Source organism: Lepeophtheirus salmonis, chromosome 14 (assembly GCF_016086655.4).
Source record: "Lepeophtheirus salmonis chromosome 14, UVic_Lsal_1.4, whole genome shotgun sequence".
Taxonomy (NCBI): domain Eukaryota; kingdom Metazoa; phylum Arthropoda; class Copepoda; order Siphonostomatoida; family Caligidae; genus Lepeophtheirus; species Lepeophtheirus salmonis.
In genome coordinates, this window is record NC_052144.2 from 40,822,193 (window position 1) to 40,894,281 (window position 72,089).

The window sequence follows — 72,089 nt, forward strand, 5'->3', positions numbered from 1 at the left end:
TGGATGTGGAAATTTGATGAAGTCTATTTATAAAATGGCCCATGTATAAAGTATGTACGCAAAACTTATATTTTATACCCCCCTCTACTTAACAACCAACACGATAAAAAAAGAAAAGAATTTTCTTCTACTCTAATCATTTGATTTTAATAAAAATGGATGGCATATGAAAGGTAATTAAAAAAAACCCTATTATTATTCAATGTGATCGCCTTTGGCATCTATAACGTCCTCGAATCGACCTGGGAAAAGGGTGCAGGTCTAGATGATAGTCTCCTTAGGGAGAGTCCGGAATTCCTCCTGGATAAATTACATCCACTCGTATTTGGTATTACATGAGGATCTGTTGCTGTCTTGCTCAACTGGACCACAAAAATAAGATCATGGGCTTAAGGTTCGGTGAGCATGGAGGACAAACACTGTGTTCAACTAAGTTAAAAAAAAAAAAAAAAGATTCTGACACCAGGACAAAGTTTGTCATTTTTGTCAGAAGTTGAGCTCCTCCCATCTTGTATGATTCGCAAATCATCTGCGACTCACTTCTTAATCAGCCATTCAGAACAGTTGAGATCCCTGGGAATGGTCCTCATCCATTTAGATTGCTCATCATCAATGAATTTTTGCAAATTTGAAATGAAATTCTGATCCCCCTAACAGCCTGATCTCATCTTGAGGTCAGCACGCTTTGTTATTGTTATTGCTCGGGGCTCTTTCAGTACCTTTCTAAATCTTCAGGCAAAAACCTATCCAAGTTTAATTAGATTACAATCTCAAGATTGTCTCGTCCTGCGTGGATTGCAGCAAGGATACACCACCCTTACTACGGTTATGGAATAAATCTTCGTAGATCGATGCCATTTTTTTAAACTGACGCCAAACACTTATGGCTACCTGTCAAAACAACAAATAACGTCCTATATGCAAACCCATTGCATGGCTTCAAAGTTCGTTTTTAAGCAACGACCGTACGCTGTAATGTACGGATAGCAATGTTCATAATGTCAACCCCCTCTCCTATTTAGTTACTTAATTTGGTCATAACCACAAAGACAATTTTCATTATTGTTTGTGTTTATAAAATAACTTTTTTTTTGACATGCCGAACTTGTATTTATTAAGGCTCACTTTGGGACTATAGCCTTATATTATAATCTTTGAACTTGTGGATTAAAATTTATCTTATAATAATTGAATTCATTTTGTAGTTCTGGAATGCCATCTACATATATGTTTTGTGTCAACATATAAACAATCTTAAACAAAAGTTCAACAACATTATTTGAAATGACCAATATATTTTCTTTCTTCATAAATACAGCCAAATATTTCATAGACATACATTTTGAAGCAGTTATAGGCTTTGTACTCAAATAAAAGGGATGATCAATAATTTTAGCTATAGTTAAGAACCATTATTGAATGGCCCCGATATGGCCTTTCCAATAAAATCTATCAATTTATTTTATTGTGACGATCAATTTTGACTACTTTAGTTGTAATTTGCGACCCTTCCAAAGGGTTCATATGAGTAATTTGCGAATAGAAATTGACGATAATTTGTCGATAGATAAAAATGGAATTTACACTCAATTTTGAAAATATTGATATTCTAGCTATGTAGCTATGTAAATCTAAAGAGGACATTTTTTTCTCAGAGGGAGATATTTCAAATTTGAATGTATTTCATCATTTTATAAAAAAAGTCAATTTATAATCTAATATTGCTTTAATAGACTAAATTTCATTTCTAATCTAGATTGATACTAAATTGATTGAATTCTTTTTTTGAGCCAATTTAACGCGGAATTTATGGTTTTAGCGTTTTCAATCTTGGAAAAAGGGTCTGTTGCAACTATTGAAAGGGTACAACTTTCACAAGGGAGGTAATAAGTATACCTCCCCCACCTCTATTGGATATATGTAGTTTCACCAATGGAGTATTAGTATACGTTTTAGTACTACAGTTAATCCATTTGACCTAACTAATTGAATATAATATATATAATAAAAGTTTGTGAACTTCTCTAGAAGTGACATAATATGGAACTAACACAGATTGATTGCGGTAGAATGACTTCTGGCAAGTACATTTTGAAGTTTGATTCATTTATTTTTTTTTATGGAAAAAAATTTCAAAGTTTTATTTTATTTAGAATAAAGATTCTGATTTTTGTATCTTTTAGAAACTAAATTCTGATTCTTATTTTGGATGCCCCAAATAATATGTATTACAGAAGAGTAATGGCAATATAGCCATTATAGTCCCTCCATGCCACTCTCCCGTTGATCTCTAATCCACAATACTTAAGTATTATTGAGTCCTTATTGTCCCGAATCCTTCCTTACCATCTTCCAATCAAGATGTACTAAATATCTAGGTATTTTATAGGTTCAATTGAAAATTAACTTTGAATATCCCTCGAACAGGTCCAATTTTTGTTTAACAGTATAATAGACAATATATATACTATTGTTGGGTTTCGGTATGACAATCCTAGACTGTTTTGAGTTAACCGAACTCATTCGATCTTTTAAATAAGTTCGGTCTGTACCTATTTCGAAGAAAAATTTCGACTGAGCCATGGCGTTATCTCACTAATATCAAAATATAAAGTATATTTTGTTGTCAGCTGTCGTTGTTTCCGCCACCGACCCCTAATCAATTGTAACTACTACTTGCTAAACTATGAACACTTTGCAATAATAATTCAATAGTTGGGAAGAATTGGCTTAGAATGGTGTAACTACCAAATGATTTTGGTCTTTTATTTCTTGTTTTTTTTTTCGTAGGAAAGATTGCGTCATAGAGTAAAAGTAACTACATGGGAAAATTGGTCTATATATTAGAACCTAAAAAATCTGTCCACTATTTATGAAGGATTAAATTTTGGTCTAAAGCCTGAGATCGCAGTTGTTACCGATGTATCCCTCTAGAAAAAATCACTTAAGACCTAACCGAAAAACCTAACTCCTGGACCGAGTCTCAATACTAGTATGTAAGTATGTATAAAATGGTTTCTCCGTCAGAAAATGGATCTGTTTATTATTCAGAAGAGCCTCCCTTAAGAATTCATTTCCTTTGTTTCTGTTTTTTTCAAACAATGTTAAGTCAATTTTGGGGACTTTTTTAAGGGGAAAATATGATCCCAAATTACTATAATCCTGGATATTTCATAATTCCTATGTCTGAGAAAAAAACTTAGATCAATTTTGGATGTTGTGCTCATAGATAAATTCCATTTTAGGCTTGAATTCATTTGTACAAAATGAGTGTTCCTCTGCTTTAGTGATTATTTCCACAATAAAATTGATATCAAATCGATAATGCTGCTGAACCAGGCCTTTTAAAACCAAACTCAAAGTTTTAAAATAAAACCCTAATTATTTACGCTTCAAATAAGTTCTTTTTGCATATAACAATTGAAAAACCGAGGCAATATTTACTTTTCAAGCAAAACCCTTAAAATATGGTAGTTTTTTAACCTTTTAATTACATTTTCTCAGAATTAAATGATTGCATGTAAAATATAAGGACATATTTGAAATTCAAATTAAGTTTTACTAAAAATAGATTTTTTTTTTTTTTCATATATTGTCATATTTTAAACATATAAAACTAAAGAAAAAATCCTAAAAAATTGGAAATAAAAAATTATTGAAAACGAGATTTTATATGAAAAAACTAATTGCAGATTATTATTGATAAGGTTTAAGAGATTTTTTTTTTGACTTATGTAATTACACACAGCTTAACAATTTAACTAATTTTAGTTCAACTAATCAACGTTAGAATACAATAAATACACTTACTAAATCAAATTTTATTATCAATTTAAAAAAATTGTTTGTAGTTTAAAAAAAAAAAAAGAGTATCTTTGAGCAAAAAATCTTTTACAGGATACCATCCATCTAGTTATTTATATTTATAATAAGCATGATTATATGGCTGCATAATAGTTTGCGTTAAAAAATACATTCAAGATTATCAATGCCCTAACATAAGTTACAATTAATCTTGAAATTTTTTAGTATTGAAGAAAATTTAAAAGAAATTTAAGTAATATACATATTTTTTTCTAATTGTGAGCATGATTCCTCCTTTAGATCAATTACAATTAAAATATTCATGCCTTATTTGCCCATTTTATAAATAAGTTTAATGTAATCAAACTTCAACACAATCAATGGAATTGTATAGCAATTTACGACTATAATGCATGGCCCACTAATTTTTTTTAAAATAAACATATGAGCCACGGTATTTTGGTAGACGTTTGAATAAAAGATTGTTAAAATAATTTTGTTTCAAAAATATTTTTTAAATTTCAAATTTTCATTTATTCATAGCAAAGGTTACGTGATTATCATATAATATCATTCAAAACTCATCCAAAAGATTCTTTTAGCGTAGGACATGGGTTTCTTTCATAGCTGGTGTCAAAAGTGGCCTCAAAAGGCTGTTTCCACACACTTTTTTGATAGCTATCTAGAAAGTCTGGTGTGAAATCTCGAGATCTCTTGCATGGGCCCTTATGGACTTGAGGGAATTGGCCTAGGCTGTTTTCTTTAACTCCTCCGGGTCCAGTTTGATGTTTTTGACAGAGCCCTTCTTCCTCTCCAATATTGCGGAATTACTGACGTTGTAGACAGTCGTCTTGGAGACGCCCAACTGATTGGAGTGAGCGAATGGAAATTCGTTGATCATTTTCGAGTTCCATTTTCTCGACTTGTATGCACGTAAGCTAGAGAGCTTTGTTTTTTTTTTGTAACTAATTTATCAAAATATGAAATAATTTGAAATATTCAACCTTCATTAATTAATTATTGAATAAGTAAGTGTTCATATTTCAATGTTTCAAAGTTTAAATAAACTCTAAACCTTATAATATATCTTAAAAAGCACAAATTATTTTCTAGGATCTTATTTATGAATATTTATTAACTGTTTAATAGGTATACTATACTAAATATCAAAATGAGGTTTTATACATTATACTCATATGAGTACATAATATTAAACGAAATCCAATATATAATTATCATAAAAGCAATTTTAAAAGAAAATATAGTTATCAATAATAATTCACGTCAATCAGCAATGGAAAAAAAAAAAAACAATATATTTAATTTTAATTATTTTGGAGGAGGGGAAATACAATTTAAAAAATGTCGTCAGAGGACATTCACAAAAACTAAGGCTAGAGGGAGCGTGATAAAGCCTCAACTTGGGGGGGGGGTCAAATACGTAGGCCTGAATAATATGCAGGATGGAGAACAAGGGGAAAAGTTTGAAAAATAGAAAGAATCACCTTTTTATCTTTTGAAAAAGAGGGTCCTATTTAAAAAAAAAAAGAAATAAACATTTGTTTTCTATCAAATAAACCTATTGTATGGAATTTTTTCAAAATAATAATATGTCAATATAGCATAAATGACGTCATAGGGAGCCAGGGAGAAAAGTTTGAAAAAATAGAAAAAGGAACACCTTTTTCTCTTTTGAATAAGATTGACCTTTTCTTTAAAAATGTTATTATATATGATATATATATATGAAGAAATATTTATTTTCTATCAAATCAACGTATTAGATGATTTTTTTTTTTGCAAATGGGGCCTTAAAAAATGAATATATCAATAAAATAATATGTAATTTGATAAATATGTAATAAAAATTGAAAAAAACCTTATCTTTCAATGAAATGATTTGTCTGTTGTAATTATTTATAAAGGAAGGATAATGGAAGTTTATATAATATATATATTCTTCAAGTCAAAGACTAATTGAACCGGATGTAAGTAGGTAAATTAAAAGTACAATTGTTCATAATAAAGCAGAAAAAAAACAACTCAAGGAATGTGGAACAAATTATATTTAGAAGCATTGTAAATTGAGAGCTGTGATTTAATGTAAGAAATACGTATTCTATAAATGGGAAGTGCATTTCTTTTCCCCCTTCCTTTGTGTATTTTGACTTACTGGAGGTTTTTTTTTATTAGTAGAAAAGTTATGAATTGAAAGTTAAATTTGAATTAAAACATTTGTATAATAAATGTCTTAAATAATTAAAATAACTTTCTTAAAATCAATTATCAATTTGATAAAAATAATTAATATATTAACCTAAAAAATAGTGAGGGGTCGACTTGAGTTAATTGATTAATTTTTTTATATTATTCGCCTACTTTTGATGTAATTTTAATGTAGTAATGAATTCATATTTGTTATTTACTGTGAAATCCTCCAATTCTTTACTTAACTGTGGTTTATGTCTGATTTGCATCCTCAGAGATGGAAGAACCTCATTATAAAATGTGATTGGTCAGAAAATCATTGAGAGATGAAGCGATCAAAAAATTTAAAAAATTTGTTAAGGCTTGGTAATAAAAACTAAGTAAAATATGAGATCGACTCGGGATTTTTTTAAATTAGAAAATCACTATTAGTAGAATAGTTTTGAAATGAAAGGGAGGAATTGAATTAAAATATTTGTGTATAGAATATCTTAAACGTTAAATCCTTTTTTTTTTTGCCCTGAAAATTATTTTACCAGGTAAAAAACGTTTCATAAAGCATTTTTGGATTATTTTTTCGAATTACTTACTTAGTGTGTCTACTGATGCAACATTATACTAAAATATACACACACTTACCAATAGGGTTGTTTTAGATATAAAAATGTTGCAATTTGACATATTTTATTTATATAATATATAAAAAGGTGTTTTTTTTGGTATGTTGCAATTGTGCGACAAGAAGCATTGAAGGGTTAAAGAATTCACATAACTTCATTTTTAAGTATTATTCTGATAACACATTGATTATACGATTGTTTAAATTCAATTCCATATTTCATTACATAAATACTTCACTCATAGCTAACAGCTCTTATTTGGTCAGAAACAAAAGAAGAGGAAAAAGATTGCACACGTTACATGTATAGAATATTCCTTGTTTAATGTTACTATATAAATGTATACATCAAGGAAATGATGTTGTATACTTTTTACCAGAACAATTCCACTCTAATGATCCATTGTTTCAACAATAAGTTGTTTCAATGGCCTCTCCATTGTTGTTTAATCGCTTTGGAGTCGGTATAGGGGTAATTGAAGGCTCCTCCATTCTTGGTTTTACTTGATTTCTCTTTTGGATCCTTGGGGATCCAATGCTCAAATTTGGATGCTTCCATTTAAATCGCATTCTGTATATGAATTCATACAATTATTCAGTAAAGGAAATATTGGATATATATTTATCGACATAGTCAAAAGTTCTGATAATTTTTCGAAAAAAAAAAGTATACCATAAAAAAATTGAAATAATACAATAATTTAAAATGCTATCTTAAAAAATCAATCAAAGTATAACTTTTGTTTAACGGTAAGTCTTTTAAAGTTGTCATATAAAATTTATTCTTTAGTTTTAGCTATAAAATAAGACAATTGAAAAAAATAAGCAAAAAATATTATTTTTCAAATATAATCCTTCATTTTACTTGATTTTTGATTGATTAGACCCATTTTCTATTACCCGTATTCAAGATGACTGAATAAATATTTTATCTCTCAAATAATGGAATGTCTTTTATCAATTGTGTTTTCTTTTAATTTTTCCATCTATAGTTATTTCATGTCAAAATATGGCTAATACTCTACTCTAAAACGTGATTTAAAAGAAGGCTTTATAGGGCAAATGTCCTGCAATTGGAAATTTTAATGGTAGATTTCCTTTTTCAATTTTTTATAAACTTGTTGTTATTTTATTTTTTTGTCATCGTTTTAAATTCGTTTGTTTGAGTGATTTGTAGTAATTTGTTGTCTTTATTTCTAAGAAAGTAATTTTAAACTAAAATGCTTATTTAAGTCTGTAAGATGTAAATCTTTCTGGATAAATAAAGAGGGAAAAAATAAATAAATATGGATTTTAACCGCCGACTGAAAATGTTGTTGAATAGTATAATTATTGTAAATATGTAATTTTATCAAAAAAGTCAAACAAAACTACTTTAGATTATATTGACCATCCATTTAAAATCCAATCATTGGTTTACAGTATCTTTGTAACAAATATTGTAAAATCTTCATATAAATTATTCATCTCATTTTTTGTTTGCAATTTACCCATACAAGTTACAACTTGTACAAAATAGCAACTTGTATATAATAGTGAGTAAGTTGCACACACCGTTGCCATCTTTGTATCAAACAATAAATAATATATAGAGAAGTAGTTATTGACCTCCTCCCGGTGCTTGCAAAATAGCCATACAATTTTTAGTTGGCAATCTGCAACATGTACGGGGTTGGTATGAAAAACTTCTGAACTCAAGCTGAAAATTGCAGGAATCGTAAATAAAACCTAGTCACATCTATTAAGCATCTCACCAAAGTTTCAGTCATTTTGGACGGCCAGTTATTATGCAACATTCGTTTGAGTGAATTGTTGTGAGTTTTGTGTGAAAATGTACGACATCGAATATCGAGCTGTCATTAAATATGTATTTAAGAAAATATAACCTCTGATTAGATTCAAACAAGAGCAATTATTTTGCAGAGAAAATCGCCGAGTACAGAGATGGGAATATAGCTGCCGGAAATGTGTTGAGTTATAAGGACTAAGTTGAAAGAAAACAAACCCCAGAAAAAATGTATTGTATCTTTGTTAGGTCGAAAACTTTTCAGACCAGAATCGGATATGTCCGAGAAAGTGGGAGCATATTTTTATAGTTCGTAATCGGAAAAGGATTTTTTAATTTCCAAACTCTGTTATCATTATTATTTAATTATTGAGAAAGGGAACATCTACATATATAGTAATAACTAGTGCGTGTGCTCATGAAAGACGAAAGTAACAATGAGGTTTTACTCGGAAGTTATAAGTGCAAATCCTTGTTGGACTCGGAGTAGAATTGAGGATTCCAGCTTTTATGTCATTACAGAATAATGTAATGATTTCATATCTAACATATAATTTATACTTATGACGTCATTTTACTTCCTATATTTACATACTGGTACTCCAAAAAATTTCCAAGTCACAAACATTACAGGGAGTAATTTAAAGCACTCTCCCCTTTGTCCATATTTTCACTTTCTTATTGTTTGTAAGCTGAGCAATATCATTGCTCAGCTTACAAACAAATAAGGTATTGATGAAACTCCTTTGTATAGTGGACATGTTTAAAAAAAACGAAAATCAATATGGTAACCTGACAATTTGAAGGAGAGAAAGATCAGTTACAATAATCTGTACCAAAGGAGGAAGTAGAAAACTAAATAAAGAAAAACATTTGCTAGAATAACTCGATGTCGATACCCAATTCTACTCTGAGTCCAACAATTATGCCTCTGCAACAAATATACAGAGTTACACTCCATTTTTTTATGAGCACACACAAATGTTCAATCAGGGTTTGAATATAATTGAATCTATTTAGGAAAGGATGTTCACTACTCAGGAATTAAATAATAATGACAACGACTAAGGAAAAGAGAACCCCATTCTTTAGATTACCAATCCCAAAAAAACAAAAATGGTCTTGCTTAAAAATTCACTGGATTTACATAGCTAATAACAGGAACAGAAACTAGGATATGCACTAAGCAGGCTGCCAATTGATATTACTATTCATTTTCATTTACATTTTTACGCCTCAAGTTTGTATATTAGTTCAAATAAAATGAAACGCCCGTATGTTAGAAATCAGAAAAACCAGTAATTGTCGGGGTCGCCCTGATAATTTTAAGAATGTTTGGGGGGAAAAGACGCTAAGTTGTCAGTACACTTCATCAAATTAGCTGGGAAGAGCTTTGAAATGAAGCAAATAAACACAAATCCCACGTTGTATCTACGAAAGATATAATCAGGAATTACAGCGATGACTATTTTCAATGCTAATTCGAGCCCAACAAGGAATTACACTCATAACGGTTCACTTGAAAATGATCTTGGTAAAAAGGCTGGAGACAACATCTTTGGGCTGTAAAATTGACGTGTAAAGTTTCATTTTGAGACAAAATTGTCTGACTTAATATAATCGTGCAATACTAATACTAATTCATTGTAATTTATATTAGATTCGGGCTTACGATGACTTTACTTTACAATGATATTAACCATAACAGTTGTGTACAGGACGAATTTACCACGCAACGATTTTACATCAACAACCTTTTTAAAGCAATCATATTACTGGACACAACTTATAACTCAACAACAAATCCTCAGACTTACTCTTCACTTTTCATGGAATAGTGATAATTTTTTATTTAATGTTCTTTCTTCAAGAATAAAATAATAATATTAACAGCTTTGGTAAATAAAAAAAATAAAAAAGAATGAGATCTTCAAGTTTCATTTTTAATCCCAGATATTATACTTTATCTTTTGTTGTATGAAAGTTTACTCACAGAACTTTTGACTTACTCGCTACATCTTTAAAAACTTCACTTGTGCTCCGAAATTGGATCTGATGTCCATGTAATACTGTGAATCTGCTGAGCAAATACCGCATGAAGAACACTTCGCAACAAGTTGTGAGTATGGCCAAGAAGAAATAGAAATACAGAGACGACAAGAGGGGGATTGATGATTTCCCATTTTGCAAGAAGACGCTCAGTAATGCTTGGACCCCACATGAAGACACAGGCGGCGAGGGTTAACCATTGGTGATGAGCTATGACCTATGAATATATACATGATATAATATTACCCATTTTATACATCTACACAATTTTTTTATAAACATTTGATGATAACGTCCCATCAATAACAAAAAAATTTTATTGTCAAATCAATGAACGAACAACCTCAAATCTAAAAATGGGTTATTTTCTGTAGATTTATACTTTTTTATTAAAAAAAACAAGCTTAAATTTCATACTACAATGTACCTGCACAGATATGAGGGGGTTTGAAATTGTAAACACAGGCATGGAATTCTGGATTCCTGGAGTAATCATATGTAATTTTATTAACACAAGAGGAGAATATAAAAGGAATGATTGGTTAAACATAAAGAGAAAAAAATGAGTCAACCTCTAGAGGCGGCCGCAGGGGGGTATAGCCCCCCCCCATCTAAAGAAATTTATGCCCTGGAGCAAAAAATTATATAAGCCCCCAATATATAACCCCGAATACTCCCCTGACCTATTTTTTTACTCAATTCCTTTAAGAGGGGAAATAAAGGCAAAAAACAAGCTCAGTTGCATGCATGATTATTCCAAATGTCTAGAATTCTATGAATTAAGCTATAATAAAGTACTTAGTTTATTCGTACAAAATGTGAACCTAGAGAGGGGCAAAAATTCCCAAAACTTGCGAACAAACCTCGTAAAAGACTCTTTAAAGAAAAAATGTGAAATATATAAATTTAAAGAGTAAACGCAATCTCTGTGGCAGATGCTTTATATTCTTCTTTTGTTTAACAATAGAAGCATTTTTGGACTATGTCTCTCTGACATTTTGAAAAAGTCTTAAATAAATAAGAACCGATGTAATGTTCATAAATGCTATGAAATAAAACGAAGTATATCGATAGAACGGATCCGGATTGGTTCGGATCTTTAGACAATTTCAAGTCAATTTCTGAAACCTAAACTTCCGGAACATCCATCAAAATTAGAACGAAACTTGTTTCGAATTGTACACAAAGTTTTTACTTAAATAAAAAGGCATTTTGATTAAAGTTACATTTGACGAATTACTAATGCAGAATCATAATGAATTGATTCATTTTACAATTTAAAAAAAACAACTCTCCAAAACCCAATGTTATTATTCATTATTATTATATAGATTCTTATAATAATATTAGTATATCCACGCAAAGTAAATGTTTATTTAGATGTCGCTTCAAGCACTAATAACGATAAATAGAACTGCTACTTTGATATACATAATATCTTTTTTTTCCCAACTATGATGAAATATTAAGGAATACTAGAACCTTCTTAAGATCCGAAAAATTCCTTGAATCTTTTATAAATCAATAAAAGTTTGAATACTCAAATCTTGTTCGGATCCCGGATAACACAAATTTACCTATATTGTACTCCAGTACTTTGGATCCGGATCCAATACCCCTTCTATCTTTATTAAGCAATACTATAAGCTCCTTAAGTTCCGGAGAATCACTCAGATCTTTTTGAAGATCCGTAAAAGTTTGTGTACAGATATCAGGTTCGGAGGTCTATGATAATTTTGGATAATACAAGTTTACTTATACCCTACCCGGGTAATTCGGATATGGGTCAAAAACTGTCCTTTCTCTAATACAGAATCAAATTTGAGTCCAATTCAATACTCGGGGTATTCTATACGTTAGGGTACATCAAACTCTCAATGTGACACTTAATGATGGGATATTATGCATGGATGCACCTCATAATAATTCGTACTAAAAGTGAACCTAGGGAGGGGCAAAAAATTCCGAAAACTTGCGTAGATACCTCGTAAAAGACTCTTTATACATTAAAGAAAAAATGTGAAAAATTTCTTTGATAAAAAGTTATGACAATGAAATTTTTACCATGTTTTACATGTTCTGCAACGCCCTAGAAATTTTTACAATTAAAGTTTTGTCATCTTCTTCGACTAAATTATTTGCAAGTACAAATAGCACAGTTTATGTAAAAATTATTTTACATGATTGTTGATGTTTGCCATCTTGGGAGTCTAAACAACCAAGTTTGTTAAGAATAAAAGCCCTTTGCCTTTTTTTTTTAATAAAGATTAAAGGGATATGATAAAATACCTTCGTGTATTTGGTAATCAAAATGGGACTAACAAATAATGAAAGAACTTAAACCTTTATTGACATTTAAAAATATAACGACGAGGAAAATTTACATATCAATACCCTATCAGATATTTTTTCCAAATACCCTACTTTTCTCGTAAATATTACATTAAAAAAAGTTAATTTCACAAATTTAGCCATTTCATAAGAACTCAAAGATTTAATTCAAATATTAATGTATATTATTAGTAGTGATAGATTGTCCGTATGTAAAAATAAAATAAACTGAAAATGAACGTCGTATTCCTGACAATTTGAAGAATTTACCACAAATCCCACTCCTTATTTAGTAAGGACATATAGGTAGGAATTACTCTGAAGTGGATCTTTGATTCTACTCCGAGTCCATTTAGGACTTAAGCTTATAACTACGACTTGGAGCAAATTTGCATTTCTACTTTCCGTCTTTCATGAGCACATGCACTAGTTATTACCTTAAACTTAGATATTGTCTTCTCAATAATTAAATAAAAATGATAACAGCCTTAGAAAATAAAAAGCTGTTAAGCCTGCAACGGGTAAACAGTTGTTCTTACCTTCTAAGACATATTTTATACTCTTTTATTAATACAAAGTCCCGTCTTGTTATATTTTTAAAGCCCTATGGGAAGGCCCTTCATGTTCTTTTTGGTTTTATTTTTTGTTTCAAATTTGTCTATTTCAATTAAAAATATTTGAAATTTTATTTAAAAAAATTAGATATTTGAAATTTTATTTCAAAAAATTAAATATTTGAAATTTTATTTCAAAAAAGTAAATTTTTACAATTGAATTTAATTTTCAAAAAAATTTTATATATTAGAAATTGACTTTTTCACTTTTTTATTGATAACTATGGGTTTTTGAATTTTTTTTCGAAATTTTTTCGTTTTTTGTGAATATATGTGGATTTTAGAAATTTTTATAAATATTTGAAATCTTTTTAAAAAATGTTAATTTTTGGATTTTTTTGAAAGAAATCCAAAAACCAATATAATCCTGTTGACGCCCCTGATACCAAAATAGTATTTTTTAACTATTTTTAAAATATTGACGAATCGAAATTGGCATTGGAATCGGGAATTTTTACTAGAATCGCATTGGGATTTTGTTGAATCGTCCCATCAATACAACATGACATTGTCAAATCTATACAATGAAAACGTATATTTCCTTAGAGTAATCAAAACAATACATATTGAACACTTTGAATGTATTCATACATACCTACAAGAATACTATTGTTCAAAATCCATGAGAAATGTCGATATAAGAAGTGTGTAGCGAATGAATAATACCTGACTGACAGGAACATACATTGTTTAATGTATATACCACCCAAATAGGAGGGAACATCCTATTTGGGTGGTATATACCTTAAACATATTTGATTGACAATTAAAAATAATTATTTTACCAAAAAATAATAATTGTATTAATACTGTCGAATCTAAAATATTTTGTTAAATTAATTATTATCAAGAACGCGCCGAAATCTTATAAATAATGATAGTTTGAAGGCAGTTTTCCAAAAATCGAATTGACTATTGATTCTTGTTGTATTTGTCATCTATATTAATGGATGACTATGTATGTATGTATGTATGAATGTAGTGTTGTGTCAATTCTTGTTTAGGACTGAATACTTTCAGTCCTGCCCAGTTAAATATTTGTCTTGTATATCAGCCCTAAAACATATAAAGTTCGGTCATTGACTCAACTTTATTTCTTTTTTTAAAATCAGTTTTAGCACTGATTTTTCCAAGGACCGACAGTCTTAATGACCAGTCCCAAGGACAGATAAGATCGGGCACGAACTGAAGTCATATTCGGACTGGACCGAAATAAATAAGGATACAATACTGTATGAATGGGTCTTTGGATGTTTGGAAAAATAGGGATTTTTGATCTAATAAATAACAATGTTTTCATATTAATGAAATCTTGCAGATGTTTTACATGTAACATCGAGCATTTATACAATGCGTATTATACATTGATTGTACATAGTGCTCCCTGATGAGTATCATAGAACTATACAGTATATAGGGGAAAAAGGGGAGTGTATTTGTGCTCTTCCATGTAATTCATATACAATTACAGTATATCTTAAGAATTGCATAAAATATGAAGCGCTCGTTTGTAAAAAGGCATTAAATCTCGCAAGTTCAACTCATATTAAAAAGAAAAATGAAACTACTTTATATAAAATATGGTACTTTAGGAAAGGATTTAGAGTTGAGCTTACTGGCTCATCGAATAAATAAAAATTATCATGCGGTTATTATTATTTTTCTATTCTTAAGGAGAAAAAAAAAATGCCTTGTCATGGACCCCTAATAACTCTGGACAATACTGGGTTACTACCGCTAGTAAAGGATAGATTTTAATTAGAGATTAGTCACTGCCATAACTTTGACGTGTCGTCTAGTCCTGTCCTAAATCTGAAGTATGCTTCCAAATTGAACACAAAAGACATCCCGCAGAACAATCTTAGCTTAATGACGCAATCATAGATAAGAGCCAGTGGCGTAAATCTAACTCGGATAGACTTTGAGTTATTAATATTCAATGGTGCTTATCTGAATGCTAAATATTTTAACTAATCCTTAATTAAGAATAATGTCAAATTATTATTGTACATGGAAGATATAGAAAGTTTTACTGAACGATGAATTTAATCTGTATACTGACACATTAGTTAACATTTGCGATGCTTGTTCAAAAATATGGGACTTTTAAAGGATGGATAATAGGGACGGAAACTATTTTAAGACCCATTGAAAGGACCGATACAATCCCGGTTTCCAACAAGAGATGTCTCTACAACAGTGTTTTTAAGAGGTGGGTGTTCTTGACAACCCCATTCTTAATCATGAAAATGTATTTTACAGACCTTCTTCATAAACTCGCATGAAAAGCTGTTTCGATACTGATTGACAACTTGGTTTCTGTAGATTTTTTAAAACGAAACCATGAACAAGTGATCAATTTTCGCTCAAATTTAGTTTGCTACAAAAAAACGTTTTTCTTCGTCAATTTTTAGTTACAACAGATGACGCCTCTGAATCATTTATCCTCATTACGTAGTTATAGAGAAAATCATGATACACTCAGTACCCCTAATGGACAAAAAGTATTTTAAAACCAATTAAATTTGGATAAAAATTGATTCTTATTTTCAACACTAGGGTTTTAGCTTGGGCTTTGGATAAAATATGTAGCTGGAGAAAAATTAAAAAGGAGTAAAGAAATGAACGTTTTTCAATGATTTTTTCAGATAATTCTTTAATTTTTCGTTCAAGTGTTCGAAAATGAACGGGATACCATGAATGGCTCTCATTTTCTGTTCCAAGTTTGGAAACAACCCAAAAGTGGGGCGTAATTTTTTTATACTATAAACGTCGCGGTAACTGATTTGTATAATATAATATATAAATTTAATTTCTCTTATATAATTTTTTTTTTTATAAAAATTCATTGATCTAATTTGAATTAAATCTGTTATTTTACTTTCAATTTTAATAATTGGTGAACAAATAAAGGAAATATTAATTTTTACCTTTGTATTTCAAGTATTATATTTTTGTCTTATACTTATTTCTCTTTTTCTTCAATCAAAAAATATTTATGCATGGTACATTGACATTCTGTTATTGAAAAAAAAAAAAGAAGATCAATTTTGAGAAAAATTCTTTAAACACAATTAAGAGATTGTTAATTCTTCAAGAATAGTTATTTATTACAAAATGATAAATTTTTGGAAAAAACAATATTTCAAAAGTTTTTAATGGTAGACGATTGCGGAGTAGACCCAAAAACATTTGACCTTTTTATTTTCAAAAAGCAAACCAATTATGGAAACGTTGTGGACATGTGTATCAATATAATAAAGTTATTATTGAATTCAAAATTAGAAAATTATTTTTATTCCACGGATAATCTTCAAGATTATCTTAAATCTTCTTCTAATTTGATTCAAATTTAGTACCTATGTGGTGTTATAGATAGTATTTCTACTTATAAATGAAATATTGGATCTATATCTTTAGTAATTTCTAAGTTTAAAAAAAAAATGTTCCTTAAGTTAGTCAGATGAAGTTTCATCGATTAAGTATAAGTAAACATTATATTATTACTAATATTGACGTATTTTTAAAGAAAAAAGAGCGCGAAGAAAAGGTGGGACTGAGACATATGGCACCCCTGAATTAAGCCCCTTGTTAATATCAACTGCCTGTAATATGATTTTTGGCAGGAAAAAGTGAATTACTTCTATAAAAATAAGAACTTTCAACATTTAAAATGATACTAGTGCAACCTAAAACCTATTTAACCTAAGTATGTTCCGTTCTCTTTGATAATTTGTTTCCAACGAGAAGCCAACTTCATAATTCCCTTTTTTTGAAGCCCTAGTCCCTATTGGTAAAAAATGGACAACCAATTTTCACAGGCCTCTATTGAATGCCAAATTTGTACCACCCAAGCCTGTTGGCCATAGACAGAAAAAGGTTGTAGTCAATTGGTGTCAGGTCCAGAATGTAGGGTGGATGTATAAGAACTTCCCCTCCGAGCTTCCAGAGCTTCTGGTGTGTCATCAAAGATGTGTGTGGCCTGGTATTGTCTTGATGAAACCTGATTCCTCTCCTTTTCGAGTTTCTTTTTGTATCCAGCCTTCTGAAAATGGTTTAAAACGGCTTTATGATCGATTTTTAGCTCCTTGGCGATGCTACAACCGCTAAGATGATGGTCTATCTAGATATTTTCTATGATTTTATCAATATTTTCGACAATAGGTCTGCCAGATCGTGGTCCATCATTCCCCTTTACTACACCATAACAAAATCGCTCGAACCACTCTTGTGCAACACGAACCGAGAAAGTTGGGACTTTTTATACATTGCAAATTTTTATGGTAGCTTTTGACGCGTTCTTCCCTTTAAGGTGTAAAAATGTAAAACATGGCGAATTTCTTCCTTTGATAACTCCATATTCGACGCACAATAATTCACCAGTAACTTGGTAAAGCGCAATACTGTCAAAAAAACGTTTGTGGTATACATTCACACCTTTACAACTCCTTATCGTATGAACCAATGTGACCAATAATGAACAATATACATTTAGTTATAAAAAAGGGGTGGGAAATACATAATGTATATTTCCTTTTTTTAGAAGCAACGTATTATTAAACCTTTGCACTTGAGTTGAATAGAATAGTTCTTCCTGAGCGCGTTGTTCATTAAGCTACGGTCGGCTCTGAGGTCTTAAAGATGGAGAAATAAACATTTAGATGAATTTTTGATTAGTGACACAAAGAAAACAAAATTAATGAAAGGAAAGTAATCTTTAAAAAAAGTTTTTCAAAGTTGGTACCGTTTGATTTTTGGAATTTTTTAATCATAAAAGATAAAACACTTTTAAATCTTTTTGAAACAAAAAATGTTAAGTGGTATAATAAAGGAATTGTGAGTTATGGTAGGATTTATAAAAATCATAAATTCGATTATATAGTAAAAAACGAACATAAGATTTTATAAACATACCCTAATATAGTTAAATATAATTAATGTACAATATATACATAGTTTTTGTATCTAAAAATACGGAAATAAAATCATCTGCGTAACCTCTTCCATTATCATAATAAAAAGTAAGAATTATTGTAATTTATTTGACAAAAAAACATGTTTTCTTTTTATTATACATTGAAAATGTTTTGAAGATTGAAGGTCAATTAAGAAGAAAAAACAAAATGTTGACCTTCATCTCTTTCAATTAGTTAATTATTCTTTATTTTCCTTTTATTTGGGCATTGTTTATTTCTGATGGAGACAGGTTAAATAATTCATTAAATAATTGTACGATGGTGGTCTGAAAAGTTTCCAAACTTCAATCATTTTCACTATAACACATACACTATTAAACCGTGATCAAATTGATGAATCCGTATTTTATAACTCAAATATTTTTATTCAAATATTTAGGTACTTCATTAGTCTGTTTTCTCTATTAACTAATGCATTAACCAACAAGGGCTAAAATAAGATGAATGAGCAACATGATCTTAAATGATTAATAAATCAAAAATGACCAATCAAGTTCCAGAGTTTAATAAAATTGGAGATATTTGCTCGGCTATTAATCTGTTGGAAAACAAATCAAATTCTTTAAGAAATAGGGGTACATTTAATCATTTTCAAAATATTAGATTGAATAGGGGTTTTGGTAGGATATCGGATGGCAATTTCATGACGTGATTTCTCGTAAAATGAAGATCGAGGCAATCAAAGGAGCATAATTCTTATTTGATCAGCCATCTCAAAAGATGTTCAAATTCCGAATTCTTCGAGGGAGAACTGGTGAAAAATTCATCCGAGGAAAACTAACAGACCTCATAAGGGAGTTGAATAGACTCCGTCCATGGAAATGAGATATTAGAATAAAAACAATAAAGCGTTCCATTCACGATGAGTAGATAATTTTAATATTTCAAAATGGGATCACTTAAAAAATTCATGATGGAGTAAAAAATCCTCGGAGATGCATATTTTTTAAATATATCTTTTTATAAATTATACATTGAATATTTTTCTATAATATAAGCTATGATATTCCTCATCACTATGTATTATTAATAAGTTATAAGGGTCTAAAGAAGAGTGTTGTTTTTCATCATTTTCATGGATATTGAGTTCAAAACAAGATTCAGAATCGATGGAAACACTTTTACATAAGTTTTATTAATCCTATTTTTAATTTTGTGATATTTTTAAGGGTAAAAAATGATTCCGAATGAGAATAGTCCCGAATTATTATAATCCTAGATATTTCAGAATACAGGTGACTGAGGGAAAACTGTAATTAGTTTTGTATTATCCAAACATAGATAAATGGAATTATTTTCTTCAATTCATTTGTACAAAATCCCCCCCAATTGTTCCCTGTGTTATTGATCGCCAAAAGTTATTGATGAAATTATAATCATCATTTGATTTTTATTAAATAGGTATCATTCACTAGAATAGGTGTTCATTCTTGTGTATATATAGCCGACAATTTTCTTATTTAAAGGATGCAAGAATATAACTTTGTTTCTTATAATGCATGACAATCATGCAGTAGAAGTAGTGGGGCGTGGTTTAATTCTAAAGGCGATCTTCTTTAGTTTTCTTGGAAATAAAGTCGGTCACTATCATGCGTAGGAATAGTGAGGAACGTGTGTTTGCTGCAGAAAATAAATATTGGCAAATAATGATTTGACAAAATGTTTTATAAGATTACACTAGTTACAATTTAGTGCCTAAGTTTTCATTGGTGCGATTGATAAAAAAAAGCTTTTTGTTTCATATTAAAACTAAAAAAATTACAATTTGACAAAATATTAAATAATGACTTTTTTGTATTTAGATTCTGAAAGCTTGATAGATTTTGATTTATTTATTAAAAAAATCATCTCAAGACGAGGCTGAAAGTGCTAGTAGGCCTTCTTTATTGATCCCTTGGCAAATGTTAGTATTTCTTCTTTATCCAACTTCTAAGTTAGCCTTAGTTGTTGCAAGGGATGCAGTTCGATCGTACCTCGCACAAAAAAGAAAGGAAAAATAATCAATCGGATTAAGATCCAGCGAGTTTGGAGGCCAAAAGTACAGCGAGATGAAGTCGTCAAAATTGTCTTGCAGCCATTTGATACTTTTTTTCGATGTGTGGCAAGGAGACGAGTCCTGCTGCCATATGAAAGGCCTCCCATTTACAATTTTGTCGATCCTGGCCTTCGCCTTGGTCTCTAGCACGTCCAGGTAGGTATCAATGTTGACCCTGAGGTCTTGGGGAAACACTTAAAGAGGCATGTGATGCCACTTCGAAATGAGCCCTGCATTCTTGTTCCCTCAAAATTCCTTTTAGAGGACTCATATTTCCTCTTAATCTTGTGGACAAACGTATCACTGAGTCCCTGAGTTCCAGTAATTATTATGTTGTCACTTCCGCCGCGGATTCCATGGAGGGTGTCGTGCCTTTTCCAAATATTTGGGATAATTAAATCATGAATCGATTTTAACAGGGTGCTTAAGTGCCTGCGTTTGCTCATGAGACCGTGCTAAAAGTAGTGATATAGAGTGCATGTGCACCCTGTAGAGGCTCTGTCTTCAAAAATGATTAGTGTTGGATCGATCCTAGGACTGATTTCCTATTCAGTCCTCCCCCCTTTTCAGTCTTGTTTTTATCCATATTTTTCACAATTCAACGATCCTTAGGACCGATTAGACGATCTTTTAGTCCTACGGTCCTAACCATCTTTTTATTTTTATTTTTAACTACTTCTAGGATTGAAGAATATAAAAATGAAAAAAATAATTAATGATTGGTAAAACGTATAATAGTTCTAGCCACAGACCTTCTACTTTAAACTTAAGACATTTTGTCTCTTTGGAAGAAGTTATGGTAAAACTTCAATAATTGAAAGGACGTAATTACTAAGTACGTCCTTTCAACACTTGTAGTTGCCGTATAAGACAAATAAAGATCGGTCCTAGGTGTGACAAATTTTATCAGCACTAGACTGATAGGACCCCAGTCCTTTTAGTTTTTTTAGACGGATCCAACACTAAAAAGGATATAACACTGATATCAGCTTAGGAAAATAAATAATCGAGTTCAAATTGCTGACTAAAAAAAGCTTCTTCCACTTTCTAAGAAAACTTTATACACCTTTACATAAGACTTTTAACTATAAGTTTATATATAATTATTTGACTTATGGGACTTAATATGGCCTCTTTCAAATAAAATGTATCATGCAATGATTTTTTATGATGATGAATCTTTTCTACTTTGAGTGAAAATTACAGCACCTTCAAAGGATTCATCAGAGTAATTTGTTTATAAAAATTGATAACAGGTTGTACTTAAAGAATATTTAAGTTTGACTTTGGATTAACAAGTATCATATTTCTAAGGATGGGATTTTTGTAGAGAGTGACATCCTACTACTGAATTAATATCCTTTTTATCATCCGCTATTTATTATATCCTACTTTAAAATAACAGAAGACTACAGAAAATATTGTAAATTATATTTAACATAAATTTATTATTATACATTGGTTTCAAAATATACAAAAGGTAAGTGGGAATTCTTTTGTTATTGGGGTTCGTCGTTACCTTTATTGTATCACGCAACTTCTCTACCAAAGGCCAACTTAAAAAAGATTAAACTCTTTGGTAGTTAGCCAATTGTTCGCAACTATGAAATTATTATTCTATAAATATTGTAAATTATTTGCAACCTTTAAGAAGATCTCATTCTCGTTATATCAATTAACGTTCAGAACACTGAACGTTTTAAGAAAAGAAGCAGAAACATCGACATTAAAATACACGTCAATTTTTTTGTCAGTGAGATAAGGCAGTGGAAGATGTTAACACCACGAGAATCCATCAAAGAAGGGACCTTATTTTAAAAAGAATAATAATAACAATGGTAAAACTGTATTTCTTATTAACAAAAATACCATCCCGTCCTAATATATCATATTTATCAACGATTAAAAAGTTTTGGTAAGTAATTTTTTTATTTGAAGTCAATAAAAGTATTGGGAAAAATTAATCAGCTCCTACTTTGGGTTGAATAATAAAAAACAACTGCATTGCAACCATTATCCACCACTATGACTATCCTATTACATAATTTCAATAAAAATAATATTTTCCAACTTACCTCATAGGTTGTATGTTGAACAGCGGAGAATATAAAAACATTCAAACTTGTAGTTATGAGCACAGGTGTGGCAAAACAAAGTAAAAATAACAGGATTAAATAATACATTATAAAAGGCTTTGAAGAGATTCGACATTGAATACCAATCACTGAAAATATACAGAAATTTACATTATAGAAAGTTACAGAAGAAAATACAATGATTCATTTGAGAATACTAGGATCATGGATTAGCTTAGTTAAATCTGATTTATTTGTACTTTAATTGAAAAGCTGTAAAGACTGTTTGATGTACCAGAATGACTACTAGGGAAACTTCTATCCAATCAAAACCTCACAACATCTCAAATTGTACTTTACACTAACATAAAGGTGGAATTTCTGAGGAAATATTACTACGTGGCATCATATTTTTGTCGTATAAAATTTGTTTCTAGCTAATTTTTTTCCCATTTCATAATGCTTGGAGTTATAATTATCGGTTAAATTCTACGAGATTTTTCACAATACTAACACCTCACATCAACTGACATGACGTGCCGCACGTTAAACAGTTCTTGATGAAAACCACTGAATCTATTTAAAAAAAGTCGAAATTCCTATCATTCAACATACATGGGCAATGCTGACAAATTAACCAAGGTGTCCTACATAAAAATACAGCTATCGTTACCTTTATTGCATATTGTAGCCTTTCATCCAAAAAAATAAAAATAAAAAGCAAACACATACACAAAAACAATGCCCAAATTCAATTGAAAGTTAGGCAATTCTTACCAACTATGGAATCATTAGTGAATAATAGTTGTAAGTTGTTCAAAACTTAACAAGCAATAATTCAAATTCAACCAGTCAACATAGTTCAGAATAACAATTAGGGGAAAAGAAGCTGAAATATTAATAGCTCACAAGAAAATTCAATGTATATTCTTGTATTAGATAGGGTGCTCCTTGTGAATTTTTTATCAGTTCTTGATTATTTTATCTCCTTTTCCCCTTATCAGTGTTCTAAACACTGATTGGTTAATTTCGAATGAGCTCCTGTTATACTGCGAACAGTTTTTGATAAATTACAAATTAATATTTTGGAAGAATTGGCAAACTAATATCAACTAATTTTCGTACTTTTTTCAAATGTTTATTTCTGGAGAAAAAGTTATCAAACACAATTAAGGTAACTATGGTCCAGTTGCACCAATTCGACCTAAGTTTATGTCAATATTAACTTCAAAGCTACTAAAATGTAGTGACGTCATAAGTTCATATTTTAAATTTAACTCGAGACGATGCAACCAGGCCTTAGTGTATTATACCTAGTAATGTTATCATTTATAAATTATGTATTAACACCACAAGGCTGAACTTTGATATTTAAATCACTAAAATTAAGTGTTTTTAATATTCTATACGTATTTGATGAAACATATAGAATTGAGTTACAGATTTTTCCTCTAAGATTTTAAAAATGTATAAACATTTATTGGTTATACTGGTGGAAGTATACAACAGTGGCCTCCATCAGTACATCCCCCTACGACCTCCTTTCAATGCATGTAACCATTCATATAACAATTTTATGTTGGGCAGAATAAATACACCCTTTTTTCTACATGATATCTCTTCTTTTACATTCAAACAGTCAGCTCTTATATTATGAGTTTGAATCTTTTTTGTGATTCATATACTGTGTAGTAAATGATATTTCATGCAAATTGTAACTCATATAAGACAATTTTACTATGTACTTGCAACCAAAAAGTTAGATGAACCATTTTATATAAATATTAGAAGGACGTTCAAATTATTACTGATGTAATTTTTGACTTTTCTAATTTATAATTACTAGTTGTATTCTCTGACCAGTTATACATTTTTAATGCATATATATATAGTACTCATAAATGCACAATAACAAAGTTGTTTTAATAGATCAAAATAAAATGACAGCATAATTTAGTAGTCGGTAATTAAAATGACTCATGATGTGATTTATAAGGCGTTATTAAGCGTTGAACATGTTTTTCAATTCATCATTTGATTGCACATCAATCAATCTAATTCGCAGTTTGTACAAATTGATAAACCTGTTCATTCCATACATCATTGGGTAGGGTTGAAAACAGGAATTTAACCAGTTGAAATACAGCCTCACAATTATCAAAGCTTTGAAATTTTTTATCAAATTCTTTGATCAAGCCCTCCATAGATAATTTTTATTTTATTATTCAATAATTTAAAAGGATCGTATTAAATACAGTCGCGGGCTGAACTTGACCTGCAGGTTCCATCTTGATAATACCTATCCTAGTCCATACACAGTAACGAAAAAAGGTTCATCGTTATCTGTCCAAATTTAAGAATTTATAGAGCACGAGCATCTCAATACCTTCATTATATTTTCTAAAAATCATCTGGCAGAAGCTTAAGTTATGGTTGTCGAACAAAAGGAATTTCCACATATTTCTAAGCAGGCTCCAACAGCGAAAATTTCTTTGAAGTTTCTCCATTTATTTTAGAAATGTGATTTTTTAAAACATTTATACATACTTCACGTTCCTCGAATGTATTTAATTTTTAATATCATAATCACTCCATTAATTAATTAGAGAGCAGAAATCATTCTGCGTACTTAAGTTTTAGAGTATAGAAACCGTTATATGATAGATTAATTGAGTATATTGTTATGTAAATAATTTCCCCTTTTTTGAATCCATTTCTTTAAAAATATATATATATTTGTACACAAAAATGGCTGTAGAATGACTAAATTAAGAAAAAAATGATTTTTATGGAATAAAGAACAGACAACTGGAACCAAATTTTGATATGTTTAAATACTATACTTTTTATTCAAAATGTCTTCCTTTACATGCAATAACAGTCTTGACGCGCCAGAGAACAGATTGACAGCTTTTGACGATGAAGGCTGTGTCTATGGTGTATCACGGTGTACTGATGGGAGTATGGAGCGAATTAAAGTTTGGAAAATACATTTTTCTCCAAGACCCCTAAATAGCCCAAAGGGTTGAGTTCAGGGCTGGAGACAGGCAAGAAGTAATTCATATTGTTGCTTACCGAAATAAAAAAAAAACGATAATTAGAATCAGAATACAATTTTCTACACTATTCCCATCCTTACTTCCTTTCTTGAAATTTTGTTTTGAAATAGAGATTCAACAGTTTAAAATGAAATCATTGAGTTTAAAAAAAATAAATTTAACTGTCAGTAGGAAAACGTTTTATTTATGTACATACAGATCTCAAACTCAGTATTCTGAACTCTTCACATTGTGTTTTTTTTTTTTTTTTTTCAATTTCAGTTCTTCCTTTTCTTTTCTCTTTGTTTCATTTAATATTGTAACCTTGACAAACACAAAAGCCCTATTAAACTTCTCAAGATATGAATATTCATTCTCTGTCCGGTGTCCCCCTAATTAAAAGTATGTAACCAAGTCAAAATACTTGTCACCTCTATATCTTTCTTTCTATAGGATTGAGACACTCATCCCATCATACACTATATAAATAGGATATTTCTAAAATACTCTTTTAAATCACATAAACTATGAAAATAGCATTAGTAAATCCATTTAATGCTCAAGCATTTTGAAAAAATAAATAAACAAATACAAACACACATTAAGCTAACCATTTCCAAACATTTCTAACAAAAATTATGCGGAATATGTTGCAAAGGGCAATTTAAATGCTATTAAAAAGGTGTCCAAAAGATTTTTGTTAGGGATGATGGGAGTGGTTTTTTGTTCAATAATTTAATGTTGTTATAAATGACAATTTTCATTCTTGCGTATTGTTGAATAACCTTTTTCCTAGTACAAAAACTTGGGGAGTAACAATATTGGCGGAATAATTTTATAATGATGTATGAACACTACAGTTTCTATTGGCGTATGTTTTGAGTCATCATTGGGCTGGAAGACACATTACACGACCCTTTTTAGTGCCTTGTCTGGGAGAAGGAGGTTATCGCTAGTGTTATGCCGATACTTATTTATAGGGCCCAGTCTAGTCTTAGGAACAGTCCCATCAGAGTGTCAGTGGACTTAGGTAAAAAAACTACACAGTAACATTATATATATTTCTTTCTCTAGGTACGCCCGAGACGCGAGCACACGCACATTGAGTTTTAGAGAATAATTTCTCCGAAGCGCGTTGTCCATTGAGCTACGTCGAATCATAACACATTATAATAACCAATTAATTAAAAAAGGGGAAAACCACCCTCAATGACGTCACAAGGAATCGATTTTATCTTGTGGGAATGGACCACAGTCCTATATAAGTACTGACAAAGCACTAGTTGTCACCCAAGATTTCCATCCTCCCTTTGATGCTGTGAAGTCGTCCACTTAGCAGAGAAGCACGCCCAAAACATACTTTTCCGACCCCATTCTTGACGGTGGGAATGGTGCTTTGGGGCTTTTACTCAGCATTTTTCTTACGGAAACACTTTTTTTTTGTTCAATAATGTATTTCCCTGATAAATTTACCCAACATTACAATTATGGACCGTTCTTTTTTTTAATCAATGGACAAATTTAAATAATCGGCAGTATGTCATCAAAAACAACTGCATTTTGAGTTAAGCATTACATTTCAAGTAAGCTGTCAATGATTCTCCCTCCTTTGGTTTCTTTTAGATGGAAAGTTGAAGAAATACGTTACGGAGATGGTCGTGATGCATGTATGTTTCTATATTTTTCAATCTTCTCGTAAATTTCTCATTTTACTTTTTTATAATGAGTCCTTTGATTAAATTAAGAACAAATTTCTTTCAATTGAAAATAAGTTAAATCTTTAAAAAGTTTTACGTTTATTAAGGATTCGTTAATAGTTACATAAATCTTTTTTCTTTTTCCAGGTAGATTTTTTTTTCTTTTTATATTCTACATTCACACATAGATTACAATGCTAAGAACTGTTTTAACTTTAAAACTTTCTTTAGTAAGTAAAACGTATATTAATTCAATTAGCAGGAAACAAAAAATTTCATTACAAGTTACAATCAATTGTCACATCCTTAAGGGGTTTATTGTAACTTTGTAGTAGATTATCAAAAACAACTCGTTAGTTTTTTGTCCTTGGACGAACTACTAAATCAAGATATGTTAAAAAACAATGTTGACGCACCATATATCAACATCAAAACAATCTTGAGCAAAAATCAACAAAATCCAGAGCTTTTGATCTATCTACTTTAAATTAACATAACATGGTAATTTTTTAAGATTTATTTAAAAAACAAAAACTGAGTAGTAGATATCATCATTAAAAATATATTTCACTCATTGTAGCCTACATTGCTCTCAATAAAAGCCTCCATTTGTATACGGAACCGTGCGTAGGCCCTGGAAACTAGAGCCCCATCTAAACTATTGTATTCTAGGACGATAGGGTGTATCAGGGACTTCTTGCTGGTATGAAGACCTATGTTGACCTTTGATTCAAGGTAACTCTGACAAAATAATCCATCAGATTAGGATCAGAGGAGCTAGGAGGTAAAATATTCTCGGACACTCAGTCGTAGGAGTGCTTCTAAAGCTCATGGTCTTCACCAGGGCCTTCCTCAACTGTGCAATCCTTTACCTGTCAATACTGAGGTCTTAAGGATAACCTAAGTATTGCTAATATCTTGATTATTGGTCACCAAAATAATCACAATAGCACACCTACATTCTGGTTCTGAAAATACTTGAAATCTTCCGTTGCTGGCTATTCGGATATTAGTGAAACGTTTTTATACATATTTTACCAAAAAAAAAAAAAAGCTTTGTGCAATTTTGACATCATTAATGCCAGGAAAATCCATAAATCTGAAGCGTCGGATTCGTAGTTAGACCCTATACATACAGTCCAATATTTACATACATATTTGAATCAATTAAATGCTTATTATGCAAATTTGTGTTATGAATAAGGATGAAAGATGCCTACGAATTTTACCTACAGTTAAGATATTTTATTTGATTTAAGAGACTTATATTGACCCTGATATGGTCTCTTTCAAACATAAAATCTATAAATTTATCCTTTTTTTATTCTGATGATAAAATTTTAGCTACTTTAAGAGGAATTTGCAACACACGCAAAGGATAATAAGAATAATTTTTTGATAGAAATTTACGTTAACTCCCCAAAGAATACAAATATTATTCAACATCAATTTTATAAAAATTATTATAGCTTACTTTTGTGATGACAAGCAACATAGGTATTACGACATAAAAACCTTCCTCTGTTCATTGTTATAAATACACTTAAAATTATATTAAATTCATAACTCATTCTATGAAAAAGCAGGAATGAAACATCATGATTTCCCAATTATATGAAGAAAAAAAAACACACTTTAACATTTCCGCATGTCTTTCATAGATATAATAACCTCTAGAATATAAATCGTTACACACAGTAATGCAGGTACTAATAAAAAAGCTCTAAGCATCCATTACTAGAATTCTTACTGCTTCTATAATTAAAACAAAAACAATTTCGTTAAATTTATGTGTTTTTTTTGGTTCAATTAATAAGGCGTAGGCGATTTGACATAGACAAGTAAAATTTCAGTTAACATTCCTACATATGACAACCATTGTTTAATTGTACTTAATGGTTATACCTGTCCATATTTTTTCCACATTTTGCATTAGAATGCAACCCGTCAAATATTGCAACTCTCCCAGTAAACAAAGACGTTTGCAACAGTTCAAAAAACAAATTCGAGTTACAAATTAAAACCATATAATATTCTTTAATGAGGTAATAACTAGACAATTCAAGATATTGTATTGTAAATAAAATTCCATCGATCATAGAAGATTAAGATATAATAAGCCTTATATTATAAATCACAAATTGGTATTACGGATCGGAGAAGTTCACTTTCCCAGCCCTGCTCAGAGCCCTGCCCGGATAACAAATATTCTTGTTGTGAATATATAAAACAGTAAAAAATATGCAATACGAGGAAAATTGCTTCACATGTTGCAACTAACCCCTTGATTATGAGAGTTACAATTTCTCTCATTTCTCCTTCATAATTTAGTTGTGAACTTTGATTAAATTACGTAAACTGATGGCAAAATAATATCATTCAAATGATAGAAGTTATATCAAAAACAATGAAAAACTGACTGTGTTATTAGGCACAGAAAAATAAATCCTTAAAATCATCCGAAGTTTATAATTGAAAATTTGTCAAAAATCATTGATTTTCCCCCACAATTATCTATGTACATTATGTATATTGTACAATAATAATGTTAATGTTTGAAAAAAAGGGCTTTACCTTTTCAACTTTTTATTAACTCATGGTAATTCATTATAATACATATATACAGTACTCCATCCCCGATTTTGTAGGTTTGCCCATTGACAATGAAAAGATCAGTCCATAATTTTAATGGTAGGTTTATTTTAACAATGATAAATATTGTATGTATAACAAAATAAAGTGTTTGTTGTAAGAAGAATAGAATAACTCCAAGAAAATCCTCCCCACTCTCAAGCATGGGCGTCAAAGTAATATGTTTTTGGAGTGTTTCTCCGCTAGGGGTCATTACAACTTCACTGCATCGAAGGGAGAACAACCTCCTTTCCTCAGAGAGTGTACTAAAAATGGATCTTCCAGCGCGACTATGACCAAACATACATCCAAAGTCTCAAAGAAGTTGCTCAGAAATAAGCTCATAGAGGTCATGGAGTGGCATAGCCCGTCTACGGACCTCAATCCCATAGAGAAACATTATTAGCTGGCAAACTTACAAATCCGCAAGGGATCAAATACTAAATGCATCCACTCTTTTATACGACGTACGTATAATTTAAAAAAACAAAACAATATAGGCAACAAAAAACTATCACGTAGAATGTGCAAATGGCGTAGTTTTTAATTGAAACAATCTCCTAAAGGTTTGGACTATATAGCTATGATATATTTACGTGTTTATAAAACATGAATAAAAAAATTTCATATAAAAATGGGGGGGGGAGAAACAGGAAGTAAACTCATGCAATACATATTTATGACTCATATTAATGTATATTTGAGAGGCCCGCGTTTTGAAATGCGAATAAGAACAGATGGTTATCGATTGAATTAAAGGGTAAAGTTTGTTTGTCAATATGCTTTAATTAGATAATATTTCCCACAAAATATTTAGACAAACTCTTTTGCTTCCTTGTTGGCAGAGCATGCTTAAATATCTATGCCCCAAAAAAGGCCATAATAATAATTTTCTCAATAGATAACTTACACCTTTTGTGTGCCAACATATAAACAAACTCCAAGAAAAAGAAATAAATCCGATTTCTTTTTTACATCATATAAACATACAATCTGAATATTAAACCTTCACTTGATTAATGAGCCTTGATATGATCCCTTTAAAATACATAAAAACTACTAATATCTCATTCTTTCATCGTGACAATGGGGCTTCGTCTACTTTAATTGCAATTTGAGGCATCTTCAATAAATGAATCAGAATAATTTGTTGATATAAAGGAATGTTAATCCGTGGAAGAATATAAATTTAATTTAGAATCTTTTTAGCGTGGTTTTGTGTTGACATACACTAAGTTTTTTGTCTCCAAAAATCCCTTCGCTGGCCCATTTTTTTTGTTGGACCATATACATACTAAATCCCATCAAATGATCCTTTTTTTCGAGATGCTGTTCCTAAATGATTTTCTAATGAGATTCTTCTAATCCATGTGGAGACAGACTGGACATATACCGCAGTTTGTAACGGAATTACACAATCCTACTGTTTCAAAAATAATATTTGCTTATTAGTGCAAAGAAAGTCAACAAAAATCCCTAAAATAGTAAGTGAATAGCACCTAATTAGTACCTTCTAGGTATACATATACAGATCAACGGATATCGAACTGAAAGTCTTATAAAATATGACCTTAACGCGTCCAAGATTTTAATTAGAAAAAAAAACATCCACATACGAATGACGTTATGAAGACTGGAGAGCAACCCTGAGGGCTTACTAGAGTGTTAAAAGATTAAGTCCTTGTTAGACTCGGAGTATAATTGAGTAGACCATTCCATTACCCGTTTTCAGTGCCCGTTCCTGAAGGAAGTAGGTCCATCCTCCCTTACATGTGGTGAAGTCGCCCTATCCACTTATCAGAGAAACACCCCCAAATCCCAATACTTGACGGTGGGGATGAGACGTTTATAAAACATGTTCTAGAAAGTGGGAACGGTTTTTTTAGTTGCAGCCTAAACATGATTTTTTATTTTCTAAAACTTTCATCATAACTATTTAATTTTTGAAGACAGAACATCCAAATGTAAAGTGTAACCACGGGTGTACATATGCTCATGAAAGACAGAGAGTAACAATGAACGTTTGCCCGGGAGTTATAAGTGTAAATCCTTGTTTTTTGATTTGAGGATCGACCTCGGAGTAATTCCAGTCGGAGTTAGATGTTTTATTCCCTTCCCCTTACAGCTCTTTGCTCCTGATCAAATAAAACACCATGACACACTATGCTGCTCTCCTACAAGACATTCTTCCAATCATCAGGATTACCACGTCATTTACGTTTCTTTTATTTTTAAATGCCGGTAGATCATATTTCATACAACTCTAGGGATACCATTCCCTTTTGGAATCAAAGTTTATATTGAAAGGGTTTCATAAATTAATGAATGGGCAGTAGAACCCACTTGAGTCGGATCTGAAGGAACCGAAAAAATATTGTCACTCTAAAATAAATCCCTTCATTATATTCTCTATTATAGCAAATCCAAGAGTTTCAAAAATAAAAATATCCGTATTCAACATTAATTCCTTAAACGGGTTCTACTACACTTCCCCCCCTAATATGTATATGAGCTCGAGTCCATAGTAACGACTTATTTCGGATTGGTTTCCACTTAAATCAATACAATACTCTGACAAATTCTATTACTTCCTTGTTGGCAAAGCCTGCTCAAAAATGTATGAAGGATATAAAATTTTTTCCTAATAAGTAAAGTACATTAGAAAATTCACTCTTTTGAATTGCCATTAAGGACTCAATGGCAAACATTCCAGGGGCCTTGAAAACATTTTTTTTTCGTGTACATATTACATCTCTTTTTTGTACTTATATAATACAATTAATAAATACACATTTGTACCAACGAATAAATTCATTTACCCAACAAATTAAATACGGAATTTAAGGGCGCGAAAACCTGTTTTTTTTTCTCTGTTGGCGGCCCATGTAGGCACTTATTAAAAATACCAAGAGTCATACCTAAGAACATTTGCACCAAGTAGGTATGCACTTCAAAACATTCGTTCTTTTCTAATGTGTGTGGAATATGAATGAACAGGGTGAGTCAAAAGGTAAGAGTTTTAACATGAATAGATGCTGCATGTTGTTTAATAATATTAGCTATTTTAATGCTGTTTTTGTATTGGTTGAATAAGTGTGCACACATATTATCCATATTAATAAAGCAAATTATGTCTGTACGTATGTATGAAAAAGAATCACTGAGTGCACTGTATTTATAATAAACATATTTTGATCTAAGAAATAATAATGGAGTCGTATTAATGAAATTTTTCTGGCGTGTGCATAAAGCATCGTGCGTTTGTACAGGGCGCACTATATATAGTAGGCGTATTAATGAAATATTGCATCTCTGTGCATATATACATGGTGAACTGTTTCTGTTTATCTGTTGAACTTCCCCATAAGATCCTCCTTGACAATTCTCCTCATTGTTTTAAGGCTCATTCCCATAGAATGAACCATCCTTTTCACTGACTGACCACAGTTTCGATAAATTCTCATTCTTACGGATTTAACTACTTCAGGGGTCCTCACATGGTAAATTCTCTTTTTATAAGGCTTTAGTTGAGCACTTTAAGTATTCCAATAAGTACCACCTATACCTATAAGTACATCTAAGATCCGAAAATTTTTAAAAGGGTTATTTCGTTCTTGATATAAGGAAATGACAACTCCCTTTTGATTTCCAATCATGATTGACGAAGTATTCTTAAGGGGAAAATATTTTTATGCAATTTTAGTGGGATAGAATGGCTTGTTATCACTTAATTGTTGGCGTCAACTCATGATTTGCCGCCTATTTAGAAAACCATGTACACTTATTTTCCCAATACTGAACCTTCCATCAGTTAGTCGGTTTGTAAAGAGTAAAAAAGTATGGGATAAGTAGTTAACAAAATAACAAAATTGACGTCTTAATATTGATATTAACTTGAGCATACAACTTTTAAATGATATTGTCTTTCAAAAAGTGAGGGGCCAATGCTTTTTTCCTCCTGTTTCGGCGTCGATACTCATCAGATACTTTGTTGCATTAGTGCATTATTCTGTACTTATGAAGGTTCTTTGTAATCAAGATTATAATAACTACTACAAATTACTCGCAGATATTAAAATATCCGAGTAAAAGTCCAGTTGTACCCGAGTCTGAAGTTTAATTAATTGTGTCTATCCGGTTTCAAACAGTGGTGTAAACTAAAAAATTACCCAGTCATACAGTTAAAAAACTATGAGTTTGTAAGTGAAAAGGGACATTGAAAGTAAGAATGGCAGTGACAGGAAATCCATTGTCAATGCATATAATCTCAAGAACATCATTGAGATCTACTAAGCCAGGTCTTTCCGCAATCATACTTAAAATTGATTGCAGTACATAAAACAGTGTTAAACAACTTCCCTGATGGTAAACAGTGTAAACTACCAGCAGTGAGGAGCTCCTGCACACACGGTCAACATTACTCAAAAATTAAAATGGCTAAAATTATCAGTTAATGGGATAAGGGGCAACCACCCTTGAGCCCAGATGCTAATCTTTTTGACATGGTCTAGGATAATTTGCTGTTTTTGCGGATCGACCATTTGGCAGATTGGGTTGAAAAATAGGACAATTTGCCGTTAAGATAAATAATTACATTTTTTGCGGATCGACCATTTGGCAGATTGGGTTGAAAAATGATATTAAGATACCCGATTGCACATTTTAATTCAATTTAAAATGTCGATAAGATAAATAATTATCTTAAATTTACCTATATATGTATGTGTCATCAAGGTAAAATAATTAATATTATTTTTCAAAAAAAATATTTTTTCCATTCATTAATGATCATTATGTAATACAACACAATAACATGTGATTTCAATGTCTTTACCTGAAATTGTCAAGGGTCTGAAACCTTTGTATAGAGTTGACCCTGACCAATACGTACCACAATTAATTGAATTAAACAATTTTCAAGAACTATCAATAATTTTTTTTAGAGCCGTTTCTTTACTCATTAAATATGTAGGTACATTCACTAATTTGACGATTTCAAGTAAAGCCTCGAACTACATTTGAATCATATACTACTATGTTGTGTTTACAAGGGTGGTTTGAAAAGTTTCTGACCTCAACATGAAGATGACAGCACTTGTAAATAAAAGTTAGTCATTTCTATATAGCATTTGTTGATTTGTTAGTCATCAAAGTTTCAGCCATTTGGACACGCAGTTTCAGGTAGTTGCGGTGAGTATTTTTGTGGAATTTAATTCTAAATTTATATTTTTCAATATTGTAGTCTAAGCTACAAACTTCTTCCTACGATGGTCCCATCTCTGTAACCCGTTCCACCTGTAATTTTGCCGGGAAAAGTATGTAGAGTTTGCCATATATAAATTTCTATTTTCGCCCTAATGTCCCAAATCGTACTTTGGTGAAATGTCTGTTCAGCAAATTGGCCTCCAGCAAAAATGTTTTCGGCGGATAGTACTCTCACACTTTGAGTATTCATTCTGTCCACATCTTGAAATGAAGGGAAGTAAAGAACGTATGGAGTCAATGAACGCAGCTGTTGGGCAGATCTGAATTGAAATGGATCTTTACTGCATCCGTAAATCCTGCATCTCTTTTCGAAAGAGGATTACTGCCATAATTGAATAGAAAAATAGCTGACATTATTAGAAATAGTTTTATATATAATAATATCTTTCTAACAATTATATGAAGCATGCAAGAATAGTGCTCAAACCATGTAATTTTTTACTTCATACCCACTATGATGTTGTTTTTGAATAAAACGCTGTTAGAATATGCAAATTTATATTTGTGTACCTAAATAATATGTGTGATTACATATACAGAAAGAATAAAAACTGCTTGTATGGCGTTGTTATGTAAGAGAAGGTAAAATGTGTATTAGAAGCAAAGTTGTACATAGTTTAAAAAATAATGGAATGTTAATTATGGTCTTTAAAGAAATAGGAATTTGTCTGAGGTATTAAAAGTACATAATGTATTATAGTAACTCCATGCAAAAGTATTATTAATTTGGTACATTTTCACAAAAAAAAAATAAATATATATATATAGTCTTGAATACAACAAAGTAAAGAACATATTTCATAATTTCTGAATTATCACTATTTAAACTCTTAGTCTGTCGTATATCTATTAGACTGTCCCTCTTTCGTATAAATATTTTTTCTCTGCACACAAACCTTTTCTACTGGAGACAATCCCACCATTGACTTTGCACAAAGTTTGAGGCATCTTAGGTAATTTTTGACGTGGTACAGTTCATTTTAATTTAGAAAAAATGTTGTGTTTTTTTTTTTGCCATTTTATCTCCCTTATACCGTCCCGAATATGATGCTATATGATTGTACTTTTTAATATTGGATTTCAAAGTAAAAATAAAGTTTTTAACTTAAATAATAATTTATGAGGGAAATTGCAAAAAAAATTGTAAATATTGTTTATTTGTCTCAAAAAGTTATTTTAAAAAAATTGCTCTATTTGGACTTACAAAAACTACACATTGACCAATATGGCCCAAATTATATATTTCTTAATTTTTTTATCAAAAATAACATCTTTGGGCTCTTTTATTTGGAAAAATTGGATTACTGTTCACTTTTTTCGTTCAAAATATTAAGCTATGAGTCAAAAAGTTGTACTTTTACATTTATTAGATTTTGGTATATCTGTTAAAAATATTGTGTACCTTGTTTGCAATAAATTAAGGAGGGGCTTTAAGATATGCTCAATGATTTGCGGTTTTCCCTGTTTTATCAAAGGTACTGTGTCTTCTTTTTGTTCAACAACTATCACACTTCCACAAGGGTTAAATTGTGCCTTGTAATGCTTGATTAATCAAGGAAACAACAAATCATTGAGGACATTTTAGATCCCTCTTAAACTATTAAGAACAAGATGTACAATACTTTCATGACACTGTGGCCTAATCCAAGTTTTTTTTTATTCGGGAAGGGGACGATTTTTATAATTGAAAAACACCCGCAATGATAGGTTTTACCTTCTTGAAGGACCGAAAAGTGGAACAGGAACAGATGGGACTGGACCGCGGTCCTAAATAAGGACCAATACAACACTAACTATGAATGATTTGAGTCCCATTTGGGAAAAATAAAATGAGATATTTCAACTAAAAAATCCCCTTTTGAAAAACTAAAATGGCCTAATAGATATTAAACTTTACCATAGTCAGTTTTTGATAGTTTCTGGCAAAAAGGTCTATAACGTACAGACAAAAAAATATATTAACTCGAAAACGGGACAGTCTAATATTTATTTATGTACGGCTCTACACCCAGATTAAATGCTCCTTGATAGATGTCTGAAAGGCGTTTGCCACTCCTTTTTCCTCCCAATATAAAAGTTAAAGATTATTAGAAACTATATATAATATATTGATAGACATAGAAGAACATCTACTAGGTAATTATTCCAGTACTTTCTCACTCCCCAATAATGAAAAAAAACCCACTCTCAACATGTAGGTGCATACCCAAGTCTGGATTTCACGTTGTTCAATAAATTATTTTCAAATTAAATTAAATTAAAATTGTAACAAATAACCATCTATTATTTTTTAAATATAGGGATGTTTGGAGTATTCTATGTACATAATAGGTGCCTACAGGGGTGGCAACTCATTCAGTACACTTTAAATAATCTTTCATAATGTTAAGATGAACAACTAATTTTGATGAAATTTTCTAAGTAAAATGTAGAGTAATTTATAATGCAACCTTTAGATTTTTGTAATTCTTTGTACTATATCTTATATATTATGAATTTAAAAAAAAAGTCTTATAAACTCCAAATAACATACCAACATATATGCATGAAAATAATTGCCTAAATGAGAAGGCCATCTTTTAAATTTGTCGAAAATGTGCCAAATCTAAATTTGCAAAAAACTGTTTCCTACAAATTTTGCAAAAAAAAAGAAGTAGAGAATAGCATTTATTGATATTGTAAAGAAGAACATAAAACTACCAAGATTATGTTTTTCGTACTTGCAAAACCAAAAAACTTATGGAGAATAATGTTGTCGATAAAATAAACCTCGATAACTCGTTCATTTTTGCAAATATTGCAAAAATTTAATAATAAAATTTTCGGGAATTGAATATACATTGTTTAATTGTAAAGTTATGAAATTTTTATTCCCAAAATGAATCTTTTTGTGACATTTTTTTCTTAAAAATTGAAAAATTCACGTTTGATAAACAAAGAGAAAAAAATTGGGAAAATATTCTTTACATGAAAGATATTTGAGTTTAACATTAATTTTTATTTGTTAAATTTATATGCAAACAAATCTCCAGACAAATTTCTACAAACTCTATTTTATCTACGAATTCAATATTCTATTGAAAATCCTTTTTTTTTTGTACCAGAAAAAAAAAATATGGGACAAATTTTTTCTTGATTTGGAATAAATTTGGAAAACGTCGTATGGTTGTATTTTGAGACGTCAGTCACTTTTTGATTTATAACTTAGTCCCCTTATGTAATCTCCTTGAGCTCAAAAATTAATTTTTGTTTTACTGGTATAAAATAAGACATCTTATTTGACCCCTCCAAATATCTGCACCCCGTCTTAGCCTGACCTGATTCAAAAGAGGCATCCATGCTTCAGCCTCTTAGGATCAACGGTGTGGGTAGCCATAAGGGACGCACACACAAAAACTCTTTTATATATATACAGACGAGACGTCTAAAATATCACATTATTTACTGCTTCAAAAATACATATTGTATTCCAAATTGTGCGGACATGGAAAAGTTTACAAATCAATCAAGTTTTTTGAGTTAATTCATAATTCATATTTCCTTATTCCAAGTATCAAGTGTGCATTGCCGAGGAATGCCTATGTATTTATAGATATAAAATGTAAAAAATGAAAAAATAAGGTACAGGGTGTGTAAGCCATCTATGCACCACTTTGGCGTAATCTTTTGGCAGATGCAGACACTTTAATATCTAATTTTTTCGTTAGATAGCTTTTTCAAACCTGCACGAGTAGGAAAATTGGAATAAATTAACGAATTCGTTATATCAAATATTTGTAGAAGGCACGGAACCTTCCTTTGAATCAGCACTGTGAGTTATAGCATAACAATTCCTCAAACTCTGAGACTCAGTGAAACATTCGTTCGCACGATTAGAAGGGAATTTGAGGCACCTAAAGGACTCGGCTCCCTGCTACACCTAAAAAAAAAAAAGTGTAGTAAGATTGAAGGACCAGGCTCAATTGACAATGGGCTCGGGAAACTATTCCCTTGAATTCAATGTGCTTAGGTTTGTGCCCCGGTCGTTCCTAGAGAAGGAAATGTATTTCATGTTTATGGACATCAAATACCATTTCTAGGTCAGATGGAATAAATGTAATACTATAATGTTTAATTATACTGAATCAGTACAACTCCATTTACCCAATTAAATGAACATTAAAATAAAGGTCTCAAATGTATCGACAATTTTGACGATTTCATCTCCCCTGACCTTTAGCCTCCATACTCGCCTTATATGAATCCGATGGATTTTTTTTTTAGTTGACGTGATCGAAACAAAAACCCCTTCAACACCAAACACAAAGAGAATACAGGATTTGTCAAGGGTCCAAGTGGCGATGGCCTTCTCGCGCTTTTGGCTTCGTATAGAGACTGTAATTGAGGCTGGAGATAATTTATTAAATAGAATTAATCAAAATCCATGAAGCTTTTGGAATCTGCTTTATTTAAAAAATTTTATAACTGGTTGGAGAGAAAAATTTCGTTTGAAAAAAGAAAAATTCTTTTTGTGGTACATATAGCTTGTGCACCCTGTATAAGATTGTCATTCTAATAAAATTCCCCAATTCGAAGATTTTGGGGCTTCTTTGAGCATCATTTATTACTATTGATGGATATAGTTATCGCATCATTTGCAAAGCATCGTCAAAACTTTAAACAAAGTGACTCTTTAATATAGATATATTTAACATTTAATTTAATTAATTAAACATAATTACACGGAATTTATGTTATGAAATAAATAAATGCTCCTCCTCCATAAATCTTGAAAAAAAAACAAAAAAAAACATACAACAACTTTAAGGCCCACTTTAAACACTATATTAATGATTATCATGAAGGAATTGCATATCAGATAAAAAACCTACACAACAGGAAATGGAGGTGATCAAGTTGTGGGATTCCAAATTAAAATAGACACGTATTTATTAGTGTTAGGTGTCAGTCTGAAAATCCTATACCGGTCTGAGAGAGTTATAATTTTAAATACTTTAGTCCAAATTCGGTCTGGACGGGTCTAGTGGTAAAATTTGGTCTACAAAAAATCAGTCTTAATGGTACAAAATGACGTTTTATTTAGAAAAGAAAAAAAAGTATGACTTTTTTTTTAAATTTTGGGCCACGTTTTGACGTTTACTCTAAGAAAAAAAAAAAACTCAATAACGAGCCGTCAAAAATCGTTCTCAGACTGATTCTCAACACTAATGTAAATGCATGTTCAAACCTGATTATTAAGAAGCATATCAAATCCTTACTCATCTCACCCGTGTAATTTTCTTTAATTCTTCGGCTTTCCTCAATTTTGTGATCATGGAGAAAGACTCGAGTCAAATTATTATATGGCTCCGTGTTGATTTCGTTATTTTGACCTAATTCTTCTTCGAACTCATAGTCACGCGTGATAATGACGTCATCTTCATCCATATTTTCCGCTTCACTTTGTTCCATTGTTGTAGTTGAAGGTGGTTTCTCATTTTTATTCTGTAAGGAGAAGAAATGAAAAGGTATGATATAATTATCAAGAGAAAACAAAGGAATGATTAATGAAAAATGGTTAATGAGTTTTCTTATGCACAATACGTAGGTTGACGATGATACTTTATCTCGTCATAAGTGAGAGGTTATAAGGATATTCATGAACAGAAATTGAGTGAAAACAGGAATTTTGAAATGAGATTCAAGGCCTTTAAAATATATTTTTATATGTAGATACGTAATCAATCTTCTTTTCTTAATAGACAGAGTGGGAATAGTTACATTTTTTACTTTCGAAAGTTTTTCGGAAATCAGACCAATACAACGAAAATACGTAATACGAGCTGAGCTATCGACTTTACATCGATAACGTTAGATGATTTTGTTTTATGAATATAACATACATATAGTTCATATAAAATAAAGTTTGATAGAGGACTAGAGGTGTATAAAATATGTCATAATAAGGAGGAGTGACTTTTTGTAGTTGGAACCTGAACAGGATTTTTTATTATCTATACCTGTTATCATTATTATTTAATATAAAGTTATAGGTAGCGTTTGATCATGAAAGAGGGAGAGGAATAATGTGGTTTGCTCTGGAGATAGAGGTGTATGACCTAAGTTCTTGTTAGACTTGTGGTAGAATTGAAGATCAACATGGAAGTAATTTCAGCCTATATGTCCTTCTTTTGTCCTGAAGAGAGTGGAATTAGTGTTGTTTTCCTTCTTCTAATTGCTGCTTGTAGCTGATCTAATAAAATATCATGACAGCTAAACTGCTTAACTCCAAAATATTCTTGAAATTATCGATTTATTTTATTTTTGCATATCGGTAGGGCATATTTGATAAACCCCGGAAGACGACATATATCCTGACATAGATGAATATAAAACCCTATAGGGTTCTTACTCACCAATACGTTTTGAATTTTTAAAATAAGTACAAATTTCTATTAATAAAGCAAAGTGTATCTGTAAATATTGACGTATGTTTGAAAAAAAACAACAACAAAAAAACCCATTTTTGATCGAAGAAATAACAATGTAGTTATATTAATGAAATTTTGAAGCCGTTTTGCATGAAGCATCGAGCGCGTTTACAGTGTGCATTGTATATCAATGCTGCTTCATATATATCATATACATATTTTTATCCCAGATGTAAGAATGTCGCAAAGGAATCAAATTTTGCAGGCGTGTGCATGTAGCCTCGAGCATGTATAAAAGGTGCAGTATATATAGTGCTCCCTGATGTATTTTATATAAATATACAGTATTAAAAAAAGGGAGTTTAATTTTGCCGTTTGATGTATAGAGTTGTATAAAAACGGTATGTCAAAATGAATGAGGTCTTGCAGGTCTTTGGGTCAACACATATTGTTTTAAAAAAATGGAAAATAAATCTTATAAAATAAAAAAAAATTAATGTGAGTTTCGATGGGGTTTTGCTACGAGCTAAAGTGCTCTCAGTCTAAAAACGTCATATTAATTTTTTTTCTCAAGCTGTTATTAGTATTCTGTCAATCTTGAGAAGAGGACATCTAAGTATTGAGGTTTACTAAAATATACTTTTTAATGTTAATAATGTATTATCACAAGGATTTTGACAATTTTAACATCCTTGACTATAAACTATAGTGATCTCCTTGCTCACTGATATGTTAGAATTTTCAAAATATTCTACTTATCGACATCATTTTTTGTTTAAAAAAAAAATAAAAGTTGGCCTGGATAAAAAAACAAGATACAATTAAAAAAAATAAAAATTTTGTCAAAAATTACAACTTTTAACAAATACCCTACAGTGAAGAAAAAAAAAGTAATTCAATATGTCTTCTGAAAAAATATCACTTTTATAAAAAAATTATTCAAGAAAACTCCCTTAAGCTAGATTTTAGTTACACTCCAAAAAATATTTATTCTGATTTCTCAAAAAATAAAGATACTCATAGTACGAAACGTGTCTGATTCATCTAATATCTTTTTTCCCAGCGCAGGTAGTCGCTTTTCATCAGACCCTAGATTATGTCAATTTATCATTTGTTGTTATTTCCCTCATAAGGTAAGTAACTTTTTTTCCCCTTCCCAGAATTTGCCTTGTTACCTTGTTGACGCGGCGTAGTTACTTATAGAGTAATATTCAATATAATTGGTGTCCTAGTTTACAAAAAAGTTGTCTTGTTGCCAACATATTTGGACACATATTGATCAAGTAGACATTGCTTCGCCACTTACTTTATTGTTTTTCTCATAGGTACATAAATGATTTTATTAATGAGTTAGAGAGAGCAAAAAGTATCGATAAATAACCGTTTTCTTCATTTGTTGCTAAATTAGTGTTTTGATAATGTCTCCCTCTAATAAAGAATCAATTATCCCTACGCCTGTTTTGTAATTAATGGGATCTTTCCCTTTTCCTAGGAGTTCATTTTTTGCATTTGTATATCCTAGTCACACGGGTTCTGATCTTTTCTCTCTCTCCAATTTCATTTTCTGTTCCAGGGATTTGCTTCTTTCTGCCTAACTTGGTGAATCTCATCTTCTTTAATGGAAGGATCGTTCTTTGTGTAGATGCAATTCCCATAAATGTAATAGTGACTACTGAGCTAGTGAATCATTGCCTCTATCCTCATGTATACATAGATTGCTCCAGATCTCCTATGGGATCATCGTATACTCAGAACTAAGGAGTTCAATAAACATGCAGAATAACTGAATGAAAGACCAGGTGAGAAAGAGTGAGATTTCTCATCCTACATCCACAGATTATTCATTTAAATTATTGGGTCCATTTCTTCTTTAATCAACTCTACTTTCTCTCTAAGAAAGTAAAACTATTTTTATATATATAAATATACATTTTTTTTTAAAACTATTTACTTAACAGAAAAAAAATACACTAATCTGTTGATTGTAGTTAGACAATTCTTTTGAAATGTGTAATTATTATTCAATAATAACTGTTCAGAATTGATAAAAGCTAGCTTTACAACAGCTCATTCGAACTCAACCAATCAACAATAAAGACATTGAGACGTTCAAAAAAACAACAACAGAAAAATCAATAATCGACAACAAAATACATTTTAAATGTTTGTGTTAGTGATGTACATGTTGTGTAAAAGTTGGGATGCTGTACAAGTTGCAACTACAAAATGAGATTACTTAATTTAAATGACGGATTTACAGTGCTTCTTGACATAAAGATAATTCAATAATTGAATAATATTCCCTGGATGTTCGATATATTTACTATTTCAATACACATGACTAAAATACAAATATTATCTGGCACATTATGTAGTTGGTAATTAAAATGACTAATGGTGTGATTAAATGATACATTTTAGGAAAAAGAAACTGGTACATACATTGCAACGTGTACATTATTATAATATATATTTTTTTGTATTTGTGGGGTAGGGGGGGATCAGAAGTCTCTTTTTATGTTAAAAAGAAATGGCGACGTCACCAGATGACAAGTCTTTAAGATTTAGAACAGAATACTAAAGTTTAAGGATGGAAACTTCCCTCAGTGTTAGTTTTCTATAAATATTTATATAGCCCACAAAATACGTATGAATAAAGTTTCAACTGAATTGGGGATTGTTAAAAATACATTCAATTATTCAGAAATTGGTCATAGAATAGTCTTTCATAGTATTACAAACTTCTCAATATCCCCCATCATTGATTTCTACAATAATGCTTTTCGAACCACTCTAATAAACACATATTTTTGTCAACCAAAAATCCAGCAGCTGCACCTATAGCTGAACCGTCATTAATCCCTGTTTTTCCCCTGGGGGTGTTTACCAAATGCAACGCTGAAATATGTACATTATTGGCAAATTGAGAAGTTCTCGTGAGCTATCAGAGAAGGACATAAATAAAGTTTGGCATATAAAACTTTGTAGAAAAAACATTTGTTTATCCTTTTTTTAAGTTTTCAAGAAAATTCTGTCGTATTATGTAGTACAAACCCATTTATTATTTTTCCAATAGATGACTTTAGTAATGTGTAATTTGCGTTGTAAAAGTGCAATCGGCTTACACTAGATGGGGTAAGAAAGATAAGTTGTTGTACTAAAAAAATATTTTAGACAGTTTTATGATTGTTTGATTTCGTATAGTTTGAACGGTTGTCAAAAGATGGACAGCAGCAAAGAGAATAAACGCTATATTTTACTTTTTACTTATTGAAACAATGCAAAAACATCAACCAGGCGGCTGAAAATGTAAATAGTATTTATGGTCTTGATGCTGTAACACCCAATTATCCGCTGTTATGTTTAGAATGATCCAATAATGATGACGATTGATTATTGTCTTATATACACAACTATATTATATTATTAACTTAAAAGTAATAAATTATATACACGTCATGGTCAATCCCATATTAATAATGATTAATGATTCCCTTGTCCAGTACCTAGTGCTAGAGAGAGTGATGTTCTAACCTCTTTAATAAACTACTACAACCCTAACATGCGCTATTTTGTTGCCTTGATTCCGTTCAGATAATTTTTGTTCCGAAGATGCAAGACCAATTTTCGAAAATTTGGCAAAAATAATGGTAAAATAAGCCCAGTCATTCAAACACTGGTTTCATTGCCAAGGAGATCAAAATTTTAAGAATAAACTCTTCACAGTCTAAAAAGTTTAATATTATTTTCTTAATTAATATTTTAGATTATGTATTCACAGAGTTAAAATATATATAATGAGAAAAATATAGGCTTATAGATAATATGTAACAACCAATAGGTGCATGTAAAGTTTTAAAATGTGAAACTATCTATATTAATGATGGAGTGGCGAAACGTGTGGAATAGTCTTTCCAAGTATGAGAAATTACTATGAAAGACAGTCCCATCATCGATTTCTAAAATTCAAGTATTCGTCTCACTCTAATGCAGGTATTCTCAAACGTGAAGAATAGGTGTAAACTTGAAATCCAACTACCAAATGAAGTATTCATGATAATCATTTGAAAGACTGACAGTCTAAGCAGATTAAACTATTTGGTAATCCGAGACACATTATAAATTTTGATCTCTCACAAGTTATGTACATACATAAAATCACAGTTTTGTCTTTTGAATAAGATCAAATTTGCATTATGAGATATTCTTGAAAGAATCAAAATGATTTCAGATCAAATGATCATAACAAGAATGCTTGAACGTACAAGTTCCAATTATGTACAATTTGTAAATGATACAAGCTGATTATACAAGCATGTGTAGCTGAATCTCCGTACTTGATTTTAAAAAAGTTAAGAAAATGTAAGTAATGATCTATAGTAATAATTTGTCGACGCCTATTAACTCCGACCCGTAGATATATACTCCTGCTAGTATATATACGTGAGTGGTTTGAAAAGTTGCCGACCTAACAGAGATACAAGACCTTTTTTCTGATTTTTTAACCATATTTTACAACATAGTCTCCTTGTAACACTACACACTTATCCGAACGATGCTCCCATCTGTTTAATCCGTCCAAATAGTAGTCGGCGTTGTTCTATGCGAAATAATAGTTCACGAGAAACCTTTGGTTTTTTACTCAATTACTCCGAATTGGATTTACTTAGACGCATCAAATTTTAATACAGCACGCATTTATATGTTTATTGTTTCAATCTATATAAAGGTTACACTTTCAAACATAAAATATTTAATGACAGCTCCATACTCAATGGTTTCCATGTTCCCAAAAATACTCACATTAACTCACTCAAACTCAACAGTGTGTTCAAAATTGCTAAAAATTAGGTGAGAAGCTGCCGCCAGATGCTAGATAGATGTGACTAACTTTTACTTATGAGTGCTACCATCTTCACGCTGAGGTTGGAAACTTTTCATACCACACTCGTATATAACACGTATTACACGAGAACGTGGAAACGGGTTCGTCAGATTTTTCCACTATATAAGCCGTTTAAAAAAATGTTTAGGTGAACCGAAACACCAGGTTATATGGACGCAAGTGCAAAACGTATAATTATGTTGCATTTTCCTAAGAATATGTAGCCGTGGGAAGGGGTCTAGGAGTATAACACAACATACATATATTTAGTCGTATAGGCCAATATTAAAAGTGGTTGATAAATTAGATTTAATTTGATAATTATTATATATTATGATGATTAATCTCGTAATGAGTAATGTTCGTTCATTTCATGAACAAAATAGTTTAGTGAAGAATAAGGAGGCTTATCTGCTTAATGATTGATGGATGGTAAAAATTTGTAAATCAATCAATTATCTTCTGGTGATCCCCAATGAAATCCCAAACAAAAAATGTAGATATCTTTAGAATCTAAATTTTAAATGAATATTAATATGTTCAATACGTAGAGTAATCTATTTTCAGTACTTTAAAAAAATATGAAAAAAGAGGTTTTTCTTTTTTTCAATTCTCCTTATTGAAAATGGCGAATTGTAAAAAGTAAGTTATATACTATATTTGACCAATAATTTATGCATCGTATTGAAAACAATATTTTATTTTAAGATAATTATTAATCCATTAATTAATTTTTTAAACTTTTGAAACAGTAATTTCAAAGCTCAAGATGGGGTTCAATTTTTTGGTCTTTTTAGAATCAGTAGTAGATCATAATACTAAATTGTTTATTTTGGAATAGATACCGATACAAAATACACCTAAAGGTTATTTGTTGTACCTTTGATGAACATAAAGAAAAAAATAATGTTAACTAGTGGTAGTATCCGGAATTGAGCTTAGTTATTAGACGTTGACTCACATACAAACTTAGCTTTAATAATATAGGAGATAACTCTCCGAGAAATACTTAGTGTTATTCTTTGTTTTTTATGAGGAAACTCACACGTAGTTACTTAAAACTTAGATGTTTTCTCCTAAACAATGAAAGAAAAATAATAGAAGCCTCAGATTTTTTTTTAATAAGACATGATGAGTCGATAAGTATTATAGTCATTAGTGCACTCATTGTCAAGTAATCAACTCATACTTTACAGGATAGAGTTGTATAAATTATGAGTTGACCCAAACGCTTGCAAGATTTCACTCATTTTTATATACAGTTCGCACACAACTCTATGCATATTTACTTCCTTTTTCTTTTTTCTTATGAAGTGCACGCTCGATGCTTCATGCAAAACGTCTACGATATTTTATTAATATGACTCTACAGATTACATACAGACATATAAACAAACTATAGTTTATTCATATTGATTATGAAATTGATTTAAAGTTTGATGAATGTTCTTCCAAAGTTCTTCATTATCTATCATTGTATAGTGATTAGAAGAGGCTAGGGCTACTAGTGAGAAGTACTCTTGACTGTAGTCCTTTTCATTTTATCATTATTATTTGTTATTTCATATCAGCCACATAATATAACTAACACATTAATGAAGACAAAATACCTATTTTATTTTGATACTCATGACTCTATTTTGACGCACTTAAAGAGGTCAGAGGTCAACTAATACTTTGGACTTTCACAGGTCCTAATTTTGATGAGTACCAAGTTGGATTTTCTACGTTATCCGTCTCTTCTAATACATGAATCTGAAATTTTAATATATTTCGATATCTATTTAAATTGCAAGTTCTGAGAAAATTGTCCGAATTTGCCGAGTGACATTTCGTCGAATGACAATTTGCCGAACGGACATGTCGTCCAAGGACAATTTTCCGAACGGAAGTTTCGCCTTGGGACCATTTGGGACATTGGACGAAAAAAGGAAATTTAATTTATAGATATTTATGATTGTATATTTCAATTAGATTTAAAAATGATTGTATGGGGTTAATAGGTATTATTTATACCTAGTATATGCCATACAGGTAAATTAATGAGTGTTCTTGGACAAAAAAATAATATATTTTTATTCATCATATTCATTAATTATTAATTAAGAATAACACAATAATAAGGGGTTCCTAATGTAGTTCGAATCTTTACCGTTGTAGTACTTAAAATTAATTAAATAATAACGAAACACGACTTCTATTCCAATGGAAGATAACTAATCACGTCTTTGTTATCAATTCATTATCTTACCGACATGATGGAATATTCATATCGGTAAGTACTCAGGGATTGACGAACAAGCATAATATCAGGTATTTTTTTACGGAAGTCTAGTTAGATGTTTATATAAAATGTTTGTTAATATCAAATATAAATTTGCTACTCCAAATCCTATTTGAGGCCATAAAAGAAAACGATAAACTAGTTCAATATTTCAACAATGCAATTCTTATCTTATTATACCAAAGATAATTATTTTTATTTGTAGATTGGGTCGTTAATTTGTTTACTAATAAACCTGTCACTATTATTTAGATATCAAATAATACAAATATATATTTATAAATAAAACACCATATGGAAACAATAAAATGGTTAAGTCATTCAAATATGATTCATCAAATATCAACTCTGTATTTCGATACTTTTTTAAATAAAATATGAAACAAAAATATCGTCAAAGACGTACCTTACAGGGGCTTCTGCTGGTTTTTGGTGGGAAGTGAGAGGGATAGAACCAAGTACATCTCAAAGTACTTAAGTCAATTACGAGTACAAGAATTAGCCTTATTTTTGTAAGGTATTTTCGTAACTTACAAGTACTTGCAATGTCTTAAAGTGTAAGTACTATGAAATCTATATTTATTTCCCTGAGCATCCGGAAACCTTTCTAATATCCCAAATACACCCAGGCCTTCTGGTTCTACATGTGAAGTGCTTGGCTCCAAGTCAGTTTAATCTCTACCGTGGCTGCATTTCTAAGCAACAAGAACTCCTTATGGTATGATAGAATACTACCGGCCCATGGGTCGTTTATATTAGCTACTTCGTCCCAAAGTAAATTAAAATCTTTCACCGCCGCTTCCCTGAGCATCAATGAAGCCATTTAATATCTTTAATATAGGCCGGCTATCAGGTTTTTCAGGGACCAAAAAGTACTTTAAACTCTACCGCCGCCGCGTTTCTAAGAACCAAGGACCTCTTTTAATATTTTATGATACACCCCGGCCACGGGTTGTGCACAATCCATCCCTTAAAATCGAATGTGTAAATTACTTCATTTGTCCAATAAATGATAACGAATACAAGTATTATACAATTCTATAATATTTTTAAGTATATAAATTTCTATTTAACACCATAAATCACATAAAAGTTGCAGAAAAAAGTACATAGTACTTGCGTAGAAGTAGATGGTTCACAACTCGTGGGCCAGGAATGAATCATAGTATACCTATTAGAAGGTGTCCTTAGTGCTTGGAAACGTGACGGCGTTAGAGTTTAAACTACCTTGTGGTCCAGCAACTTACCTGTACAGCCAGAGGGCTTGAATATATTTTTGGATACTAGAAAGGTTTCTGGATGCTCAAGGAAGAGAGGGGGGGGGGTTGAAGAATTTAATCTACCTCAAGCCGATGATATTTAATACACACGGTATATGAACGCTTTTTTATAGTATAAGTTTCTTCATCTTTCAATAATTTTATCGTCTGAAAATAATATAAATTGCAGCGAAATTCACACTTTAACAATGTCTTCCAATTAAATTACTCACAATCATAATTTTGTCTTACAACGATAATGTACACAACAATTTTTCCGCTGATATTTTTGTCTGCAACCTTTTTACCACAATCATATTACAGTGAGCCACTATAGTGTTGTACTTAAATATTATAAGGTTCATTAATGAATATAAAATATTTTTCTGCAATTCGACAAATTGCCCTTTGGAAAATTGTCTGTTCTGCGAAATGTCATTCAGCAAATTGTCCTTCTGCAAAAATGTTTTTGAGCTAAAAATCTACTCAGCAAAATTACGCAAGTGACCGTTGGGTGAATTTTGCAGCAGTTGCATGGTACAGCCTAGAAAATAAAATTGTGGGTACGCAGTCCACGTAACTGTATGTAAAGTCTATATACCAGGATAAAGCGACCAACGCCAAAACTCGATCTAGGTTACTTTTTTCAAAAAATAATTCGCATTTTGACTTTTTGTGTCAGGGATATTATTCATTGACTGTTGATCAGTATCATGACTTATTGAGCGAAAAAAGGCAAAAAACAAAAAATAAACTAGTCAAAACGGATTCAATATCATTAAAGAAACTATAATTTTAACTTATATCCTAGATTGAGAAAAAGTTACGAGAGAGTTATACCACTTTTGTACTAACTCCACGATACATTAACAACCGCATCTGAATTTTTTGAATAAGAGTTTGATACTCTCAAACCTGTACAGTATATACAATTAGATTTCATTATGTCTGTCAACCACTAGAAATATTATAATCCTATTGTAAAGTAATAAAAATAAATTTCCTTTTATGAGACGTATTTAAAATAGTAGATTGAAATGTTCCTTTAATTACAAGAACAACAGAATAATAAAATTAGAGTGTACTTACATAGATTATGAGGTTGAAAATACAATATGAATTTTAAGAACATAGATATTAGTGTATGTAGGTTAATGAATGATAAATTACATTTCATTTTAGTTCCATTGTTTTCTTTGTTGTTACTTCAAGTGAAAGTAAGGCACAATACTTTTTTTAAGTGTTGAGAGGTTTGGGAGTTATTTCTACTTTCATCTACTATATTTTAAGGTGGGTTACCTCCAAAGAAGCTATATAAAGATATAAAGTAAAGATACGCAGGTTGCGAGAACATAATTATCATTTTTATTATGCGGGGCAATCAGGCTGTAAAAGTAATAGGAAAAGGGGCGTGGTTACATTCTAGAAGCGAGATGCTTAAATTTTTTCGTAAAACATTTAGTTGCTATCATCCTTTGGAGTAATGAACAACATGTGTATGCCACGGAAAATAAATATTGCCCAAAAACGTTTCACAGACTATATTATAAAATTAAAATAATTAAATTTAGCTACTCGGTTTGATTGTTGACATGTATGAAAATCAGTTAATTGCTTTGATTTCTAATATACAAAAACTATCTTTTCTATTTATTTTCATAATTTGAAATTTGCAAAACTATTTGAATGGAAAAAACTCCACAAGATGATAGGGAGTTAAAATAAATACTCTCAGATCCGACATCACAAAAATTCAAATTGGTTAATCGGAATTGGATTTATTCGAGAAAAAACAACGTTATAGCCTAATCAACATAGTATTTATAGTTATCAGAAAAAATATTTTGCCAATTGAATTCCGTATATTTTTTGTTTAAATTAAATATCCTCTTAAACCTATTATTGAAAATTTATATAAAAAGAAACAAAAAATGAAAAAAATCACCAGGTATTTATAACCTTTATAACTGAGAGGATTTTCAAAACTGTGTACAGCAGAACTTAATAAATTATATAACTTAAATAAAACTTTTCAGATTTATAAAGCTTGTCATATTTTTGAAATTAGTTGAACTTTAGGATATAATTTGGATTGTTATACTCTATTTTAAAAAAAATGCCTTTGGATCTTTCTTTATTTTGAAATTGACTTTTATTTTATATTTTTGTACTAAAACAGAAACTCCCTATCGTATACTAAATTAATACTAAATCAGGGATACCAAACGTCTTCTTTAGCTCGAACATGTTCTCTTTTCACATCCAGATAATTGAATTAACCCATAAAAGACTGGACATTTCATGAATTTATAAAAAAGTATCGGTAGACGCTCTGGATATCATTTAAAAAAAAGGACGTGACCTGACAAATGAGAAAAATTGGCCATCCAACTTGTAGCAGTAAAAAACAATCTATTTTAAAAAAAAATGATAGTTATTGGCAGTGGTGTAACGATTAACAATGTAAACTTGACACTTTGAGGAATTTTTGTGAGAACCGTAGTTAAAACGTCATCAAATTTTATTAAAACTGCTGGTAGGAGTCGTGAGAGCAAAAAATATACACAAAGCCCACTCTCTCCAGCAAGAACAAATAGGCTGGAATTACTCAGATATCGATCCTTAATTCTACATTGAGTCCAACAAATACTTATAACTCTCGAGCAAACGCTCATTATTACTCTCATGAGCACATATACCTATGGTTTCACTTTATATTTGGATGTTCTGTCTTCAAAAATTAAATTATTATGATAACAGCTTTGGAAAAAAAAAAATCTGTTCAGATTGTCAACAAGAAAAAGCTGCTTCCGTATTCTAGAACATATTTTATACTCCTTTGTTAATTATTGGCCCTCCACCTTCAAAAAAGTTGTGCGGAGCCTATGAGTTCAATCTAAAATAACTTTCAATTCCAATAGTAAACCCTAACTTCCGAGTTCAAGTTAAATTGCGAGTCCTAGTCACCCCCTGTGATATATATTATTGTCTTATACAACTATACACATATATCAATAATACTATGCAAAAAATAAGGACTTTGAACGCCCCTGGCTTAAATCAATATTTATTATTTTTGTTTAAGCCATCAAAGACTAAAAATATTTATGATTGTAATGAATATTTTAGAGGCAGGAAAATTTCAGAAAATAAATATAAGTAAGTGATCTCTAGATTACTTAAATTTAATCAATAAGTACTAATAAAATACATTGGGTATGAAGCATATTTTAATGGGGGCTTAACTTCCTGCCTTTAAAATGTTAATTACTTTGTATAATTAATCAAATAATCAAGTTAATTATATTTAATTTTGAAACAATTGACGTAGCCTTACATGCCTTATTTATTAAATATCCTATAAGAAAATTAAAAGTTAAACTAAAATAATATATCAAAATCTTTTTTTTTTTTGGCAATACATCTTTTAAAAATTGTAATATGAGGTTTATTCCTTAGTTTTCGCTACAATATAAAGCAGTTGAAAAAAATCTGTAAAAAAATAAAATAAATTTACAAATATAATACTTCATTTTTGTATGATTATACACATTTTTGTTGGAACTCTATTCAAGATAACTTAATAAATAATTATTTTTTGTATGATGAAATGTGTTTTATCCATTTTTCTTACCTTAAATTTGAATTTATATAGTTATTTCATTTCAAAATAAGGCTCTGAATCACGATCATACTCTAAGAACGTTATTTAAAAAAATGCGTTAAAGGCTAAACTTACTGCGATTACAAAATTTTCTGGCATAAATAACAAGATTAAAAATATGTTTTAGCCGGAAGGGAAAAATAACGTTCTATAGTCTAATCACTACTGTCTCAACTTTCCGGATCGATTAATATTATAGCTAAATTAATAAAGGTTACAAAATTAAGACATGACAAGTGAAATTGAATCTTTCAAAGTCCCATATTAAAAACTAACACGACCCTAACAAACACATATCTTTTGTAAAGTTGAATAGTTTCAACGTCGTTATTTTGAGAACTCCTCCATTTTTTAATCATCATTTTGGATGTTCAATGTAAAATTATATTTCTTCTATACAATGGGGGATAAGCTTTTTTGAGACATAAGTAGGGTATTTGGGTACTCTTTGTACATAGAAGTAGTAAGTACATAAATGTATTATAAAAATGATTGTGACAAAGCTCTTGAGAATTCATCTTCAATAGGTTATATTTTCCATTTATTTAGTATGTACTTATATTTCTTGATTGAAAAGTTTTTTTATTCATCGTCTTGAATTTCAATTCATCTTTAAATTATAATCAAATATAAAATGAGGTACATAGTGATAAGGGCTTGAATTTGGAGTCTACCATATTTATAAGTAGTACCCTGAGTTATAAGACGTTGACGAACAGATAAAATGTGCTGTTTAATATAGAAGATATCTCCCCAAGAAATCTTTATTGTTACTCTGCGTTTTTCATGGGAACATTCGCCCGTAATTACTCCATACTTAGATATTCTCTCTTCAAGAATAAAATAATAATAAGGACAACTTATAACTTGAGGAAAAAAAAAGAAGAGAGTACTGAACTCATATATGATATAACTCTATACAGTGTAGAACTGTATAAAATAAAGGTATACATAAAATGAAAACCACCCTCAATGACGTACAGAGGGATCGATTTTACCTTCATTAAGGAGTGAGAAGTGGGACTTGAAAGATGAGACCGAATTGGATTGACCCGCGGTCTTAAATAAGAACCGATACATCACTAGTGTGAAACACACTTTAATCCTTAGTAATGCTCATGGATCCTCATTATGACGACAGATCTGTTTAGACTAAATGTAGAAACATTCTCGAAACAGTATCACTTAGTTGACAGTATTATTAAATAGAGTATTTACCCTATTATAATATTAATTCATATTCTTCAATAATAAATAATCCCCCTACAGATAATAAAAATAACAACTAATGTGTCGTTTCTTTTTTATTTTATGATATTTTATCAGCCGGATGTCCTTACGCTATAATCCATGTAAATCCATTTTAATATGGACTCAATGCCGTTGGTATTAAAAGCCACTTGACCTAAATACTTTTTAATATCTTGCATTGTAGAGTTGCTTTAAATAGGTGAATTCAGGGTTGGGTCCGCATTATATTTGTACTTGTGGACCTGTAATCGCAACAACCATGTAAAAAAATAATGGCATTGTGTCAATTTATCCGTTGGACAAGGGCAGACGACACAACGTTCATCAGTACTTTAGTTGCATCAGTACATTATTTTGTCCATCTAAAGGTTTTTTGTTATATAAATTTAAAAAAGGAGACACAGAACTGTTTACTTCCTGGGTATTTATAATAAAATCAACCCTTTATTCTAAAAGGATGTACTATTAAGAAAAATAGAGAATTTCATTATGAGGTCATGATATACTATTCGAGTATTCAGTGAGTTGATACAATTCGACAGAATTGAGTAAAATATCTGTTCTTTTTGCTTATAATCTTACTAGTTGACGTGAAAAAGTCTATAAAAAGTAACATTGCTTCAATGTAAGAGCCATCTAAAGAGTAAAAACTAATTTATTTTTCTAATGGTCCTTTGATCAGTCAGATAGAGTTGCACTGATTAAGTATAAGTAAACATTGTACAACTACATTTACTCCATCTGACCTATGAATTGTCTCTGAAGACCATACACATAAAGTATATCTCCTTTCCTAGGAACAACCGAGAAGCGAACCTACATACACGCAGGTGTTCAAGAAAATAAATCCTCTCAAGTGCGTTGTACATTGAGCTAAGTCGTTCCATCGAATGATTGGATGTTTGAATAAAACAAAGGCATTTTTGATCGAAGAAATAACAACTTAGTCATGATAATGAAATCTCTCAGGAATTTTGCATGTAGCATGGAGCGTATATATAGGGTCCACTTTATATAGTGCTCCCTGATGAATGTGATATTCATAATTTTGATCTAAGAATTAACAGTGTACTCATATTAATGCCTGTGTAGCTGAGGCTAAGCCATTTAGAGCTCTATAGACCCAATTACTCCCTGGCTCATCAGTCATTACGTCATATTACTCTTTTTTTCTCAGGCTATTGTTATTTTTCTTTCATTCTTGAGGAGAGAACATTTATCATCTACCTATGTATAGAGTAACTATGTGTTCGTAAAAACGGTGTTCGCTGTTCGACGCCGCCTAATAACCCCGGGCAATACCGGGTACTACTGCCAGTTAAGACCATGTATAGTTACAAATTACTCGTGGGTATTCAAATATTCCGACTTATCTATGACATTTTAGTATTACCATTACTCTATCAGACTTAGGAAACTCAAGTCAACTTTAATACTTTTTGTATATTTCCTTCTCTAGGAGCGACCGGGTACCCAACCTACGCACATTGATTTTAGGAGAATAAGTTAGCTCGAGTGCGTTTTCCACTTATCTACACCCCTCCTTACTCACAGCTAGAGTTGTCAGGATACCAATATTTTTGTACTGGTTCCATTTTCAATATTGGAATTGGTGTTTTTGATACTTTATTTGACAAAAATATATATGTCCAAAAAGGGCAATTAACATGCACTTATAAGGGCGAATGACTTCAGATGACCTTTTTTTTATAGGATCTAGTTTAAAAATGGGAGGGGGGGGGGTCCGTAATTGGTAGTGCAATATTATTATGCCCTATTGGCACTGCAAGTACTGGTTAGAACACCAATTTAGAATAGTACCGCTTGAAGCCATCAATACCAAACTACACTACTCCGAAAACTTTACTAGGATTTTTATATGTTGATCAAAACAGACAGGGTATTAGAGTTGAAACTCTATGAGACAAAATAAGAGTTTTCTCTCAAAACATTCAATAATTGCTAGTATTGAATGAATGATTCTTGAATTCAAAATAGAGGGATTCAATATATTTAATGTGTCAATATTTCACTTTCTATATTTTTTTATAATGAAGTAAGGTTTACCACTTGATTTTGCATCAATTCAAGAACATTTCTCTCCCCACATTATATTTAAACACATCTGTTCTCTTCCCATGTTAATTAAATATGATTCTACACATATTTATTTGTATTCAGATGACGAATAATGATAATAATTCATTTAATTACTCTTTAAAATAAAGCTTGAATCTTTCATAATTGCTCTGTTTCTTCACTGACCAATTATGATGAGTGAAAATAATCAAATATATACAACGTGTCGAAGTGGAAAGACTTTCACAGGGAAGGCCATAATAGAACATGTCAACACACACATAAGGAAGAAAAAATAATTTTCCTCACAATTGAGGCTCGATTACATTTGTATTCTTAGACAAGGAATAATTATCCTTATTTACATATATTTACAAATTATCCAGTATAACCTTGTGCAATTTCCAGCTGCAAATTGCACTAAACGTAACAAACATTCATTTTCACAATGAAGGAATCAGAAATTGATGGATTTTACGTATTTGAAAGGGTCCATATCGGAGCCAAATACAGTTTGATAAATAAAATGAAGGTTTTAAATTATAGTTGACATCCTTTGATTTTTTTGACTCATCCCAGAAGTTTGAATAAATTGCTCATAACTAACCAAGATATGTTAAAAAATATATTGTATGATGTTTAAAAAAATGGAAAAATCCTCATGTATTGTTATTTGTTCAAGACTGTTTTTTCTTAACTCCTTTCATTCTATGTAAATTTTTCAACCTCTACATTACATATTTATAAAGTTTAATTAAAAAAAAACGTTTTTAAGGGAATTTCAGCTTGTTTTTTTTTTAATATTAGAAAATAAATTTAAGATCTTCTTTCGATTGGAAATCATAAAATTATGTAATTCCTTCAGAATATATTTTGTAGCCGCTAGGGAAATAATTTTTTAAGGGAGAATATCATTGCTTTCTTTTTTCCTATAATACATTTTGAATTTTGTTTTAATTCTTTTTTTAAGAAAATATATTCGCGAGTACTCGCTTATCTTCTTGAAAATTTGCCCCCTTTAACTTTTGGCACCTTTCAAAGTATTAATCACAGGGGAGTGGATATGTACCCTCTGTCCCATCACCACTGGATACACAAGATATTTACGATACCTTTTCTTGAATGTTGAGAGAAGCTTGTGCCGCAATAGCTCCTCTTTTCTCAGAATGAGGACCAGGAAATAAGTCCATATCCAGTATATTAACATAGAACTGATCGTCTTGTCCAGGAAAAGCGATGCCCAATTTTTTCAAACGTTCCTCATTCTCTGCATAACCAGAGGGTTTATCCTCCGAGATCTGAGCCATAAGAATAACAAGGAAGCAAATAGCTAGAGAGAGATAAAATATCCTTTGTAGCAAATGAAAAGATCGGGTTATTTAGGAGCATTTTATACTAGTACCTAAGGTCCAAGAGGAGAGAAACCAAGCAATGCTGAACTTCCTCGTTAGTTTTCTTTTATCACGGAACAAGGCAAATGCTTGGAACCTCTCAATGGCCATGCCCAAAACAGAAAAGAAACTGGTTATTATAGGAACGACAAAGAGGCCGTATATCAACCTATACTGATAACAAGGGCTATCATAACTTGGAAGTAGATTCATTACACCATCCAGCATCAGTCCCAAAGACATTAAAGCACTGTTTTGAGGATTAAATAGAACATAAATCAAGTTGATGAAAACATTTGGGGAACAAACCTAGCAATTGTATCCGAATACGAGAAAAAACCATGAGCGGCGGGTTGATTGACAAATTTTGTAAGGAGTACAATGGTTGTAATGACGGATCCGACAAAACTAACTGCCCCAATCACAATATATAAATGCGCGAGGGTCAATGTTACAATAGTAAAAAAGAGTAGAAATAGAGGAAGGATAAAAATCCCAATTCCAACGACCAAGTGTAGTGTCACAAGTCCCATTCTTCTTTGTCAACTACTTACTACATATTAATCATAAAGATCAAAAGTACATGATATATTGACAAACCTTGACAAATGTGATGCGGGCGGAAATATGGATGACTAAGGGGTTGAACATACTCCATAATAATTGTAGGTATTATGAACTTTATCCACATGAGTTTATTAAGTAGGTAAGTCTGTTTATTTGTATACTTGCATCTGCACGTCAATTTTAAGAAATAGACAGAGATGCAGTCGTCGAGTCTGGACTAGCAGAGGCGTCCGCAGGATTACATTTTGAGGGGAGCTTGGTTTTAGGAATTTCAAAAATCCAAAGTTATTCACAAAATATTTGAAAAATTAGATTTTTTACAAAAAAAAAAAAATATTCTATTCAGAAAAAATTGAATTCCTTGACAAAAATTTCAAAAATTAAATTTTTTATAACATTTTTTCAAAAATCCATATTTATTCACAAAAAATTAAACTTTTTAGAAGAAAATTTCAAAATTTCACAGCTGTTCATACAAATTATAGTTTTTGAAAAAAATTTCAAATACTAATTTAAAAAAAAAAAAATAGTTACTGTTTAAAAATTTCAAAAATCCATAGTTATTCACTAAAAATTTAATTTTTATAAAAAAAAGTTGAAATATTATATTTAATGTCATATATTAAATTTTTTGAAAAAAAAAAAAAAATTCTGATAATAAATTTTCTAGTAAAAAGCAAAAATTCCATTTTTTTTTTTTTGGGGGAGACTACAGCCACTTTAGACTGTCCCTACGTACTTAGGAAACCAAAATTGATATTTCTACAACATAAAATGAATAAACTTTCCAAAATATGTAATTAACTTCGTCAAATCCCTTTAAGAATAAAAAAAAAGAATTAGCACCTACACTACTTGATGCCAATGACAAACATTGATATTTGAATTAGATGAACGTAATAGATATTGCAAATTTCTATGAAATGGGTAGATTTGTACAGTTAATATTGTTTAGAATGTATTAGGAATGAAAACCTTAGAATACTTAATTGGAGAAAAATAACTGATCATTAAAAATATATAATTGTTCAATAATTATTGTCTACACGAGTTAAATAAGAATGTGTAATGATGTAATAAAATATCTTTAATACGCATCTAACTACGTCTGATATACGTATATCCTGACTCATATTTTTGATAGACAGTAAGGCTTAAGTCCTTTTATTTGTTGGTCCCATTTTGACATCGATATACATAGTAATAGTTAATTATTTTGCTTAATAGTATTTATACAAGGGTATTTATTCTTTTACAACTTGGTTGATAAAATAATATCCTAATATTTGATCAAGACTGCAGTTTTAAAACCGTAGATTCAAATTGAAATAATTCTCTTTTTTTTACTAAGAGGTCACGCTTTTTTTTCTCTTTTCTATAAAAATATTTTAAATTATTTATGTGCGACAAAATTTTACTACGAGGTTGATCAGATGGAATTAGTTTAATAACGGTCTCAGATGGGTCAAGGATTTCGAGACTGAGCCCCAACAAGTATCGTTTTTACACAATCATGCCACTTTCTAAATGTCCTTGACCTCCGAATACAAAATGTCATGTAGAAATAAACATACCAACAAAACAAAAATATTTTGAAAAACATGCAGAATCATATATCTTGTACAAGATTCCTGCTGAGAAAGTATGTATAATGTACATATATGTACCATGAAGAGAGGACAAAAAGAATTGTAGTACGTACTTGGGGGATATGACTCACGATCGTATACGTCAATGTATGTACATTAGAGTGTATCGTGCTTGGGTTATTATTTGATTTTCTCCTGCAAAGCTTATGTTTCCATGGTTTAGAGAAAACTTTCAAGATTAAATATCCTTTTCCAGTAAGATGGCACCCCTTCCCAAACCTCCAGAACCCTCCAAATTATGTTTAAGGAGGAGCTGTATAGTGGATCACAGAGACTAATAATATCTGGGGTTATGAGTTCTGGCCTCTACATTGCCATGATCTTAATCTTAGTTAAAGTTCTTATTTACCAACTACTCAAATTTAAAGTCTCTCAAGAGCCATATTGTTCAAGTATGAGACTCCTTGAATGAGAATTAGAACACGAAAACCTATTCTGCCCATGAGGTCGAGTGAAGGCAGTCCTTGAAGATGAAGGCTTTTTTCAATAAACGAATTTAGTTTTTGTAATACTATAAATACCGACTGAATAAGTTTACACAATTGCTTCCTGAGTCTGATTCTTTGAGTAAGAGTTATATGCCCTTAATGCTGTATAGTGTAGACCAGGGGCCGGTAACCTATAGCACACGGAGGTATATTCAGTGGCACTTGCAAATTAGAACATATTTCCGTAGTTTGTTTGTGTTTTGACCATTATTGTTGATAACTTATCCATAACGGAAAAAGGAAAGCCCAAAATATGGATCACATACCATTTAAACTATAAATAATAATAATGTGCACAATATTTTTTGCTCATAAACCGATTACTAAAAAATATAAAAATTACAACTTTTGACTCTTTGTCGCGGTGGTATCATTGGCCAACTTACACCTAAAAATGATGACCTAAAAGGACTCAAACAGTGACAAAGTCAGTTATTTTTGTTGTTGAGCAGAAAATGTCTAATTGCAGAAAAAAGGGGTTAAACTGAAAACGGGGCTGTCAAATAGATATACAACATACATTTTTGTATTAAAAATCTCTGTATATTAAATGGGACTGTCAACCAAATCAATGGATGGATTTTCTTGAAATTTTTCAAGTAGGTTCTTATGGTTCAAGAAACGGTTCTGGATATTTTTTTGGGGCTTAAAGACCATGGCAGCATTTCAACAGCATTGTTTAGGACTTCTGAACTGAGGGCCATGTTGTATTTTGAATATTGCAAGGGTTATTTAATGATCAAGGAAGTGGCATTGGAATAATTTAACCTGCTTCAGGTACGTGCAGTCCACAACTCGTGGGCGGGGGTGTGTTCTAGCATATTAGAAGGGTTTCCTGGTTCTTAGAAATGCAGCAGGGGTGCAGTTTAAACTGCCTTGAGACCCAGTACTTTACCTGTACAACCTGAGCCTCGAGGCAATATATTCGAAAATTGGAAGGATTCCTTTATAATCAGGGAAGAGACAGTAGAGAAAATTAACTAAATCGGACACAGTTGCAGAAAAAAAGGTGAAGCTGGTTTGCAAATTGCAGCAATTGCAACGTTTAAATGTCTTGAATTTGAACGTAAAAGAAGTAATTGCAAGGTGGTGAAAAATACTTCTTTCGATGAGTTTGAAGAAAAAAATTAGGACTACCGGTAAGGATAGAAAGTAATATGCCCAGGAAAGTAGATAGGTATGACCCTGTCTCTGATAAAGATGAACCTGAGTGCTTGGTCTAGAACGTTGAGGAGATATCAACAAATCTGGAAGGTCTTAATGTAGGATTAAGGATGTTAAGAATGATGAAGACCATATTGGACAGTCACAAGAGGAAGTAACTGATTCCACATCTAAGGTTGCAAACGCCATTCGCTTCAGAGATGACTGGAGAATTGCTTTGAGAAAACAGAAAGAGGTGCTCCAGAAGCCTACGCCTAGCCCTAAACCCCTGAATAAGAAGATTCCAAAAAAGTACACCAAGTCCAGTGAAAGAGTCGGAAGAGAAAAGATCAAAGAAAAATAGCTCTAGTAAAGATGTAACAGATATTAGAGATGAATGAAAGAAGGGAACATTATACTGTTTTATAAATAAATTAGAAACATTTCAGTGTTAAGTCATAATCATAATCATGGCGGGAGAAAATATATATTATAAAAGTGTTTTGCTTATATATGTTTTTCTACTTATCACCAATTTTTGGTTTTTTAAATGATACGGCAAGAGTAGAGTTTGAACTATATTTTGGTCCAGCACTTCACCTGTGCAACCTGAGAGCCAGTGTGTAATTTGGAATATTAGGTAGTTTTCTTGATGCTCAGAGAAGCGGCGGCGGAGAACTTTAACCTAACTAAAGCCCGGCAGCTCACAACCTGTGTATTGTAGCAAATTATAAGGGGTTCTTGCTGCATAGAAATGCAGCGGTGGTAGAGGTAAAACTGTATTTTGTCTCAGTACTTCCCCTGTACCACTTGAGAGCCGGGATGTATTTTGGTATATTGGGAGGGTTTCTTGATGCTTAGGTAAGCGGCTGCGAAACTGCAAGTTCGGCGTCTGACACAAAATGAAGCAACTACTTCCTCATTGTCCAAAATACGAGTACCTATATATTATTATACTCAGAAAATCAAAATGAGAATGATTCATTAATTTTTTCAGTCTTTATTTTTGGTTTTATATTAAGAAGAAGAGCTCTTACTTAATTTTAATTTCTCAATTTCCCTGCAACACCGGGAAAACCGACTCTAGTTAGTCTTAAAAATGGATGATCTCGACCTAAATCCCATTTCTTAAAATTAAAATGGCCTGTACCATGCCAAAAAATTACTTAAGACCCCTTCAAGCTTTCTTAACATGTGTTTTTGTAATGTGTTTAGCAGAAAATGTTTTTGTGAATGAAGGGGACCATATTGACCCAAATACGAAGCAGGCTAATGCACATAATATTTATTATATTTTTGTATGATAAAGAAATCTTTGTTTTATACATCAGAGATTGAAACCCCCTGTTGTAATCATAAATAATAATCAATAATCGATTAATTATTTCCATTGACGCAATATATTTTTCCTTTCTGAAGGCTATTATTAGAATTTGATATGTATGGAATGATTACTAGGTATCATTATCAGTCTACTTTCGAATTCAGGAAAATCCATATTGATTATTATAATTATGTTTGATGGAGCTACATAATATGTTGCCTCTCTTATTTACCAAGAAATTGTCCTATAGCAAGATCCTGTTAAACTAATGACTTTAATTTGTACTATACAGATGATATTAAAATAAAATCAGGTTTTTTTCCAATTATATGTAAAACTTTAAGGCCGTTGAGCTAACTCTAAATAAAGTTAGAAATTGCTCAAACTTTGTTAATCGTCATTTTTTTATCAAAAGGAACGTATTTGAACACTTAATTTTTGACTTTTTTTCAAAAAGTGATTTAATTGTCACCTTAATGTTTCTATGATATTTTTTGGGCATTTGAGGTCATTAAGAGTCTGTTTTGACCGAAATAATACCCTCTTATCCTTCTCTCTTTCTATATCTCTCTTCTTCTCTCTGTCTCTTCTCCCTCTGTATCATTCTACATCCCTTGCACTGTCCTTTTTCTTCTACCCTCATTCTTTGTTTCTATTCCCCTCTATTCAGCTCTGCAACACTGGTATCCTTTGTTAGTATAAACATAACATTACCCTTCAAATGTCAATTATAAAGTTATTAAATTTACAGTGTCGATAATTTTTGGGACTAATCCCCCCAAATGATGAAAGCTAGCAACAACGGCTCAGCATAATAATCTTGAATGTAGTTATAATTGTTCGATTAATATAACAATTCTTTGGTTTTAGTAAAATACATTTTTAATCATTAGTCTATACATATTTCATTTGAGTGTGAAATCCGTCAATCTCTACAATTATGTACTGTGTGAACTAGTCTTATATAGTGTTGTGTAGGTCCTTATTTAGGACCGAGGACCACGGTCCAGTCCAGTCACACTTGTTGGTCCTTAAAGAAGGTTAAATAGAGGGATTGTTTATTTTGTAAATGCCCCTTAACGTCAAGGTATGTCGCAGTTACTTCTAACCTTCTGGATCAGTCCCTGTGGAACAGAGAATGATAGTTTTCTCATCCTTCTTAACCGAAACTCACGATTCTATTATTGCGAAAGTCAACTCCACTTCTTATTCTACTATAATAAAACTATTTGATTGATATTTTTCCTTCAGGGTCCTTAACAAAACAATCACTCATCTCTATCACACTGCTATCCATATTATTTATTATACTTAGTTAGTATTGCAGGATCTCTTCGAAATATTTTAACTTTTTGAACACTTCAAGCCTCACTCTCGAATCCTTTATTATTTCTAAGTATCTTCTGTCATTGGAGAATTTGAAAAATGATCCTAGATAATCAAAGATAATGTGAGTCTCTTTTCCAGTTATTTTTTAAGGGCAAAACTAATTTGTTCTTCTATCATATTCGTATTAGAGATGTCATAGATTGTGGATCCGAAAAATTTGCAAAGTTTAAAATGGAGAAAAGCAGATAACCATGATGTAATTTTCAAAATATGTACTAGAACCGACTCGCAAACCCTGAATTCAACTACCCTACCAAAAGCAATTTATCTAATATGTAATCTCGGTCCTTCAGATAAGAGGGAACTAGCGCAAACATTCTGTACAAAGGGGTGACCCATGATTTTTCCAACCCTACGAAATATATATAACTTATCTACTAAAAATTTAAAAAAATAAAAAAGACTTAATTTTTTACTGTCCCTCTGAGGAAACCATTTAAAGGAAGATACTAGCATGCCTCTACCCCTTCCATCTCGTTCTTGGTCTTACATAAGTATCATTTTTTTTACAGAACGAAGCGGATATCCATATTAAACCCGTCAGAACTGGGAACTGATCGAACAAATAACACCATAGAACTCGGAATCCAAATTTAAGGCTCCCTTACATCACCAATTCGTATACATTGATAGTTCTTGGAAATTGTTACGTGTTTATGTGAGAAAAAAATATAAGTGATCCATTAACAACTTAAGTGAAGTTATATTGTAATAATAATTATGATTGAGTTCTTATAAGTAGTTCTCTCTTATTCACCCTTAGACACCTTTGAGGCGTTCTTATAAAACAATTCTCAACTCAATTGTTCATTTGTCTCCTTCACATACATGAGTTGTGTTTGAAGGAGGTTTTCAGAATTTTAGTTGGTGAAAATAAATGACCATATACTTACATGGGTCCAATAATAAAATATATGGGGATTTAGAGGGGAAAGGGAAAGTACAAATCTATTTTTTAAATTTTACTGCCATATTTTTACAATAAGCAACTTTTTAGATGCCTAAATAGGTGATTTCTTTAAATTTTTTCTTCATAATACCTCTTAATGCGTGCGTGGACACATTGTCGAACGGACACTTTACTGAAAAAAATGAATACATATATTCGATGATGATTAATACTTTGTAATTATGATTCCTATAAATATTACAGACATTTTAAAAGATGAAACGATAAAAATAGTCATTCGTTTATTTCGTAAGGTGTGCCCCACAATAGATGGTAATACAGTTTAAAAAGATGTACTTATAATACATAATTAATAATTACATAATATGGCTATATGAATCCTCATCAAATATATGTATTATTCTTTTCGGCAAAGTTGTCATTCTGCAAAGTGGCTTTAGGAATAAGCTAGCCTACCTGAAGATAGGTAGGGGAGTCCAGGGACAGTTTCAATACTTTTGGGGGTCTTTGGGAACCTGAACTAACTACGTACTGATGTAAGAGGGGGTCAAATTAACAAACACAATGTACATGTCCCCTTGACTCAATTGCTTCGAGTTGGTTTGACTTATACAAGCCAAATACTTAGATATATTTGCTATTTTTGAATCAAATTAGAGATTACACCATTCATATTTCTGGGTACAAATAACACTTTAATACAACTCGTAAAATGTTGCAATTGCTGCAAGGCAGGGATCATTTGCAACTGTTACAAATATCAAACTTGAATTATAAATTTAATAAAATAGACATAATCATTTTTGTTGTTGAATATTAACTTCGATCTTTTGGAAGCTGTTGAATGATTAAATTACAATATACAGTCAAATCCGGAAAAAGGAAATGCTATTTTTCAGATTAAAAGTTGACAGATTTTTCTTAAATCTGAAGTAAATAAGAAAACAACATTTTTAGATACTTGTGTAAATAAGTAATTTTGAAACTCTCCATTTTGAGGCAACCAGTGTTTGATTAGATCCTTTTTTTTGAGAGAGAGAGATCCTCAATGATTCGTATCAGTATTGTTTCAAAAACCAATGTTAAATTAGTTTAAAAAGAAACAAAAAATTGGCGCCATTCACCGATTTGTACGATTAAAAAAAAGGAAAAATCATCAAGAGAATTCTTCATTCTCGTGAATTCCTATGAAGTTAATACTAAATAAAGTGAAGAAAAATTGACTTTATATGGATTTTTTACTTCATGTGTCTTCTATCCGAAATATTTAATGTAGGAATTAAAAAAATGGTATATGATAGAACGTTGACTATAAGTTCTATTTTTATTTATCTGTATTTCTCTGTATTATGGGTGATTATGATAGGTTAATGTGTATTATTGATTGATCAGTATTATCCATCAAGAGAAATTTACTAGATCACAACTCTCTCAAGGCAAACCTGGTTACAGTGAAGCATTAATATAAGTATTAATATAGTAGAATTAACAATAAAAGAAGTATCGGCAAACTTTTTGCAAGGTCTCCTTTGTACTGAGCTTTACAATATATCTCAAATTTCTCCTCACTGAATGAGTTTTGAAATTTGATACAATTATATTAATTAATAACAAAATTATCAATAATTCAAATGTTATCTTTTATAAGAAAATCAATGGAATATTGACTGCATTAAGGCAAGCTTTAACACCCCAGAAACAGTTTTTGTCCAATAACTTGAAGAAAAGTTGACAAGAAGGATTTTTTTTTTCCCCACCATAATCTCCATTTTATTTAAGAATTGATTTGTAAATTTAAAAGTTGCAGCTTTGTTGATGATCAAAAAAAGAGAATTGTCGTTACCGCTCCGTGTTGCAACAAGTGTTATAGTGATAGTAATAATTTTACAAAATAATTTAGGTACTAGCAGCTAGTACCTAAATTATTATTGGTATTTCGATACTTTATCGAATAAAAATACAAAACAACTGGAATGAGAACTCGGTAGAGTGCATAACCTCTGCCTAAAATCAAATTGTCTCTCAATTTGTTCCAAAGTTATGGTCGATTAAGCATTTGTTACGTTTTGTGTTACCCTGACCTCTTAAAATTTAATGACCTTTTAGTGTGACCATATTTAATCTATGTACTAATTTTGGAGGGGATATTAATATATTTAAGGAGAATTAGCATCCATTTACAAGGTTTTTTGTTTTGGAGTGGTAAGATCAGGATAATTCTCTTTTTAAAGACTTTTTTAATTTCACAAATTTCTAGTTCAGAAATTAGTTTGAAAAATACCTTGGAACGTATGGTTGAAGAGGATGGTTCTGCCATTGCTGTATCAAGTTATTACAGAAATTGAGACGGTAGGGAAGGTTGTATACAAAACGTTACGTCAGTCAAAAAAAAAAAAAATCTAGAAAATAATTTCATTATGAGTGAAAAGGTTTATGGGCAATTTTCTATAAGATACTTTTCTGTAGTAGTCAAATCAGATAAAATGTTGCAAGTGGGGTTACAGAATTTAAAAAATGCAGGACTCATAGTCTAAAAAGTTAACGTGCACATCACTAGACTGTATGTATTTTTATATTCTTTATGACGTAATGGGATGAAAGAATCGGATTCAATATTAATTTAGTGTAGTCCGTTCCATTACCTCGGTCCTACTAAAGTACCGAACAACACACAAATTACAAATCTCTTCTGCATCCTTTTACTTTTTGATTGATAAATGTACAACTTACATACGTGTACTTAACAGGGGCGTCTGCCAGGGTTGGCTTTTGGGGTTGTAGCCCCCTCAAATATCCATATTTCTATCAAATTAAATTAATTCAAATTTTTTTCCAAGAAAAATTAATTTTTTCAATTTTTTTCCAAAAAAATAAATTTTTCAACTTTTTTTGCCCAAAATTTAATTTTTCACTTTTTTTTTTCAAAAAAATAATTTTACGGGAATAAATATGAATTTTGTTTCACTTTTTAAGAAAGATTTAATATTTCAAATTTATTTTTTGAAATTTTTTGTGAACAGCTGTAGATTTTTATATTTTTTCCCAAAAAATTGATTTTTTGGGAATACCTATGGGTTTTGGAATTTTTTTTCCAAAAAATTAAATTTTGCAAATTTTTTTTCCAAGCATTTAATTTTTTGTTAGCAGCTGAGGATTTTTTGTATTTTCCTCCAAATAATTCAATTTTTTATGAAAAGCTATGGATTAAAAAAAAAAAAACATAAAATGTATAATTGGAAATTTTTTTGTAAACTGTTGACTTTTTTTTTTTTTTAAATGATTTTCTTTTTTGTGAATAGCTATGGATTTTGGATTTTTTTTTCAAAAACTAAGGCCCCTCCAAAATATAATCCTCCGGACGCACTTCCTTAATTTTGTATTACTTCAATAAAAATGAAATCTATTGTTTTTCGAATCTTTGTACATTTATTATTTACAAATTAACTTTATTTAAATTCGGAAAGGAAACAATAAAAATATATCATAACATATAGTTAGGTAACAATTTGAATGTATTTTTGAGCATTGTATTTTAAAGCTAGGATCTATATATATATTATAAAGTTTTCGTAGAGAGGATGATTTTGTGTGACATGTTGTTGCTTAAAAGGCTATTTGACCTCTTTTCGGCGCCGCCTTTACTTCTTTTCTTGAACTGAAATATAAAAATGGAGAAAATTAGTCAAAAAACATAGTTTTTATATGATGTTTGTCAATACAAAAGCAAGCTTGAAATATTTATATCCTTTACCATAATTTATCGTTCATTTTAATCACCTAATTGTTAGAATAAATAATTAGGAGGTGGTACAAATTGCACTTAAAGTAGCAGAAGTTTATCTTCACACACACACAAAAAAAGAAAAATGTATTGATGTTATATATTAAAATGCCCATATTGGGATCAAATAAAGCCCTATGAATCAGATGAAGGTAATTATTTATAGTTATTATTCTTGGATATCTCATCTTATCCAGAAATTTGAATGTAAATTATATAATTGACAAAATATATTTAAAAATTATTGGACTGTATAAGTGATGCGTAGGTTGACGTTAAGCCCGTTAGTTGGGACGTGCATTGCAATTTAAAAGCCTAGAAACTCAATCAAAATCACACTTTCTAATCCTTCCATTCCATACATTTAATTTTGAAAACATTTTTTCAAGCATTGAAAAGTAGCGCTGAATTTGATGTGAGAAACTTTTTTTGAAAAATTACATGGAGCGTATGGTTAAGGAGGACAGGTTCTACTATTTCTTTAACAAGTTGTTAGATAAGTTCTGGAGGTATGAAAAATTATATAATAAAACGTTGCGTCACTCAAAAAAATAAATTTGAAAGTTATTTATTTAGGAGTGAAATGGTTTTTGTGCAAACTTTTAAATTTTGTATTTTGTCAAATGAGTTAAAATGTTGCGGATTGGGTTACAGAATTTAAAAAAATGCAGGACTCGTGGGATAAATAACGATAACCTGCACATTACTAGACTGTGATTATTTATCCTTAGACATATAGACAATATGACCTGCCGTTATGATAAAAAAGAATCCAATAATCAACAAGTCATCCTTACAATTTGAAGAACATGTTTGAGGGAAGGGCTTGGCTATCATGACGTTTCATGATATTAGCTGATAGTAGTTGTGATATGAAGGAAATACACACAAGTCCCACTCTGTATCTAGAAGCGTCCACAGGATTATATATGGGGGTTACATCCCCTCCAGTCCCCTCCTGCAGACGCCTCTGGTATCTTGCAAGGACATATGCAGGAATTACTCATTTGTCAATCCTCAACTCTACTCCGAGTACAACAAGGGGTTTGACTTAAAACTCTTTAAAACATTCTTAGTGTTACTCATTGTCTATTACACATTAGTAATTACTTTATACTGGATATAATCTGTTTAATACTAAAATAATAATGATAACTACTTTGGAAAATAAAATAAATACTGTTCAGGTTGCAAGTACAAAAAGTCTCTTGCTCGTCTAATGTTATATTTTTTACGGCTCTATTTATAATGTAAAGAAAATAAAAGATAGAAGATAATTGGACATTTTTCCTTTCCTTGAATTTTGTTCAAAACTCTTTTGGGTTAACTCACAACACTTGTCTTTTTCAAATAGTAATAATATGTGGCCCGCGAACATAAAAAGAAGCCAGAATGATACTTTTTCATAATTGAGCGTGGATTACATTTCTATTTTTCGGTGAATTATCGTCAATTTATATGAACCAATTATTATTACTAACACATTGGGAGTGTCACAAATTGCAATGAAGCTAATTTATTTGATTGTCACAATTAAAGAATTAAAAATGTATAAATTATATTTGAAAGACCATATCGAGGCCAATATATGTATGTCTCTAAAAATCAAAAATGGTTATACACCATAGCTTATATTCTTACGTATCTCATGATATACCAGACATATGAATATAAAGCTTTTAACTAACTCAAATAGTTCTAAAATATTTATATATGAAGTCATAAAATATATTGGCATTTTCTCTTTTTTCTCAATTTTTGTACAAGATTGTTTTGATGTTGATGCGCCGCATATATAGACTTAGTTATTTTGTTTCTCGTACATATATTAGTGGATGAATTTCCTTGGTTCTTCAAGGAATTAAAAAAAAAAAAAAACTCTCTTCATCTCCGTGTTATTATAAATCATTTTACCAGCTAAAGAAGACAAAAATGTGTTCTTTCAGTTCATGCTTTATACCCTATCTGCGTAATATGTACTCGTATTTTAAACCCGATGATCATCTCACGCGGCACACGAATGAAATAATATATATTATATAGGTACATCATGGCACATAATATGAATTATATATTTTCTCTTTTTCCTCCGTAAATAATAATAATATCTTTTGAGTTTTCTTTCTGCTTTACAAAAAATAATAATAATCTAATTCCTTGCGGGTACTGTCTAACCCTCTATGTTAGTTCGAAGTTCAATCAACCATAATATCAACGATGGTTACCAAAATTACAATGAAATTGTACAAAATATGTGAACTATACATATAATAATATTTGGTGCGTTAACAAAAAAACCAATCTTGAACAATAATCAAGATATGTAGAAGAAATATCTAATCTATCCTTTTTTACAACAAAGTAAACAATTCACATGGTGCGACCTCTATTTAACAACCAAAATAGTTTTTATAATTTGATTTTCTCTGAAACTAATCCTCCGGTTTTAATATAAACCAATGCCAAATGAAAGATGAGTTTAAAAAA

General features: G+C 30.8%; 1 protein-coding gene and 1 long non-coding RNA gene across 2 annotated transcripts in view; both read right to left on the reverse strand.

The window, feature by feature from the left end:
* Nucleotides 1–6,584: 6,584 nt before the first annotated feature.
* On the reverse strand, nucleotides 6,585–58,912 carry LOC121129829 (uncharacterized). The gene is made up of 7 exons (XM_040725548.2): nucleotides 58,661–58,912; nucleotides 58,363–58,601; nucleotides 58,073–58,290; nucleotides 40,396–40,612; nucleotides 22,498–22,646; nucleotides 10,451–10,683; nucleotides 6,585–7,202 (listed from the first exon to the last, which is right to left on the reverse strand). The coding sequence occupies exons 1-7, from the start codon at nucleotides 58,882–58,884 to the stop codon at nucleotides 7,040–7,042; spliced, it is 1,443 nt and encodes a 480-aa protein (XP_040581482.2). The 5' UTR covers nucleotides 58,885–58,912; the 3' UTR covers nucleotides 6,585–7,039.
* Nucleotides 58,913–69,224: 10,312 nt separating this feature from the next.
* Nucleotides 69,225–72,089, reverse strand: part of LOC139907175 (uncharacterized) — a 6,810-nt gene continuing 3,945 nt past the window's right edge. Inside the window, exon 2 of the long non-coding RNA XR_011783610.1 lies at nucleotides 69,225–69,476. This is a non-coding gene — a long non-coding RNA (uncharacterized lncRNA). The remainder of the gene's footprint in view (nucleotides 69,477–72,089) is intronic.

Coding starts and splice junctions, on each gene's coding strand:
- LOC121129829 (XM_040725548.2), bottom strand. CDS start 58,884: ATGGGACTTGTGACACTACACTTGGTCGTTGGAATTGGGATTTTTATC. Junction 58,602..58,660: donor TATTCGGATACAATTGCTAG/GTTTGTTCCCCA, acceptor TCCTCAAAACAG/TGCTTTAATGTCTTTGGGAC. Junction 10,684..22,497: donor TTCAACATACAACCTATGAG/GTAAGTTGGAAA, acceptor ATATATTCATAG/GTCATAGCTCATCACCAATG.